The 72,089-nt window shown below is 36.4% G+C and overlaps 3 protein-coding genes across 3 annotated transcripts in view; 2 read left to right on the top strand and 1 right to left on the bottom strand.

The window, feature by feature from the left end:
• LOC140138708 (torsin-1A-interacting protein 1-like) overlaps positions 1–8,639 on the bottom strand; it is an 8,819-nt gene extending 180 nt beyond the window's left edge. Inside the window, exons 1-2 of the mRNA XM_072160457.1 lie at positions 8,537–8,639; positions 1–1,468 (exon numbers count right to left, since the gene is read on the bottom strand). The exon at positions 1–1,468 is cut by the window's left edge and continues 180 nt beyond it. Coding sequence (XP_072016558.1) covers positions 284–1,378 — 1,095 coding nt within the window. The 5' untranslated portion in view covers positions 1,379–1,468; positions 8,537–8,639 and the 3' untranslated portion in view covers positions 1–283. The remainder of the gene's footprint in view (positions 1,469–8,536) is intronic.
• Positions 8,640–21,114: 12,475 nt separating this feature from the next.
• Positions 21,115–25,302, top strand: LOC140138707 (uncharacterized). Its single transcript, XM_072160456.1, has one exon. It carries the CDS (start codon positions 21,962–21,964, stop codon positions 22,916–22,918), a length of 957 nt encoding a protein of 318 aa, XP_072016557.1. The 5' UTR covers positions 21,115–21,961; the 3' UTR covers positions 22,919–25,302.
• A 16,079-nt stretch (positions 25,303–41,381) lies between these two features.
• LOC140139614 (uncharacterized) lies at positions 41,382–54,838 on the top strand. The gene is made up of 3 exons (XM_072161317.1): positions 41,382–41,467; positions 52,555–52,623; positions 53,096–54,838. Exons 1-3 carry the CDS (start codon positions 41,382–41,384, stop codon positions 53,970–53,972), a joined length of 1,032 nt encoding a protein of 343 aa, XP_072017418.1. The 3' UTR covers positions 53,973–54,838.
• Positions 54,839–72,089: the final 17,251 nt, after the last annotated feature.

Below are 72,089 nucleotides of genomic sequence, written 5' to 3'. Positions count from 1 at the left end.
TCGCCGAATTTGGAGCCCTGCAGACTATGTAATCGGCCCCATCTGAAACCCTAATATGTAGGAGGTTTAAGTTGAGACATAAACAATTACTTCCACTTGGAATAGCTCTGAACTTTGTTCTTAAAATAGCTTGATTCTCTGATGATTCTTGCCAAATTTGCAGCCCTGTGAACTGTGTAATTGTCCCCATCTGAAACCAGAAAATTAATGTACATGTGGGAGGTTTTTAGTCTAGTCCCTGGCTGCAAAAGTTGAGACACAAACAACGATTCCCCTAATCCCCTTAACAATGCTCTGAACTCTGTTCCTTAGCAACCAAAGCAATATTATTTGCAACTCGACTCAGCATTGCCTCTATCTTGCCTCTCTCTTCAAATTCTGGACATGACGACCAATGTTTCGCGAGATGCTCATTAACGAGCCGATCGACCTCCTTGCGAATCGTGTACACATGGGAGTCCAATTCCAGCGTCAAAATTATTGCAACATCCGTATACGGCGCATTGTCGTTTTCGCAGTAGCTGTGAAACAGCAACGCAGAGCATGATGGGAGTTTATCAAATTGATGAACGATGGCTGCTTTGCTCTTCCTATCAAAACCGTATCTGAATTGACTATCAATGCTACGTTTCGTAGAATCGTGATTGACATTCGCAAAGTCGCTTCCATTCACAAGAACAGGTTCGATTCTATGTCCGAGGCCGCCAAGTCCTGTGGTGTACAGTTGTCCAAGTTGACCGGCGATGCATGCAGTTGTGACACTCGTACCAGGCTGACCGGCCAACATGACCACTACTGGCCTATCGGGTATATCGCCAGCCACTGCAGATTTGAAGTGACTCATTGGAGCCGAGGCGATAACACTCCAGAATCTATCACTCTGACTCGGAAATCTGCTCTTGAGCTCATTCAGTTTTGACAGGAAAAGTTCCAGTTTTTCATTTGGTGTAACCATGGTAACAACAGGCTGACTTTGTGCAGTGGTTCCTTTGTACATGTACAATACCGATACAACAACAAGTGCTAATAGTATGCAAAACATGCACACATGTGGAAGAAAATTGTCAGCTTTTTTAGTATTTTTTGTTGATTGACGTTTAGGTCTACTTGTCTGTCGGGGTTCTCTCGCATTCCCTTTATTGGTTACTTTTGGCACCAGTCCACTTACATGTTTAATATCTCTTTTTCTTGCCCGCGGTGATGCTGGTACGTGTCTACGCCTACCCTTGTCAGTGTCATTACTGTCTTCATCTGAAAGATTTTTCACCTTTTCTTCATTTTTCTTATCGTCATCATCGTCCAGTGAGTGATTAACATCTTTTCTGTTCTCTGCAGCCATGTCCCGTAGCCCTTTTCTTCTGGTGATAGGGGAGTTCATTTTGGTTCACCATACATGTAGATCAGTGTGTGTAGTATCTACCAAAGGGTTGCTGTTGAGAGCATGTCGGCTTCAGTAAGCATGTCTTATCTGTAGGAATTCATAAATAATAGTTCATAATCATAATTAATCATTAGGAAATGTATATATATTGAGCGTCGCGACCGCAAAAGCTAATCCACTTTTCCGTGCAATAACAGGTCATTTTTGCCTGATGATCGCCGTGCAAACGTGCGTGAAACCGATGGTTGCAAAATAAACCCAATTTTTTTACATATGGTCGAATCCAACGAAAAGTGTACACGGAATGTTCAGGGCCATAAAAGTATTAATCAATTGGCATTCGTTTTTGTATTGTGTTTATTCGCCTTGATCATACGCTTCGCGCCATATATAATAAGACCTCCTTCTGTGAAAACATGCTATTTTTACCCATTTTTTCAAAATATTTCTTAAAGTATTTTTTAAAACATCTAAATCAGTTCTGAAAAGAAGTCATTGGATTGAATTGGATTGAATCTAAATTGATTTCCTGAAAGGTGTGTATTCAAAGATTGCCTGTTCAATTTTTCACATATTTGTACATAATTATGAATTTTTTGTGATAATTTTTCGAGTGGTATTTTTTTACATTACCTCACGAATACAATTTTTCATAGCACTAGATATATCTTTAAAAATGGAAATCACTAATAAATGCGCATAATTAATACAAGCTTTGATATGTCCAATACTGAAATGCATTGCATTTGGACATCTTTATTATTGTGTTTAGCTGCCAGAAATTCTAAATGGCACAAAGGTAGGTTTGGTAAAAAATATGCATTACCTCCGAATACATGTTAAAAGCTGTGTCATTTCCACAAACTGAGAGAATAGTAAACAATAGTTAAGCAATAGGTGCAGGGTAATACACTCTTTATTTCTACCAAGTTTCAATAGCCTGCGTTTAAATATTTCTGAGATGTCAACAATAAAAGCAAGTATTCAGTAGGTAAATTTCGGTAACGAATGTTACCTACTGAATACAATTTGACATCATGACAGTATTGTGAAACACCGCCATTCATGCCAATGCCCATATTGGTACATAACAAAGGCCTGTATGTTTGCTATCAAATCATATGTCAATGAAAGTTGCGAATTCACATACATGCCCACCATGCACAACTGAATACGGCTTTTTTGAAAAATATGTACTGAAATAGACGACGGTCTGCTAATTTGAAAGAAAAAAGCAGATTCGTAGAAGATTAAAAGGGGATAAATACTTGGATTTGTCAGCTGTCATGTGTGGTTCATTTTAAACGTTTACCAACCTTCTGGTTTCTGAGTAATTTGTGTCCAAATTGGTTTATTCGAAGGTAACTTTTGACGTTTTTGCTAAGTTTACCTACGAATACCATGGACAAAAACAACTTTTCTTATTGTCTCATGATCTAGACAACACAGTGGTGGACCCTAGTATAAAGCTAATTGTAGTTGCCCTCAAACGAAAGGCCACAAGTTGTAACTGACTCCAAGATGGACTTCACAAGTCTGCAATAACGGTTTTAAGCAATTTGTGTGCAATTAAGCAAATTAAAGTCACTTTAGTGCCTTTGTTTCTTACTTCAATCCTCTTTCAACCACTGTGAACCAAAATATACATGATAGGGTCTCAAGTATCAATAAACGCACATAAAGAAAATAATGCATTCAAAGTGCTTTATAAAATGAAGATTTGATTGCAATATCCACCAAAAGTCTAATTCTTACCTACAAATACTGAAATGTTACTTACGAATACAGCATAATACATGACATGTGTAATGAAGTGTCCCTACCAATGGAAATTAATTGTCAAAAACTTTAAGTGGTACCCCCAGACAATATTATTACCCATACGGATTCATTCAACAATTATTTTGTAAATTTGCTGTTTTAACTACTTGTATATAAATGAAGTGTTGAAAATCTTACTAAAAGCCATAGGCGTAGATCCCGGGGGATGGGGGATTTACCCCCACCCCCCACCAATATTTTGCCAGGGGGATGGTCCATACAATCATACCCCCAATGTTGACGCCTGATAATGGGTTTCTGACCAAATTAACCTCATATTTGCACATTTTAGCCCCAAAAGTGCAAATTTTCGCGCGCTTCGAATCTACTTTTACGCGCATTTATATCATAAACTAATTTTGTCGCCAAAGGGTGCTGGACTGACTATACTTCAAGATTTTTTTCCAACTTCATCCCCCCCCAATGTCAAAAAGAAATCTACGCCACTGCTAAAAGCATTAATAAATTGTTGATCTAAGGTAAAAGCACTTATTCATTTGGACGTACCATCTGAAAGAGATCTAAAAACTACCATTTTATTTTTTCATTATCATAATAGCAAAATTTGAACCTCTAAACTCAATATAGAAATGGTTAAATCGCTCATGTTACCTACGAATACCCAGGTTTCTTCACCTATTATTTTATAAAGCATTAGGTGTATGCGTATGATTCCTAATATTCCTGAAAACAGATATCCCACTCGTTCTTATACAATACATGTATGTAAATATTTATTCATACTCATTTGATAAATAAAATACAGAAACTGACCTAAACTTCATTTTCAATTTTATAAACTAGCATAAATTAACTAAGATCATATTGATAGCGTTATGAAAATAAAAACAAATATTTTCTGGTTGAGCTAGCATTTTCCTGACACCCCGTGGTCTACATTACCCGAAAAAAGTGTTAATGGGAATATTCCATTTGTTTTAGGTTGATTAGTATTGCGATAGTGAAAGCATCCTAGTGGTATTCGTAGGTAACATTGGGTTTTGATGTCACATCACACGTCCTGGATTTATTTTTCAAGATTAGTAATGGCACTTTTGGTTACTATAAGGCCAACATGCCATCAATCAATGGGCAAAAGAAAAAAAATGTGGAGACATTTTTATTTTGGACTTTTATTTTTGGCCCGTGTACACTTTTGGTTGGATTCAACCATATGCGACACGATCTGGTTCTGGTCCATAGGCGGCAAATTTGAAATTGAGATTATAAAAACAAAAATATGGAGTAAAAAAGCAATAAAATATAAGAAAATACACACCACAAAACTTTATAGAACCAAGTATGTGAGACCTTGAGTGTTTTAAGTATAAGCCTAATATTTGTATAAGGTAATAATTATAGTACAGTAACTCATTTATCAAAAATGCCTCTTTGGGCATCAACCAGATCATGTCGAGGCATACAATACACACAAACAAATATTATGCAAGTATAGGGGGCTTAGGGGCTGTGCAACAGGCGCATAGCAAGGTGAAAGTGGGAGCTGGTGGCCTAATGGTGAGTGAGAGCGTCCATCTAGTTATCGCAAGGTTGTGGGTTCGAATTCCACGCTATCCTGAAAATCTTAAGTCAATCCGCCCATCCTGATCCGATGAGATGGAAGCACGGACAATGCAAAAACAATATGCCTCGCAGTGGAGGCATAAAAAATATTTCAGTATAATAATATACAACAATCATTTTAAATGAAAAAGAAAATATTTTGTGCTTTAAAGTTCCAAAAAACAACTTTTTTTAAAACCCCCTTATGTACCCTAACCCATAATGGAAGATTCGCACTTTGTAAAAGCATACTGGCGAATGGCGATACCATTTTAAGAACAGGTATATTATTATATAGTCAATGTGCTACAAACAGCGCAGCAGGAATTTTCAACACACAAGGACAGGAAAAAATTATATTTTTGTTGGAATCATGTGGCGTTTTATTGGACTTTCTTTACCGTTGAAAATTCAACTATTGGACTAATTTTGATAATCAAACTACTATGCACTTCTCTAATATGAATACCGCAAATTCTAATTTTTTTCAAAAATGTATAATTATTTGTATCAAAAAATTCAAACTTTTAATTTGGCTATAACTTTGAAATATGACCTGACAAGAGTGCAAAGTTCATTGGCACCATGAAATATGACCTGACAAGAGTGCAAAGTTCATTGGCACCATGAGAAGGTCATTTTCTAGCTAGTTCAAACTACATACTACAGTTTGCAGAGCCATGAATCGAATCCATGGGTTCCTACAGTCACCCATGGAAAACAGTGTACTGAAAGCACTACACTGTGTCCACATGGGCCATGACTGAGCTTGTTTACAGTAATTCCCTCAGAATATACAGATTCCACAAATATGGGTAGCATTTTCAGCCTTTTGGTATATCAATGACCCCTTTTTCTCAGCCAATTTTGGTATATGAATGGGTCCTTTTTACAAATTGTTTTCAATTTTCTCGAAAAATAGCCCAATTTTGCCTTAATCTAGCCAATTTTGGTAATAACAATGGGTCCAAATTTCTCGAAACTTTAGTATATTTTATGGGTCCACATTCAAATTCTCAGCAGCAGCACACCCCTTCCAAAATCAAACTTGAGTACCCCCGGGCCCTCAATAACTCCAAATTGACATGACATTGAATACTATTTGTTAATTTTCATACCAAAATCATGAAAATCACGGAAAACATGGTTTTGTTGAGTCCAGCGGCTGCATGCATAGGACCATGAAAATAAATATGGCTTTACATATGTGATGGTTTACAGTACGGTACAGTAACACTCAAACTGTTAAAGCCATATTATAATATAAAATTTCTTTAAAAATAGATTTAGTATTTATTTTCCATAAAATGTTTGCTTTTACTGTCAGATATGTCCCCTTTTAATTTTGAGCCAAACAAGTACAGTGAGGTAAAGCGAAGAATTTTTTTTTTCTACTAGCGCCTATATATGCATGTTACTCCACCGGCGGTTGTAATACAGTACGATCCTCTGGCGTGACGTGTGTGTGTCCCGCACGCCGTGTACGTAGTAGGCCTACTGTCTGTGTTATGAACAACACATACGTGTTCCGACTAATATTTCTATCCTAAAACGACGGTTCCGGCAGTTTATTCAAAACCACGGATTTTGACAAAACTACAGCACCTAAGGCTAAAGTCTTGATATTTTGCATCTTTGTTTTTTTAATACTAAAGTACTATGAAATTTCATGATGAACGTAAAAATACATTTAAGGAAACAAGGAACGCAGTTACATCAACAACACAAAAAGCCGAGATACTGAATGATCAATTCTGTTCTGTATTTACGCGTGAAAACCCCCAACTTTCTGACGCGCCTGTTTTGGACAATCCTACTATGCCTGATATTAAAATATCAGTGGACGGTGTGACCAAATTACTGAAAGATCTTGACCCAAGTAAGGCTTCAGGGCCCGATAATGTCCCAGCCAGAATCCTTAAAATTACCGCTGAGGAAATTGCCCCAGCATTGTGTATCATTTTCCAAAAATCTTTGGATTCAGGCGAGATTCCTACATCATGGCTTCGCGCTAATATAACTCCTCTTTTCAAAAAAGGGGAACGCACCTGCGCTTCCAATTATCGCCCTATTTCGCTTACATGCGTATGTTCCAAATTACTAGATCACATTATTCATTCCGGTGTCATGGCTCATTTTGATAAGTATGCAATACTCACCGACAAACAGCACGGTTTTAGGAGTAAGCATTCTTGTGAAAGCCAACTCATCCTTACCGTTCATGATTTAGCTCAAGGTTTAAATAAGAAATCCCAAATTGATATGGCAATTATGGACTTTTCAAAAGCTTTCGATAGCGTACCCCTGGGAGCGTACCCCACAACCGGCTTTTATTTAAACTTGAAAGATATGGTATCCTTAATAACACACACAGATGGATCAGCAACTTCCTCAAGCACCGTGTCCAGAGAGGGTCAGTCGCCGGTGGCGAACACTCGACCTGGGCTGGCGTTGTTTCGGCGTCCCTCAGGGCACGGTGCTTGGCCCGTTGCTGTTCCTCATTTACATAAATGATTTGCCTAACAACTTGCATTCATCTGTTCGTCTATTCGCAGACGAATGCGTCTTGTATCATGAAATTCAAAACGATCTTGACGCTGAGGAGCTCCAAGAAGAGACACCCTGGTTAAATGGGAAAAGGACTGGCAGTTGTGTTTTAACCCCCTCAAAATGTTTCATTATGCGTCTAACTCATGTTAGATCCCCCAAACACTACAAACTTGGTGACACAACACTGAGTGAAGCTGATGGCCACCCCTATCTGGGCGTATACATCACCAACAAACTCGCCTGGAATAGTCATGTTAATCAAATAACATCCAAAGCCAACCGTACTCTTGGGTTTATAAAAAGGAATTTATATTCCTGCCCACAATCCACCAAGGAAGCGGCGTATAAAAGCCTTGTGAGACGTTGAATACTCATCCGCCGTATGGGACCCATACACCAAGGATCTTTCCAACAAGATCGAAATGATCCAGAGGAGATCAGCTCGCTTTGTTCTTAACGACTACAAGTCACAGTCACCAGGAGTCGTCACCAACATGTTGAAATCCCTAAACTGGACATCACTGAGCGACAGAGGCAAGGTACACAGACTCACCATCCTACAATGTACTTTACAACAAGCACGCCAAGGTCACTTATCCCTGCCAACTGGAAAGCTCCTACAGCCGGTCCAGCGTCAATCACAGCATTCTCCATTCAAACGCCTACACTATAATATCAACCAACAAAGACTGCATGAAACATCCGTACTTCCTACTACGCACAGTATTACAGTAATAGACTGGAACTCTCTACTTGAGCATATTACCAACATATCATCCATACCTCAATTCAAAGAAGCCGTAACAAACCACATCCAAGAATCAGCCAAGCAACTACAAGATTAATAGCAGAATACATGCGCACACACTTCCTGACCGTCTGACTCCACCTGGAGTGTTGGCCAGTATTCGAACAAAGACAAACTTAGTACATTACAAAAAAATGTAAAAACCTGAAAATTTGAGGGCATTCTTCTCAGCAAATGTTATAAATATTACTTTAATTTGTAAAAGTTATTCTGCAAAAAAAACCCCGGTGAGCTAATTCGTGGCTAAACTTCTCAAGCAACAAATTATACAAAAAAAAAAAAAAATGTTAAAATTTAAGCTTACTGACGATTGCTGGCCCGGGTCACATGCGAGCACATGATCACAAAAACAAACGGGCGCAACAACAAAAACATGGCATGTCAATTTCAATCTACTACTGCTGCAAAATTACCTTTTGGGGGCAGAATGCATGGAATGCAGACCCTGCAGCAAAGAGAGACGTCCAAATGATGTACTGTTGTTTTGATTATTAATTTCCCGATTCGTGGCGCGTATGGCGGGAAACCCCATGACCTTTGAACTTCAAGCTGAATTTATAATACGCCATCGCTGAGCGACAAGCGATTAGTATCAGTTAGTATGTGACCAATGAGGTAGCGCCCTTTTCCAACGCAACAAAAAACACTCCACTTCATTGGCTAAAATCCGATCGTTATTGCTAACCGATGCAGGACCATGAACTCAGCTTTACCATCGGGCTTTAACCTTTGATTGAACCCAAATTCGTTCACCAGACTTCGTTTCACTCGCGATCACCCACAAATTTAGGCATCAGGAGCCCGGGTTCAGGAGACAATTTTTTGTAAGACTGAGCTCAAACTGAGCTCATGTGGCTGTGTGAGTTAGTCAGGACTTAGGACGAGGTGTTTTAAATTCAGGAGGTTCTAGACTAGACTTTTTTTTTTGGTAGGCTAGGAGGACAGGTAAGCTTATTAAACTTTATCATATATTCATAAGTTTAAGGGGGTACTACACCCCTGGCCAATTTTGTGCCTATTTTTGCATTTTTCTCACAAATTATAGCGCATTGGTGACAGGTAAGATATGTATATTATAGGTATCCCAGGCAAACCTTAGTTAACACATTTGCTTGTCAGCGAAATTCGCCGAGACCGGGGCCCAAACACAATGCATATCATAGAAATTTGAATTTTTTTCGAGAATAGGTCGGTGAAGGAAACCTACATAAATATGTTTTCTATACTTCACTTGACCCAAATATATGATTTTTATGGTGATAATCAAGTCGCACATGGAATTATAGAGGGATTTTGATAGCAGTTCCATTTAAAAAAGCTGCTATCATAATGAGACTAAGATCTAGAAACACCCCCGAAATGCCGTTTTGGGGAATTTTGCTAGCTGAATCTTTTTGATGAAAGTCAGTCTTTGACAAGATGTAACTTTGCTACAGAAAGTGCTATGAAAAAAAGGTTTTCAGTTTTGGCTTTGTTTACTCAAGGGCTTAATTTGATATATAAAATGATGCAGTTTGATGGCAAATTTGAATTCACCTAGCATACCTATATATTATAGGGGCAAGGACTACAACTACTGCACTGAAAATTCAGCAACTCAAGGCAAGTAATTATTGATTTATTGATCAAATATTGGTGTTCCCTCATTTTTGACTGTAACTCCACAACTGTTGTCTGTGCGGAAATAAAATTTCCAGTGCAGTAGTTGTAGTCCTTGCCCCTATAATATACATTCTCTTGGTCGGGCTGACGTCACAAATGGGAAATAGCCTTGTAAAACCAGTGTGCGCATGTGCAGCGCATATATGTGCAGTTCCCTTTATCGAGCTGGTTGCTATGCGCGCGCTTGTGCAAAGGGGACGAAGGGGACAATGTTCCCGGATGTCCGACCGAGTGAATATCTTACTTGTCACCAATGCGCTATTATTTTTGAGAAAAATGCAAAAATAGGCACAAAATTGGGCAGGGGTGTAGTACCCCCTTAAATGTGACATGTACTGTAAATTGTAATATAAATGATGTTATGATTAAGGGCTGTGCAATTTATGAGCCCTGGCCGGGGGAGGGTAAAATGGGGGGAGGGGGGGTAGTTCACCACGTAAACTTGTATGGCATAGAATCAGTTTGTGAATGAGGACATCGTATAAGTTCCTTGTACTAGGGGGGGGGGGCAACCGGGCAAGAAATATTTGGCGAGCCGAAAGGGGGGGGCAAGCAATTTTTGGCCAGCCGAGAGGGGAGGGGCAAGCAATTTTGGCAGACATTCATGGGGCGCCTTTTAAATAAAACACTCTAAAAAAGCTTTAAGTTAGGGAAAACAGTATGGAAACGCTTTAATATGCAAATTTTCCTGCTCGCTGCGTTCGCAACATATATCTTAAATCTAGACCGTAGGTTTGCTAATTAGGGTCCCAAAAATTTGCCATGTGTAAGGGGGGGGCAAAGAATTTTGGCGGGTCAAGAGGGAGGCAGCGATTTTTGGCAGGACGAGAAGGGGGGGGCAAGCGATTTTTGGCGAGCCGTTCGAAAATTTTCATAATTATTGCACAGCCCCTAAATTGCTCGAGCTCTGAACTATCGATCGGAATTGAAGTTATTTGACTACAGTCTTTGTCAGAGAAGGACGACAGTTGTTTACATTTTCAGAGCGGGCAGAGCGTAAACAACAGATCGATAATTTCATTGGCCGATTACGTATCATTTAGTGCTCTGTCACACGCTATAATGCCCCATCATAATAAACTTTTTTGATATATTAACCCTTACACCCAAAAATACCACAGAATACCACGATGAAAAAATCAAATCATGCATGCATCCCAGGGTCTGCGATGACGCAATCAGCCTAAGCGTCAAATGCTCACGGAATTGCTGGCGGGCAGCAATAACCCGTCTAGCTCCGGTCCGCGATCGTGTGCTTGGCATGCGGGGGTCAAAGGTTGAATCCGGGGTGCCAAGTCAAAATTCTTCTTCTTCTTTAAAAATTCGGATCTTCTGTGACTTCCGATAGCAAAAAACCTGGGTCAGTGTTAGGGTTAAGAAAGATGTATTTTTCCACATTAGAGCCTCAGTTAACCCTTACACCCAAAAATACCACAGAATACCACGATGAAAAAATCAAATCATGCATGCATCCCAGGGTCTGCGATAGCGCAATCAGCCTAAGCGTCAAATGCTCACGGAATTGCTGGCGGGCAGCAATAACCCGTCTAGCTCCCGGTCCGCGATCGTGTGCTTGGCATGCGGGGGGTCAAAGGTTCGAATCCCGGGGGTGCCAAGTAAAAAATTCTTCTTCTTTAAAAATTCGGATCTTCTGTGACTTCCGATAGCAAAAAACCTGGGTCAGTGTTAGGGTTAATAGGCAAATTTAAATTGATTCATGGGTCATTCTTCGGTAATGTGCACGTTTGAAGGTTTGGAAAATAGACATTTCAAAATGATTTTTCTGTTAATTTTTTTACCGATTAAGAAAAAGACATGTCTCCAGTGTAGTAAAAAAGTGTTTGGCTCAATCTTTATTAGCAGCTTGATGTAATTTTTTGGCTTTTTCTGCAGCTAATGACATCTCCATCACCGTCGTCATCTCCATCACAATTGCAACAAAGTTCAACTGATACCAAAAATGTGTCGCACATTGAACATTTGTTTTTTACCTACAGAGGAAGGGAGTATAACCAAGATTATGCAACATATCATTACATTTCCATTTGACCAGTTTTAAGATCAAAGCAGGGCATTCTCTGTAGAGTGACGGAGATGATGTCAATGAATGGAAATTCTGCTGTTTCATCTCCGTCACGTGACGGAAATGATTCTCTCATAGTAAAATCATCTCCGAACGTCATATCCGTCACAAAATTGTGACGGATATGACGTGATGGTATATTACGAAATGAACAAACTTATGACCCTAGTCTGCTGTATCATCTCCGTCATGTGATGGAAATGATTCTCTCGTAGTGAAAATCACCCCAAACGTCATATCCGTCACAAAATTGTGACGGATATGACATGATGGTATACAGAGATGCCAATTGGTAATGAAAAAAAAATCTGAAATTTGCGAATGTAGGGAGCGAAGCGACAGAAGTCTCGCCCCCACGGCCGGGGGTCCAGGGGCCCGCTTAAGGGCCCCTGGTGGGGTCCAGGGGGTTTCTACACTGCAGGAGACACTATTTCTGAGGGTAAAATTACATTGAAATGGATTAAAAAATAAGGTTATTTTGAGAAAACAAGCCTAGATAGCAGTATTGAAGACTATCTATTTAAGGGACCGTTCACAAACACTTGTAAGGGGGGGCTGATGCAAAAAAAATTTTATCGCGAAAATTTTTCGGGGCCCCCCTTTACAGACCTCAACAATTTCAGGCCCCCCTTTTTGACATGAAAATTATGGGTCAACCCCATAGAAAAGCATAGCAACTCAATTTTTCCAGGAAAATTTGTGGTCATTTTTTTCAGCCCCCCCCTTAGGAGACTCAAACCCCCCCTTTTGCATCAGGCCCCCCCCCCTTACAAGTGTTTATGAATGGTCCCCTATACATGTAATATTCTTCAAGGCTTGTTTTCTCAAAATTATACCATAAAATATGCAAATTAGGTACCTAAGCCCAGGGAATTTTAGCAGAATTAGCACCCCAAAAGGCCATTTTTAACATAAAAACCAGTTTTAGACTTTTTTGAAAAAATGCTTCCTTCATCCCAAAAAAGTGGTTTTAAATGTTCAGTTTCCTATACATTTGTACATGAGAGACATTTTCCAAAGTATTTTTTGGCCTAATAACATGGCCTACATGGCTGAAATGGATATATATAATGCGTAATATAAAAGCGATGATTCATCAAATTTTTGACCCCCTATTTTTTGTTAAATTTTCAAAAAATATTTTTGGCCAAAAAAGCAAGTTATATGCCCTAAATTACTTGTTATTTAATGTTGGAAACCATAGAAATACTGCTACTTAAAAAAATTGCCAATTTATGTTTACAAAGTTGGATAAAGTTGTACATTTTAATTACTTTTACTTCTACTGAACAGCTAGCAATGTATACTAATTCAGTGTGTTCCTGACTGTTCAATAGAAGCAAAAGTAATCAAAATGTACAACTTTATCCAACTTTAAAATAAAATTGGCAATTTTTTTTTGAAGTAGCAGTATTTCTATGGTTTCCAACCTTGAATAACAAGTAATTTAGGGCCTATAACTTGCTTTTTTGGCCAAAAATTATGTTTTGAAAATAAAAAAAATCATTAAAAAAATCGGAATTTCGATTTAAATCGGAAGATTGGCATCTCTGGGTATATTACGAAATTAACAAACTTACGACCCTAGTGGTACAACTATAACATACACATGGTCAATAAAGGAGGTGAATAGAAATAAACGTACAACTGTTGTAATTTTGAAAAAAGTAAAATGAATAATGCGAACATTTTAGGTATCAGAAGCGTTCGGTGATGATGATTAATAAAGGTACCCACCTGTATGAGTGAAGAAATGGTTATAGTTTTGATGAATTTATTGCGCCAGCATGAGGAAAAAATGTCTAAACGAATTTACTGCATATTGACTTGTGCTCTCTAGGTCAAATAAATGACCTTACAAAATTAGTATTTTTTCTCCAGGCGCTTCTAAATTTTTGTGACGGTAGATGGCGCTTGAGACATAGGGACAGGAAATTTTAGACATATAGGGTGAAATTATTTTTACTCCTGGCTATGAAAGATGTGTTACAATAACTTTTTCTACAATATACAATAAATAACTTGTCATTCCCGGTGTTTTTTACGATGCTGAAGTTATCCACTAAAAGATATCAGCATCAAAAATTTTGATGACCCCAATCGGGACATGCGGTTTTGGGGGTTGTGACACCCTGTATACAGTCTCTCCCAGCACTCACAGCAGTAACACACTTTTGTTACTGCTACAAGTAACACACACCAGTCCATATCTTGGCGGCGCCCTTCAAATGAGGTCAATTTGAGGTCACATTTTACAATGTTACTGCATGCAGTAACATCTAAAACCATTTAAAAACATGGCTGCCAAGAGTGTTACCCTACCAAGTAACACTTGTAAAATATTGGCCATAACTTCCTCTTTTCAATTGACCATCGCACCTACAGAAATGAGAGTCGCAAAGAAATTAACTATGTAAACATGATCTCAAAGTACCAAGGTAACAGATTATCCAGATACAATTACAATCATTTGATTTCTAAATGATGTAATAGACCCCCAAAGAGGAGCATTATCACACCCAATTATGACTGATTTCATCACTTTACAAACCACAAGTCCATCTGACCTTGGTCAGTGTCCTATGTTTACTTGGGCAAATACCTATTCTCTTCATCCAGACACACAACAGTCACTTACTGATATGATACATATTGTTATTTAGCTCCAATAAGTGTGAATTGCAGAGACTGTTCAGATGTCACTGCTGCAGGTAACATCATCTAAACATGTCACTTGCACCAGTAACACATCCATGTGTCACTGCTGTGAGTGCCGGGAGAGACTGGTATAAGCAATTTTCTCGAAATAAGAACTTCTTTTAATATTTTGATGTTTTGAGATATAAAAGGAACGTCAATACTAAACAACTGCAAAAAATAAAATTCGAAATCATGTTTCGTATTTTAGTTAAATGACTCCTGAAAGTGGAGGGACTGCAATTGTGCACCTTACCGAAGAATGACCCTCATATAAAACACAGGAAGAAAAAAAATCTTAATCGGACGTTTCATTCCAGAGATATGGCCTTTCAAGTGTCACGGTTTTATAGGACTGCTAGAACATGTTAAAAAGTTTAAGTCCAAAAAGGAATACTAACAGAAAGTGCAATTTTAAGGTGCTTTTTCTTTTAAATGTATTTATTACCTAGCGTTATCTGGAACATTATATTTGCTTATAACAACATGAAATAAGATCATCCTAAAAATGTAAGCGATTTTGTTGACATACAACAACAAAAATAAGACCTCAAACCCCATGGTTTGTTTGGTGGAACCTCAAGTATGATCATAGATGGCTGCCATGGAAAATATCTCCATAGAGGAGCTGAATAATAAGTGCATTATTTCAAATGAATAGCGGCAATCTTTTAAGGTCAGCACATATCTTCAAAAATGATATATTTCATCATGACATAAGTTTGGTAACCACTACCAATTCTGAGAAATTTGCTCCAACTCAAAGGTCATCTTTACTACATTGAGCAATATTACGTACTGTGTGTGCATGGAAGCCATGATGGGTAGCATATCTAAAATGGACATGGTGGCAGGGGTAGCACTAGAACTAAACACTCCAGTGTCCGCAGGGACCCCCGAACTTGCAGAAAATTAAAAAGTAGGGGTCCGGAGTAGAGTTTGGTGAGTCCACGTTGCACAAATGAGTACGTCTGCAATAGCGCTAGATTGAAAAACTGGGGGTCTGCAGGGACCCATGAACTTGCAGAAAATTTAAAAACAGGGGGTCCGAACTCTATTTTGGTGGGTCCAGGACCCCAAAAAGCAACTTAGCGCTACCCCTGCATGGTGGACAGAAGTGCATAATTTGAGATGGGTTTGGAAGGCTTAAACATTCTAATTTCTTAACATCCTGTACATTTTGTTGTAAAATAGTATTGCAAACTACAGGAAATGGACTAAACCAATAGATATAACATTTCATACACGTATTTATTCACCTGGCTTCACTCGAGATATATTCATGGCAGCGGCCATTGATTGTAGTGTTGTGTGGTATTTCATTTAGGCATGGGCGTAACGATATTACATCTCTCCCTTCTTTTTGAGAGAGTCGTTGTTCATGAGCATGAAATGGAATAGAGAGTGTTTGTGCAAACATGGATGAATGTAATGTGAATGTAGATCACCTGTTGTGATGCGTAAGAAGTATACATGTATGTGGAGAACAACAACGCTGGCATGATCAACATGCCCTTAACAGAAATATTGCTTAGTATAGCAGCAGCTAGTCTAATGTCAACAGGTTGCTTTGTATAATAGCATCTAGTCTAAATCCAATAATAACCAACTATCACTGATGTGTAAACAAATGGTGCACACCATAAAAAGTTCAGTCAGTTGCTACATGTAAGTACATGTATTCATGTGTGTAACAAGGTTCAGTTAGTTTTTTCTTCATTCACCAATACACTACATGACTCAAGTTTGTGTGCATATATAGTGAATGGTATTATGTTATGTAATCATTTAGACGGACCGGTGGCCTTGTATCACGTCTTGGATTACGTCTAGGGTTATTGTTGTTATTTTGTACTTGTACGGTACCGGTATCTCCTGTGTGTCTTCTTCATCACTTGTGTATGCCACTTCCTCACACTTCTCTTCCCTGTCAGCTCTCCTGTATGCATCCTTACTTCTTTCTATTTTCTTGAAGTGTGACACATCTCTTGTGATTGTTTTAGTGTTGTTTGTGGCTGTTATTTGTGATCCTTTTCTATTCATCACAGTAAAGGGCATGGGGTCATAGAATGGTATCAATTTCCCTTGTTGTTGGCTTTTGACAAGTACCCTGTCTCCTACTTTGATGTCAGATTCTTTGGTGTGTCTGTGCTTGTCTGCATACTCCTTCATCCCTCTTTTTTTTTTTGCTTATCATTCTGTGTGATCACTTTGTGTGTGCTTGAATGGTTGACTGGTTGAAGTTTAGCTGAGACTTGTGGAAGAGCGGTTCGCATAGGTCTTCCATTAAGTGCTGTTGCTGGGGCAATACCAGTGGTTGCATGTGGTGTGGCACGGTACTGTCTAAGAAAGGTCCAGATATTTCTGTGCCAAGGTTGACCATCAGTCTCTGAGGTCTGTGCTGCTTTTTTTAGTGTTCGCATGAACCTTTCAGCTTCGGCATTGGCTTCAGGCCAAAGTGGGGTGATGCGTTTATGTTTAAAGTTCAGATGTTCTGCAAAGTTGTGGAACTCATCTGATTGAAATGGGGTCCATTGTCACTTTTGACAACCTCGGGGACTCCATGCTCAGCGAAGATCTTATCTGGTCTTGCTACTGTCGCTTTCGCTGATGTCGATGTCAGAATTTCTACCATGGGGTAGCGCGAATATTAAATCTACAACCACTAAAATGTAGTGACCTGATTGAAACGGCCCGCAGAAATCGATGCTTACTTTCTGCCATGGGTAGTCTGGTAGAGGACTCATTTGCAGTGGGGATCTTTGCACCTTTGGTGTCGTGGCTTGACATGGAATGCATTCTTTAATTTTCTGTTCGACTCTGGTAGCCATGTTGGGAAACCACACTTTTAGTACGCAGAAGGGCTTTCGTCTTAGTTATTCCCTGGTGTCCTCGATGTGCGAGTTGGATAACACGATCTGTCAGGGACTCGGGGACAATGATGTTGTCTTGTTTGAGGACAGTCCCATCTTCTGTCACTGAGATTTCATCTCTTATATTCCAATAACACCTGTGTGTGTCCTTGACTTTGTGCATTGTGTTTGTACGATGGTGCTTTATGACAATCTGGAGTCCAATGTCATTTTTTGTTGCTTCTTGTATTTCAGCTTGTGTTATTGCCTGTGGTTTGGAGTTGGTCTTGACAAAGTTTACATATTCTTCAGCTCTTTCTGACGATCTACCTGGCTTGCCTGCTGGATCAGGATGGCGAGACATATAGTCTGCAGGATTGTCTTTGCCGGCGCTGTACCGAACTTGCATGTCATAACCTTGAACCTTCAGTAGCCAGGACTTGATTCTAGCTGATGGGTCGATCTTTGGTTTGCTGAAGATCGGCACAAGGGGCTTATGATCTGTGATTACAGTGAATGGTTTCCCAAACACATAGAGATGAAGGCGCTGTACAGCCCACACTATGGCAAGGGCTTCCCTCTCTATCTGACTGTATCTGGTCTCTGTTGGTTTCAAGGATCTACTCACATAACAAACATTTCTCCTCTCACCATGCTCGTCGATCTGAACCAGTATAGCGCCGAGTCCTACTGGGCTGGCATCCACCCAAATTTCTGTGTGTCTGTTTGTGTCATAATAGGACATGACTGTCTCACTAGAGAGGGCATTCTTGAGCTGTTGCAGAGCTTCATCTTGTTCTCCTGTCCAGGTGAAGGGTGTGTCCTTGTTGATTAGTCTGCGTAACGGTTCAGTAATTGTTGCCATGTCAGGTATAAACCTTGCACTGAAGGTTAGTGAAGGTTGCCATGCCCAGTAGGCTACTGATTTCAGCAGCAGACTGCGGAGGTGGGGCATGTTTGAGTGCTTCGACTTTCTTGGGGTCTGGGGATACACCATGTTCCCCAAAGGTCAGACCAAAAATTCAAGATGTGTTTTACTGAATTCACATTTCCCCCTGTTGAGTGTGAGTCCTTTATCTGCTAGTCTTTGTAGCAGTTGTGTGAGTCTGGTGTCGTGTTCTGATTGTGTGGGTGCATGTAATAGTATGTCATCAGATATGTTCAACACTCCCGGTATGCCTTCTAAACTCTGTCTGATGGTGTCTTGGAATACTTCGCTGGCTGAAGATATCCCAAAGTTTAAACGCTTGTAACGTTTGAGGCCAACATGAGTTGCGAATGTAGTGATATATCTACTCTCAGGACTTAGTTCGAGTTGATGGTAGCCCGATCGTAAGTCAAGTTTTGAAAAGTACTTTGAACCATTCAACTCAGCCACAATTTCATCCAAGGTTGGTGTATCATGTCTCTCGCGGATGACCGCTTTTTTCGCAGCCCGCATATCAACACAGAGCCTGATGTCGTCCTGTGATTTGGGTTTGGGTACCGCGATTAATGGGGATACCCATGGTGTTGGACCAGTGGCATCTTCAATTATGTCCTGGTCTTGAAGTTCTTGCAGTTTTTCTCTATCTTGTCACGGAGTTGGAAGGAATTTTGCGATGTGTCTGAGCAACAGGTTGTACTTGCTCATTTATATGGAGTTTAACAGTTACATCCTTCAACTTTCCTACTCCGTTAAAGACCTCTGGATATTGTTTAGCAATATCATTATTGATGTTGTGTACTGTGTTGATGTGAAGAAGGTTGAGATCTCTTGATGTGTATTGTCCAAGAAGATTGTTAGCTTTACCTTTCTAGCGTATATGTCTGCATCAAGTTCTCGTTCACCGGTATGAATACTTGCTTGAAATACACCTATGATAGGAATGGGGTCAGTGCTGCGATATGGTGTCAACTCTATGTCTGTGTCTTGAAGCTGTATATTATGTGCTGTCTTATGTTTAATGTTGCTGTATGTTACTTCATCAATTATGTTCCATTTGCTGCCTGAATCTATACACATGCGTACTGGTGTTTTGTTGATGTTGACTGTTGTCATTGATATGTCATCATGGTCATTGTGCATGTTGTTCACAGTATGTATGCTGCTGAGAGAAAACACATGAAAGTTGTCGTCATCTGATTCTGAACTGTATTGTTTTATGTTGTGGATATCATCATACTCATCAACCCGTTTACCTGTATTATCATTCAGAGCTTTGACTCGGTCTCTCCGTGTTTGTGTTCTGTTACTACTGGTCTCTCCTGTTTGTGGTTCTTTAGATTTAAAGTTACTTGATCTTGTATCTGTCCGTTTACTACTTTGACAGGCACGGGCAAAGTGGTTAAGTTTACCGCACGATGTGCATTCTTTGCCGTGCGCTGGACATTGACCTTTATGTGGGTAATTGTATCCACAAAAGTAGCAGAGTTTGTTGGATGAGTTCATAGGTTTGCGGGGTTGAGCATATCTTGCTGCAGTGGCGGATTGAATTACCTTAGCCACTGTGCTAGGTGGAGGCGATGTGAGATTTAGGGCCCTGGTTGTGGAGAGTTCAAGGGTCCTGGCCAATTCAAGGAGTTTCTCCAGAGAAGCGTCCTTCTCTAGTGCTTTTTACGGAGGGTATCCGAGGTGCAATGGGCAATGATTTGTGTTTTTAGTGCTCTTTCAGTACTATCTCCAATTTCGCTGTGGCTGGGCCACCCGCGCAGACGAGTGCAGAATTGATCGACGCTCTCATCGGCGTCTTGAGTCGTTCTCCGAAACATGATTGTCTCGTATATTATGTTTTTTGGGATTGAAATATTTAGTAAGCGCATCGATTGCTGGCTTGAGCTCAGTTGCGGTGCCAGTGTCTGGTAGTGTGTCAAAGATATCGTGTAGAGCTTCGCCGCCATAATGGAGCATGAGAGAACACTGTCTAGCTTCTGAGTTAATATCAAAACCTACCATCGCTGTCTTGAACCGGCTAACCCACTTATCCCAGCGTATGGATAGGCTGGCAGGATCAGAGTGTGGATCAAATTCTGGTAGGGTGGGCATTGACGATGACATGATTTATTGTTTATATTTATCCAGCTCAAGTGTCAATTAACTCCAGTTTTGTGCTTAAAATATACGTGTTAAGCAGTCTTATGGCAATATTCAGATAAGCAGATAAATAGTCTAACAGATTTCTGGCGATATTCATGTACAGGGTCGTAGTTATATTAGCTGACACTCCATTTGACGATCGTCACTGCACTCTTGACTCTGTCTTGACTGTAGTCACTGGACACTGTTGCGTGTTGGACTTTGCATGGTATAGGTAAGCTTAAAGATCGTACCTGTTCATTGTGTTGTAGCGTAGGTTACAGTTTCCGCATTCGTCGCCAATGTAAAATAGTATTGCAAACTACAGGAAATGGACTAAACCAATAGATATAACATTTCATACACGTATTTATTCACCTGGCTTCACTCGAGATATATTCATGGCAGCGGCCATTGATTGTAGTGTTGTGTGGTATTTCATTTAGGCATGGGCGTAACGATATTACATTTGTCTTCAAAAATAGTTAAATTTTATAAGTAGTATGTAAGTTTGCTTGTTTGAATCAATCGAAATTCAGCACCTGATGCACAAAATGGTGTCACTTTAACCTGTTGTAGTTCTCATCTCATTAAATTTTCTTTAGAATAAGTTGATCCCTTGATAAAGGAAGGTCCTCTATTTACTGATCAATCAGGAAAGAGTTTGGTTAATGTTTTCTGGTGGAATCAGGAATTTCTTGAAACAACCTGTTTTAGCAGGGCTGTCAACTTTTGGAACTGCTTGGCGTGAGATGGGGCGTACTGGATTTTGCCAACTCCAATGTTCATTTTGAACCATGATTATTTGAGCTACGGAGCTCGAATGTGAAAAGCAAGAAGAGGGGGTAGGAACAACAAATTATTCATGACGATCGTGTGAGATTTTACTCATTTTCCAACTTTCTGCGTGAGATTTTCTACCTACGCGTGAGATTATACTACCTTGGCGTGAGACCGTGAGAAAGTGACCCAATGCGTGAGAGTTGACAGCCCTGGTTTTAGGTCTAAATTGGGCCAATGCAAATACTGCATGCCAGTTATCAGGTCTTGGACTTCCTGCATTGAGCTGTGTTTGCATGGACAATACAGGGGTGAGTGCACACATACAGTAAATGGGAAACCGTTCTAGCAGCAAATGTATTGACAGTGACATCCCTAATATTAAAACAATATGTGATGTGGTTTGAAATAAAATCTTCATATAAATACCAAACATAAATACATTATTGATTGTATTAATATTTCAGATATTTTGATCCACCGGTTGCAGTTGGGAACAACTAAAGACCAACCAGACCTAATACCAGGCCAGTGAAGATTGCAGTATGTTTTCTGCTTGCTCCCTCCACTGCTGAAGGATGTCTTTGCTAGACTATCAATCATGCAACGGTAACTTACTTGATCGTCATCTTTGAATGTTGTTGGGTCCATCTTTAAAGTGGTTTTTTTTTGTAAATACCGTCATTGCAGTTAACAGCTTAAGATAACAATGAAACTTTTGCAACTATTTTCTTGTACATTTTGCGGGATGAAACATTATTCTTTGGAGAAATTGAAAGCCCATGTTAGCAGACATATGATTAAATATGTGCGGCTTCTTCGATGCAAACATTTTTTGTTTAATCAGAGAAGCTTTTCAACCAATAACAAGCTACAGAGACAGTTGAACAACCACAGTAATCTATGGTGCCATTACAAAAACTGCTTGAACATTGTTGCAAAACCCTTTCAATGTGAGTACTGCGAGAAATGCTTTAAACATAGGTACACTCTCAAATTACACATCAGAACTCACACCAAAGAGAAACTCTATCAGTGTGAGTATTGTCAGAAATGCTTTGTACGTAGTCAAAGTCTCAATGTACATATCAGAACTCATACCAAAGAGAAACCCTTTCAGTGTGAGTACTGTGAGAAAGGCTTTGCACAGAAAGGTAACCTTAAAATACACATCAGAATTCACACCAAAGAGAAACCCTATCAGTGTAAGTACTGTGAGAAATGCTTTTCAGTGCATAGTGCTCTCAAACAACATACCAGAACTCACACCAAAGAGAAACCCTATCAGTGTGAGTATTGTCAGAAACGCTTTGCACAAAGTAGTTATCTCACATTGCACAATAGAATTCACACCAAAGAAAAACCCTATCGGTGTGAGTATTGTCAGAAATGCTTTTCACAGAATGGTACTCTTAAACAGCATATTGTAACTCACACCAAAGAGAAACCCTTTCAGTGTGAGTACTGTCGGAAATGCTTTAATCAAAGGAACACTCTCAAACAACACATCAGAATTCACACCAAAGAGAAACCCTATCAGTGTGATTACTGTGAGAAATGCTTTCAAGTAGGTACGGTCTCCAATTACACATCAAAATTCACACCAAAGAGAAACCCCATCGGTGTGAGTATTGTCAGAAATGTTTTGCACAGAAAAGTTATCTGAAAAAGCATAGAATAATGCACACCAAAGAGAAACAATATCAATGTGAGTATTGTCAGAAATGTTTTACAGAATCTGGTGATCTTGTAAAACATATCAGAACTCACACCAAAGAGAAACCTTATCAGTGTGAGGATTGTGAGAAAGGCTTTACAACAAGTGATAACCTTAAAATACACATCAGAAGTCACACCACCAAAAAGAAACCTTATCAGTGTCAGTAAGGTCAGAAGTGATATACACAATGTTACATATCAGTGCTCACACTGACGAAACAACGTATTAGTGGAAGATAATGATCCTGTCTCCTCCATTGATGACCATGTGAATGAACGGACCTTTTGGGGAATTTTGCCTTCCACTATTATTAGCTCATTGCGTAAGCAATGAACTATAGGCATAGTCCGGATTTCTGTATGTTTTTTACTTTCTCTTGCTACATCGTTTGAGCAATGGATCTGGTAATTTGAGGGAGCGATCTTTGCATGATCGTTCATGATTGTTATTTATTTAGCAAGGAAACTTCGGACGGAAAGCGTGATTTTTGGCGCATTTTGTTACGACAATTTTTACCAAATTTCATAGAATAGTCTCCTTTGCAGACTGTTTGTGGTGCTGATCATATTACAAACACTGTTCAAACTCCTTGATCTGGCGATTTTGTAAAAGAGATGTTGAATTTTTTTGCTTGCGTGCGGTTTCAATGTTTGCTTTGCAGTGTTGCTTGCCATACATTTGGCAAGTCCATAGATATTGCACCAAGGCTAACTAATAACTCAATGGTGCTGCTATGTGCTAATAATGTGTAATTTTTCCAATTGGGAGGTTTTGGGGGGACCAGGCGACCAGTAAACAACTATAAAGGCTTAGCAGTCATAAAATACTGAGCAAATAAACTGAGAGCTAATTAAATACACTTAATTAGGTCAGGCAAACATTTTGTGAAATTAATTATATCGAGAAGGTCGTATCTGCAATAGCTACCCTATACATAATCTTAAAAATAAAGCACTTAACAGCTATTGCATAAACCCTACCTAGATGTGTTTTTACAATTTTGTATATAAGAGATAAAGTACACATTAGGGGTTTAGGGCAAGAAACCCCTATCTGCAATACCTGCCAGATGTAAAATGTGTACAATATAGAATGCAGAAATTACCCAAATGTCTATGGAGCAGCTATCACTGCAAACCCAGAACGTCTAAATTCAGCAAAACTTCTAGTAGTGGAGATTAGATATGAATCGAGTATTAGCCTTTGTTAAACTGATACTGGACAAAATTACTTATGGAAACAATTATTATAGACCCATTCATGGTCTGCTAGCTCCCTCCCAATTGGTTTGTTATACACTTTTTCTGAAGATCACTAAACTATTATTCAATGTTGATTGTTGTACAACTATATGTAAAATTACTGCTCAAATAATACTATTAATAACATCACCATTGAAATCCATGCTTATTGTTTGCTAGCAATTCACTGAACTGGAAATTGCTCCTTAGCAATGATTTATAAGAGCCCATAATGTTACCCATGTTTGCTTCTTATTCCAGAACCACCCATGTGTAAAATGCACCCTATGCTGTTTTGGGCTTATAGTGTCTAATTTTGAGTCTATTTATCAGACTACATTTGAGGTCTGATCTTCTGGATTGTATACTCTCCAAATAGTGGTCTAAATTTGTGCCTATATTTAGTAATTAATCCCTCATTGTTACTGCCAAACCAATTTTAGAGGATCTGCTGAAATATAGGCACTTTGGGTTTGCAGTGTATGGTCCTAAACGCTCAATATACATTGTTTCTTGTTTTCCTTCTCATCCAGTTGTTTGTCTCCAAGATAAGTACTTAGTGGTCCAATTAACATTATTGTTATCTTATTGACTATGCAGCTCGTAAAAATTTGGCCCTGCTTTATATTAAGGTGAGATAGGTGTAATCGGTTTTTCTGTGAAGATGATAGAAATTTAAAACTTGGTACAAAGTAATTGATATAAACAAAAAATACTCAAATGTTAAGCATATTAATTAACTAATTTGCATATTTAATTAGGGAAAATGAGTGCTCTTGTACAGATTTACATTGTATTACAGGGGGTGTTCTAAATTGTCTCAATAGTATATTTTGTGGTGATAAAGACATTCATTATTAAAAGTTAATTCGTCGACCGTATCACATACTGATGTATTCGACATTTTAACATTTTTGAGAAAATTAGTATATTAGTTTGTTATGTTCTACTCTATATATTTACCAAAAACCATGCCTCAAAGTGGTTTAATTAGTAAGATATTAATTGATTTAATTATATCCCCGGGGGGCTGAAGAAAATCCAATTTTGCCGCCCCTTCCTCAACAGCCCGAAAAGGTTGCCCCAATTTTTTTTTAACGGTCGTTTGAAAAGTAAAAAAAAAAAAAAAAGGATTTATAGGCGCTACCGCCCCAAAAGCAACACATTTTGATGTGTAGTACAATGTTTCACATTTTCCGCCCTTTTTGCTTTACTAATTCTTTTTGCCGCCCCTTCTTCTTCCCGCCGCCCCTTCCTTTTGGCCGCCCCCTGCTTTGACCCTGGGGGGCTGGCACCCCCAAAGCCCCCCAAAATATGTGCATGCCTAATGCATGTGACATTGCCAGAGCTGCCAACCCTTCTTGATCCTGCAGAAGACTTCCTCGTTTGCTGACAATCTTCTGTCTTCTGCAAAACATTAAATATTCTGCATTTGTAGCCATCTGGCTAAATCTTCTGCATTTACAGCCATATAGCTAAAAAAAAGGAGCTTTCGGGCGCTGATCCCACACAAGGGCCCCACACAAGGGCCCCTGCCATTGCCGCGAGAGCGCCACATCCCGGGGGGGGGGTCACTCCCATTGTGGCCTGTACACCATCCGCGATAATGAAAACGTGTAAAAGGGTCGTTTTTTTGTGGGTAGGCACGATACAGCGTTTAGCGTTTAGGGTGTCAAAAACATGAAAAAAAAAAAAAAAGGGTAGCAAAATTGCAATTTCTAAATACGCGGAAATGAAATTTAGGGTATGAAATTTGATGTTAGGAATGAAATCCGTGTTTAGGGTGTCGTTTTAGCCAAGGGTTAAATCCTTGTTTAGGTTGCTTTTCAAAAGTTGATTATCGCGGATGGGGTACCGGCCACAATGGGAGTGGCCCCCCCCCCCCCGGGCCACATCCCAGAAATCTTTTGCATTTACATACATGTAGTCCAATGTTGGCAGCTCTGCATTGCATCAAGGCAGCACATAGATTCTTGTATTAAGTTTAATTCAAGTACTGTAAAAATTTGTTAACATTAAACATGTGTGCCTATTAACGAGTTGCTCGGACATGAGCGAACTTTTGTGGTAGTTTGTTATACTTTTTCATATTTTTTTCTTTTAATTCATAAATATCTATTAACGAGTTGCTCGGACAAGAACAAATTTTTATGGTAGTTAAACTTTTTCATAGTTTTTCAGATATTTATAAATTAAGAGAAAATAAAAAATAAATATGAAAAAGTTGTAACTGTCAATATCACCATTCCCAGGTAATTGAAACACTCTGCATGAGTGAATAAATAATGTGTGATTTGAATAAGGCTAATTAACCCTAACCCTCCTGAATACTACAAAATACTACTTGATATATGCGCTGTTCGTGCATGCATCCCACGTGGTGTGATGACGCAATCGTCCTAAGTGATATATAGGCACGGTTTCGCTGGCCAGCGAAGCCCAAGACCTGTGGCAAAGTGTCGCCGACCGAGTGCTTGGCATGCGAGGGGTCTCGGGTTCGAATCCCACCAGAGCAAACAACTTCTTTCCTTCTTTTCTCTCTTTATTCTTTCCTTCTTTCCCTTCCCGTCGCCAAGAAGCCCTTAGGCGGTTAGGGTTAAAGCAGGATTTTGTGATCCTATGATCCTCTTTTTATGACATTTTTCAGTATATATCCACGAAAAAACCTTACTCCCAAAATTTCAGTTGATTCTGATTTTGTGTTTGCAAGTTATGCATGATTATGTATACCAGAACGAAATTCAAATTTCATGATATCTTTGCCAAACGAATTAATCTGCAGGAAATGTTTTGTACATAAACATTATGTAGCCAGAGGTTTCCAGTGGTATAAAAATCTCAACTTTTTTTGAGAAAAGTGGGGGGATAAGGCTGTGGATCACGAAATGCCCTTTTAATATATTCCGATATTTAAATGTTTTTACTGATCACATTGTCCCTTTTTAATTTCGACCCAAACAAATGTGGTAACTAGAGCGATAACCGCACCATAACTGAACCATGTGGCTTCGGCAGTATATTGTAGTAGGCCTATACCACTGTCACCCGGAGTCTGTAATGGACATAATCTTGAAATGCTACGAAGGTATGACCGCCCGAGTGGTGTTAATGAAAGAGGAAAAGTAAAGAATATAAAATAAACTAGAGCTAGAGCAACTGTGCCCTTTGCAAGGGCACGAGGTAAGTTAGGCGGATGACTGTGACGATCTGATCAAGCAGCAATACTGTGCAGGATAGTATTAATTTTAATAAGACTGTTTCATGATTTGCCGTTTTCATATACCTTGATCGTGAGAAGCTGGCATTTTGAAAACTTGACTTTTGACCTCTGTATGACCCCCTTAATGACCTTAAATGAATTTTAAAATATGTTAAGAATGTCATAAGGATCATTGCATTTAAATTTCAACTCAATTGAAGCATTTTGAAAACTTGACCTTTGACCCCTTTATTGCCCCTTAATGACCTTAAATGAATTTTAAAATATTTTCAACATGTTTAGAATATTATGTCATAAGGATCATTGCGTTTAAATTTCAGTACAATCGGAGCATTTTGGAAAACTTGACCTTTGACCCCTTTATGACCTTAAATTAATCTTAAAATATTTTTTAAATGTTTAGAATGTCATAAGGATCATTGCATTTAAATTTCAGCTCAATTGGAGCATTTTGAGAACCTTGACCTTTGACCCCTTTATGACCCCTTAATGACCTTAAATAAATTTCTAAATGTTTTAAACATGTTTAGAATGTCACAAGGATCATTGCATTTAAATTTAAGCTCAATCGGAGCATTTTCAGTTAAAATGACCTTTTTTGACCCCTGTGACCCCTGGATGACCTCCGACGTTTGGAAATATTTTCATTATATTCTTTATGTTTTTCTCTTTCATATGACACCACTCATGGAGTCATACCTTCGTGGCATTTAGAGATATATCCATTTCAGACCAAATGGTTAGTCAGTTAGTAAGCTAGTAAGAAAGCTAGTAACATTCACTCTTATACTCATAGGCTGAGTGATACCATTTCATGGTTCAGCAAAAAACTGTAAAAATAAGAAAATTGCTATATCATTCCAGCATTTACAATGTGTGTAATTAGCTCACAAATCATATTATATGTATTATTGTGCAGAGCATCACACAGCTGGGTATTTAAAGCAATAATGTGTGATAAATTTTTGCATAAAGAATAGATTCCTCTTTAAATGTTTGTTTTCACTGATCACATTATCCTCTTTTAATTTCGAGCCAAACAAATGAGGTATAACGAAGAAAATTGCCATTTCATTCCAGCGCCTACAATGCGTGTACTACGCTCGCCGATCGTACCATGTAATACTGCACGGAGCATCGCGCTCGACGTGCGACCCGGTTTTAAGGCGATATAATACCCTGATTTTCATCAGTACCCATCTTCTTCTTTTTTGTGCAAATTTATAAAGTATATAAATATGTTCATCATCTCATGTCCTGAACTTATAAAATATCTCTACATACAAAGTGGTTTTAAACCATTTTAGAAAATCATTTTAGCCCTATATATTTTTTTTGTTTACTGTATCCTGGTAACTGAGATGTGTGTTTCATAACAAACCATAATTTATTCTATTGAACATGTCCAAGTAGAATACATGAATAGAATACATTAAATCCTTTGTTATACTATCTATAGAAATGTACTCACTGATTATAACACTGAATAAATTAAATAGGCCTAATCTCTTCCACATAGACAATTTAATACTACACCATGTATGTATCTTCTATAATATGTTGTTAGGAAAAGAGATTAAAAAGGCTATAAGGTCATCAAAGGTCAGGTTATAGGTCAATTGGTTCAGGTCAAATTCAGGCATCAATTTTGAATACATGTGATAGTCTGTGATATCATACATGTCATAATGAGGCATCAATTTTTATATTTTGTCTGTTACTGGATATATAATGGAAATGTGCGAGGTGGATATACTAAAATACCTTGGGATGTAAATGGTGAGTACAATTTAGATTGGGGTAGTTGTAAATTTAGTAACGTATCGAAACGTATGGAAATGGATGGAAAAGGATGGAAATGGGTCGGAATGAATCAAAATATGACTCAAATATCTCGAAATGAGTAAAGAGCTAAAATTCGTCAAAATGTGTTTCACATGCTCAAATCACATGAAACCACAGATACTATGATAACGTTCCAATATCTGTGATGACACATTGGCAGATCTCAATAGGTCAAGGCCATAATGTAATATTACCACATTTAATATAAATTTTCAACATAATTTGTGTAATTAAATGTTCATGGCATCATACATACACCAGTTGCAAACTTTTCAAGATAATTATTGAAATATAAATCTTTTAAAATCCTTTTTTGAAGTAGTTCATCAGCTATTATAAAGTACCATAAATAGAAAGTAACAATCCTGGAGAAGAACTGCATCATAAAAAGTTTGGTGAAAATTGTCTTGATAAAAATTGTTTATTTTTCCACAATTCATTCACCAAATTGGTCTATAGATATGATTCTAAATCATATTAAATCAAATTCTAGAATTTTATGCTCAGATTAAGTTTAAACACATTTTAAGGTCTATTTGACAGGGGAATTGAAAACTCATACTAGCGATATCCTCCTACAATATGCAGAATAGGCCTATAAAAATGTATATAAATCAAAAGTTAAAGCCTTAAATGTACGATCTTTTAATTTGGTCATTTTTTTTCAAACCTGATTTTTTGGCATTTTAATTTTTGTAATGCTTGTCAAGTCATATGTCCCAACTTACACCTAATTGAAATCATGGAGTTTTTATTTAATGCTAATAAATAATGTCATTGAGAAAAATAAAGTACAACTATTTATTTAATTAATTAATATCTTTTAATATTAATCTAAAATTAAAGAAGAATTGTGCTTTCTTTCTTTCTTTCTTTCTTTCTTTCTTTCTTGCGTTAATTGATTAATTAAAAGAAAATCGAGGCCTAATTGTTCTTTCTTCCTTCCATTACCATGATTACTAGTATTTGAATTTTATTTGCTTGAAAAGAAAAAGCAAGAAAAAAAGAAATGCAAAAATAGGGAAGACAGGATAACAAATAAAGACACAGGATAAGAAAACACATTTTGATGAATTTTAGCTCTTATTGTACTCATTTCGAGATGTTCGAGTCATATTTTGATTCATTCCAACCCATTTTCATCCTTTTCGATCCGTTCCTATCCTTTTCCCATCCATTTCCACCCATTTCCATCCTTTTCCATCCATTTCCATACGTTTCGATACATTACTAAATTTACAACTACCCATTTAGATTGCCTAGTTGAGATGGATTGGGCAAATAAATATAAAATAGTTACCAAAATCACAAAAATGAAGCTTACAGAAAACTACCTAATATGGTGGTATAGGTGACAAAAATACAATCTTTTTCAACATTGCTGTAGTGTGGTTGTGGTAACCTGTTACCTATGGCTTAATTAAGTTTCAGTGACATAGTGTCGCAAGTTCAAAATACAAAATATAGCTCAACATTGAAAATAGAAGCATTTTAACCGGTTCGCTTTTTTGATAGTTGTGGAGCACCAAGTTCATGAAGTCATAAAAGAAATCAGGGACCACTTATTCCCATTTTACATTTCAACATTATTTCCCTAATGTGTTAGCAACACATATCCAAAATTTTAACGAAATCCGTTGATAGTAAGCTTTCCAAAATGAAGTGAATTTAAAACATCAGTGATGTACCACTTTTTGGCTTATACCATTAGAAGCATGTACGCGTCATTGATACTGATGCCACCAATTGAACGAGAAGATTTGCCCCTTCATTTTGCATACCACTTTGTCCAATTTTTTTCTCATTTCTTCAAAATGCAAAAAAATGCAAAAAAATGCAATGGGTGTAGTACCCCCTTAATATAAATAGTTAAATTTTACTGTTATTAAAGCACTTTAGGCTTAGCCTTTTACGTGGTATTTTAGTACACCACTGGGCATTATAATTATGCAAAAAAGTAGAAATCCGAGTAAAATTGAGGGTGTCGCTGTGAAGCAAATCACACATTATGGCTTTAAACACAGATAAGACATAAAGTGTTCGATCATACTCTCTTAGATAGCGAACCAATCGGAGCAATCGGTGATGGTTGTGACCAAGTTAGGTTAAAATCGGTGTACAAGCATGTCAGTGCTAGAGCAAATGTAAAGGTTGACAGAAGAAAGAAAGAACCTATAATCTCTTAGATAGCGCGAACCAATCGGAGCAATCGGTGATGGTTGTGACCAAGTTAGGTTAAAATCGGTGTACAAGCATGTCAGTGCTAGAGCAAATGTAAAGGTTGACAGAAGAAAGAAAGAACCTATAAGAAAAAAAAACACAGCCGTGTAAGAAGAAGATCCTGTAAGAAAAAAAAACAGCTGTGACTTGGCTGTGTAAAGAATGATATATTTTGTCAAGAATAATGGGCGTAGTAGTATGGCGAAGCCCCGGGGGCGAAGCACTCAACTGGATGCCTGACCATAATACAATTTATGCGTACCAACATATTGGCTTGCGATTTGTAATAATTATTCACATTTACCCTGAAAATGTTCTTGTTTTCTCACATAAATGCATAAAGGGGACATTTGAAATTGTATTTAAGTTTGAAGACAATACATATCCTAAACCAATAGGGTCAGTCTATGTTAGCACATCTATGACACTAACCATAACAAAATACCAAAATCTGAATTTTGATAATTTTTACGATCCTTTGGACGAGAAAATCACTGAATGGGCCTCTAATATCAAAGAACACCCACAGTTTAACATCTCTCAAGGACCTCCTTCGAATCAGTGCTCCCCTCTTAAGGACCTCCTTGAATCAGTGCTCCCTCTCCCCAGTTCAGTTCAATTGCATTTCTCATACTTACCTAAAACATTAACAAAAATATGTGGAATATATCCCCTTTCACTTCCTAACTTTCCACTCCACAAACAAGAGTTGGTCTTTCCAACAATGTCAATAAAATCACCTTTCTTGAATGTCAAGGCAATGTCACTGTGGGACTCGTAGCTAGTCACGTACAGCTATCACTTTGCAAACTGGAACAAAAGAAATAAACAGTGTCATGTACAAGCGTACTGATGGTCCTTAGGCCAGTGTGTTCTTTGTCAAAATCCATTGGGGTCCCAAGTATTTTACATGTTCAGTGGCATTACTGTAGCTGGCATATCAGGGTCAGTTGTCTGAGGGGACAAAGACAAAAACAGTCCTGATGGGCATCATTTTGGTCCTGTGTTACTGTGATAGCTGCACATAAAGCGCATAAATTTTCAATTTTCAAATTTACACCGGGGGGAGGTTAGAGGGTTTGAAACTTTCTTGGGGGTTGGTTTTAGGAGGATCCAAATTTTCTTTTGGGAGGTTGGGTTAGCAATAGCAAACCAACTCAGAAGAGTTCAACTCTGTGTACAAAGTATAAGTAAAAACCACAGAATGATATAGCTTTGGAACAGGTACTTATTCAGTCATTTTTTTAAACTATAATTTGACTGTCTTAGACAGATCGTACCTTTGTGTAAAAATTCAGCTATTGTAACATTTCCATAAAAAATAAGATTTGTATTTCTTTTTCTCAAAATGCTAGTTTTCACTATCAGATATGTATCCGGGATATCAGGTGTGTATCGTTCCTGCCACCAGGTTTTGTTACCATACGCCCGACGGATCTTGAGATCTGTCCACAAACTCCGCTATCAATGTTAATTTGCATATTTTTCATCTCCCACCAAGTAGCCTTCCTGTAGGTCTTACGGTTCCCCAGATACAGCTCCGGACGGACACACACACACCCCCCACACACACGGACAGACAGAAATAGTGATTTAAAATGGTATCAAGACTTTTGGGACACCCTGTACCAATACATTATTGATTATTAATATTATAATTAGAGAGGGCGGCCTATCTGCTGTGCCCTAGCAGGACATCAGTCAATATGAGACATTATAAATATTAAATGCGAGGATCAGGAGGATTCATGGATCCTCGCATTTAATATTTAATGTCTCATATTGACTGATGTCCTGCTAGGGCACAGCAGATAGGCCGCCCTCTCTAATTATAATAAAAAATTACATTGGCCGTGAGATATTTTTGAGAGAATAAAATCACTACATGTTCAATTGGCCGGCAGATCCGCCATGAGCTGTTGTGGCGTGTGGTGGTGAACTCAACGACATGTAATCGTGGGTGCATATGCGCGCTGGTTCGGATCCAAACGGTTTTGATTTTTTCTCTCCTTTATTATAATGCCAGTTTGTCTGAGCTTCATTTCTTTAATGATTATTAATATTTCAGATATTTTGATCCACATAATCTGCAGTTGGAAAGTATAACAACAAAAACACAACCAGTCCTATTTACCGAAGCCATTAAGAATTGCGGTGCTTGTTGCTCGCTCCTTCCACTGAAGGACATCTGTGTTAGACTTTGGTTTGAACTTCGAGATGCAAGGGTAACTTATTTTGATCAACATCTTTGAATATTGTTGGCTTCATCTTTAAAGTGATTTTTGTAAATACATTGCAAACATCTTCAGATGACAATGAAACTTTTGCAACTATTTTCTTGTACATTTTGTGGAGTCATGCATGATTCTTTGGAGAAATTGAAAACCCATGTTAACAGACATATGATTAAATATGTGCAACTTCTTCGATGCAAACATGGTTTGTTTAGTCAGAGAAACTTTTCAATCGACAAGCTACAGAGACAGTTGAACAACCACAGTAAGCTATGGTGTCATTACAAAAACTGCTTGAACATCATAGCAAAATCATTTCAGTGTGAGTACTGCAAGAAATGCTTTGCGCATCAATGTCACCTCAAAAGACACATCAGAATTCACACCAAAGAGAAACCTTATCAGTGTGAGTACTGTGAGAAATGCTTTCTAAGTAAGAACCATCTCAAAGTACACATCAGAACTCACACCAAAGAGAAACCTTATCAGTGTGAGTACTGTGAGAAATACTTTACACAGAAGGGGCATCTTAAAAGACACATGATAATTCACACCAGAGAGAAACCTTATCAGTGTAAGTACTGTGAGAAATGCTTTCCAAGTTGGTACAGTCTCAAGGTACACAGCCAAAATCACACCAAAGAGAAACCATATCAGTGTGAGTACTGCAAGAAATGCTTTACACAAAGACACAATCTCAAAGTACACATCAGAACTCACACGAAAGAGAAACCCTATCGATGTGAGTATTGTCAAAAGTGTTTTGTAGGAAGTAATGATCTCAACAAACACTTAAGAACTCACACCAAAGAGAAACCTTATCAATGTAATCATTGTCAGAAATGCTTTGCACAAAGGAGTTGGCTCAAAGATCACATCAGAATTCACACCAAAGAGAAACCCTATCGATGTGAGTATTGTCAGAAATGCTTTGCACAAAGGAGTTGGCTCAAAGATCACATCAGAATTCACACCAAAGAGAAACCCTATCGATGTGAGTATTGTCAGAAATGCTTTGCACTGAATGGTACTCTTAAAGTGCACATGAGAAGTCACACCAAACAGACATTTTTGCAATGTGAGTATTGTCAGAAATGTTTTACAGAATCTGGTGATCTTGAAAAACACATCGGAACTCACTCCAAAGAGAAACCTTTCAGTGTGAGGATTGTGAGAAGGGCTTTACAACAAGTGATAATCTTAAACTCCACATCAGAACTCACACCACCAAAAAGAAACCTTATCAGTGTCAGTAAGGTCAGAAGTGATATACACAATGTTACATATCAGAGCTCACACGAAACAACATATTAGTGCATGAATACTACCCTTTGGGGTAGCATTCATCAATTGATATAAAGGATCCCATCTCCTCCATTGAATGACCGGACTTTTGGGGAATTAAACAGATTCACAATGTATTACAGGGGTGTTATAAATTGTCTCAATAGTAGATGCAACAGACTAGCGCCACACTTTTGGGATGTTGTGTCGTGACCTTTGATGCAACATCATTTTTCATGTGTTTCTTAAGGGGCTGTGCAATAATTATGAGTCCCCAGGGGGTAAAATTTCCAAACGGTTCGCCAAAAATCACTTGCCCCCCCCCTCCGCCCCGCCAAAAATCGCTTGTCCCCCCCCCTCTCGGCCTGCCAAAAATTCTTTGCCCCCCCCCCTTGCACATGCCAAATTTTTGGGATCCCAATTTTTCTAACCTTAAATGGTCTATATACATGTTGGGAGCGTAGCGAGCAGGAAAATTAGCATATTTAAGTTTCTGTACGGTTTTCTTAAGCCTTTTTAGAGCATTTTATTTAAAAGGCGCCCAAGAATGTGTGCCAAAAATGGCTTCCCTCCCCCATTTCGGCTCTCCAAAAATGTCTTGCCCCCCCCAATTTTACCCTCCCCAGGGCTCATAATTATTGCACAGCCCCTAAGTATTTCATTATGGTGTTTTATATGCATATATTTGGAGAATTGTAAGATAAAGCATTCATTAATAAAAGTTAATCGTTGAAACTACATTTCAAATCTGCTAGTCTCTTAAAAACCTAACATTCTATATAGTGGGTACTCAAGTTTGGTTTGGGTAGGGATGTGCCACTGAGTTTGTGGTGGCAGACCGAAAAGGGTGGGTCAAGCTATTTTCGGCAAGCCAAGTAGGTGGGCTGGGGGGGACAGGACAGGCCATGTTGAAATTTCCAGGGGGAACATAATTATTGCACATCCCCTAATCCATGTGACATTGCTAGAGCTGCCAACCCTTCTTGATCCTGCAGAAGACTTCCTCATTTGCTGACAATCTTCTGTCTTCTGCAGAGGCTCCGGAAGATTTTGAATATTGGGGGGGCCCAAAATTTGTGGCCTTCTCCGAGGCGCGAAACGCTGAAGGGGCTTTTGACATGCATACATTTTTACATGAATTGTACCTTACATTTTGTATTATACCCTAAAATAATGAATTTTACCTTAAAATTATGAATCTGACCCTAAAATTATGAATTTTACCTGAAAATTTATGAATTTGACCCTAAAATTATGAATTTGACCCGAAAATTTATGAATTTTACCCTAAAATTATGAATTTTACCCTAAAATTATGAATTTTACCTCAGATTATTGGGGGGGGCTCTAGGGTACTTGGGCCCCCCACCAAAATTATTGAGGAGGCCGGGTCCCCCCAGGCCCCGGCGGTTCCGGAGCCACTCTGCAAAACATATTTTAAAATCTTCTGCATTTACAGCCATCTAGCTAAAAAACAGTGCCTGATATTTTGGGACATATTTTGAAAATTTACCAATTGAATAGATTTTTATATATATTTTATTCACTTAGAATTGTGAATTTTGCTTTCATGATATAAAATTATTATCAGAACAGGTTCACGTTTTCAAATTAATAATTACCTGCGGGGACACACACGCATACAGGGCTGTGAACTCTCACGCATTGGCCGTGAGTCTCACGCATTGGGTCACTTTCTCACGCCAAGGTAGTATAACCTCACGCCTAGGTAGTAAATCTCACGCCAAAAGCTGGAAAAGTGAGTAAAATCTCACGCATCGTCAATATAATTTTGAACCCCCTCCCCGCTTTTCAGATTCTCAAGGGTCAATAATCACGGGTCAAAATGAACATTGTAGTTGGCAAATCCCAGTACGCCTCTGTCTCATGCCAAGCAATTCCAAAAAGTTGACAGCCCTGACACACGGACACCAAATCAAAAAAAAAGGTTGAATAGCCTTGGAAAGGCATTTTTAAGGGTCTCAAAAAGCTTACATCCAGCTGATCCCACACAAGGGCCGCTGCCACTGTTATTTTTGCTAAACGAATTTATCTGCAAGAAATTTTTGGTACATACACATTATGTAGCCAGAGGTTTCCAGTGGTATAAAAATCACAACTTTTTTTGTTGAGAAAAGTGGGGGGATCACGAAATACCCATTTAATAGGTTCAGATATTTAAATGTTTTTACTGATCACAATCATCACATTATCCCTTTTAATTTCGACCCAAACAAATGTGCTAAAAAGCTGTAAAACTAAGAAAATTGCATAATGAGTTAATTATACACATATTTACTTGTGCAATGCGTGTATAATTAGCTCACCAATCATATTAGGGGCTTGTGCATTAAGACGCATTAACATCAGCGCACACGCCGCACATGCATTATTTTGTCTAATTTATCTCCCAACAAGTAATACACGTTCGTTAAGCTATAAATATTCATACAATTTATAATGTCAATTTAATCAAAGCACTTCAGGCTTAGTCTTTCACATGGTTTTTTTAGTACACCAATGGGCATTACATTGATGCAAAAAAGTAAAATTGAGGGAATTGCTGTGGAGGAAATCACACATTATGGCTCAATGATCCGATTTTTATAAGTAATGCCAAAGAGAGTTAGGTACATTCAGTTTTTGCAACATAAAGCGACAGCTTGTTAAATGATATACCAGTGAGATATATAGAGACAACTCAACATTTGATCCTTATCTGAAGCAACGCTAATATCAGCCTAACCTGAGACGAATATACCTAAAGGGATAGGAAGCGAGCCTATTTGTGTGTACTTTAGATGCTGCTATGTGTTTTCCACCTCTGTTATGGCATCTATTTGGAATCACCAATCCACTTTGTTGGCCTGTAACCAACTTTAGATCATTGTAGGTTGACTAAACTACATCAACAAATCATTTAACATGGCCAAATTTTTTTTTTTTTAATTTGAAAAATTGACAATTTTCATGCAAAAAAGTGGCAATTTGGTTAAAATCAGCTAAAATTGCCCAAAAATGCTTATTTTTGTGTCTCAATTCAGAAAAAGTTATAATCATACTACAAGGATGACCTGGTGCCCCGATGTAACCAAGCTGTTGAACACTATCAAAAGCCTTTTGCACGTCTAAGAGCCCATGCTGGGGCGCACTCGACTTTAGAAGTGATGTTATGTGCATGTTAATAGGCCTCCTTCAAATATACCCGATAACCCCCTATTTTAAAAAGTCACAACCCTTTGACCCTCTTTTTTAGAATAATTGTACAGTGTATCACCAAAATGCCACAAGATATTGTAGAAACCTTCAAAATCTCGTATTTGACCCCCTCTTATCAAAAGGGGATCAAACTCTTTGACCCCCTTTGTCTTAGGTGCGGCTATACCCAATGAACCCCTTTTTTTCTAGAATTATTTCACCAAAATGCAAATAATGTGGAAACTTTCAAACTTTCCTATTTCAGGAAATTTGTATGGTCAATTTGGAACAAGAAACAGAATTTTGTTAAATTTTTTTCCAAATTATCTAACCGATGACCCCTTTTTTGAAAATCCGTACCCAATGACCCTCCTTTTTCAAGATATTACACCCAATAACCCCCATTTTTCATTTTGCTTGTACCCAATAATCCCCCTTTTTTTTAAAAACAATGTTCCATACCGAGCTGTACTGATAGTTCCGGTAGGCACATACCCATAACAAAGGGTGTGGAGGTTGCGAAACGTTTTATTGCAAGTGTAAAGAATGTGTGCGGAGTGCTTGAAATTTTTTATTGTAAGTCAAAAGCACCAGCCATTAATTTATACCTCCCCCTATTTTTGGTGCAAACTATTATGACCCCCCTATTTTGGTATAGAAATTCTATGATCCCCCCCCCAAGTATATTCATGACTGTCCCCATTCCGATGAAAATGACAGCCCCCTACAATTGGGCAATTTCTCTTTCTTTTTTTTGCCCCGCCCTCAAAAAAAAGTCAAGGCACGCCACTGAATTGACATCTTTTATTGAGCCCGGGCTATTTTGCTGACAGGGCCCTTTTCCTTAAATCCGCCACTGCTCTCAGTTGTTGGTCACGAATCATTGTTACTTTCATGGTAAGTGTTCGATTTAACTCATATATTAATATATATATAATATTCAAATAAGCAATACATATTCATTAGAAGCAATTACCGTAAATACAATTACTAACATCAATACACACATGCATGGCTATACATGACCATACATGGATGTACTGAATGTTATATAGTCGTATATGTCTATAATTTATAAATACCTATGCATGTCCTGTGCCCGGGGTCCTGTGCTGCAGCTGTACGTTTATTAAAGTTATATCTATATTAATTTCCTGGGATTCATTAGTATTTATGTTTTGGTTATATGTATTGTTTTTCATTTGGTAAGTATCCGGGGTAAGTATATATGTAAATTATATATATGGCCTTTTTTCCAAGTTTGTAATTTTGTTTGTTAAATTCCCTAAATTACATTTGTCTTGCGCCTTGAATCAGTGGGGTACGTAGCTAGAGGTTGTGGCCCCAGGGCTAAGAATACATAATGATACCCCTCCCCAATTCTTGAAAGAAATCTGCATGCGAAAATCAAGCATTAATTAATTTGGTATATAATGAAGTTGAATATTGGTCTTAAAGCAATAATGTGTGATTGGCATAAAGAATAGATTCTTATTTAAATGTTTATTTTCACTGATCACATTATCCCCTTTTAATTCGAGCCAAACAAATGCGGTATAACGAAGAAAATTGCGATTTCATTCCAATGCCTTCAATACGTGTACTACGCTCGCCGATCGTATTACATGTAACTACACGGAGCATCACGCTCGATGTATACATACAAGCTGACATCCACGGTACATGTTAGCAAGTACTCGATCGTTGAACTCTGAATAAAACCGGTCGACACGGTTTTGATACAAAAAGTTAAATTTTACTGTTATTAAAGCACTTCAGGCCCGGGACTTCAGGTTAAGTCTTTTATGTGGTATTTTAGTATACCACTGGGCATTATAATTATGCAATAAGTAGAAATCTGAGTAAAATTGAGGGCGTCGCTGTGAAGCAAATCATGCATTATGGCTTTAAATAGATGATTTTGTGCTGAAAATTTTGATTTTCATCGCTAGGAGGGGCGCGCACAGAATCTTGGTCAATTCGGCGCCCCCTAAGTGTGGCGCTCAGGGCACAGGCCGAGAGGGGGGCAAGCGATTTTTGGTGGGCCTTTCAGAAATTTTATCCTCTTGGAGGGGGGCTCATAATTATTGCACAGCCCCTAAAGTGTATGTAGCTGGGATGAAAAGCCGACCAATGAACATTTTGACCTTTCATATTGAAGATAATACATTTTGTCCCAAAAACACATACATTTGTTTGGTGTTTTAGGAAAATAAATCAATATCTTCATTTTCATCCCAGCTACTTTACCTACCTACCTACCTACCTACCAGTCAGCTTCATGCATTTCTGCACATGCTGCCTGGCTCAAGAGATGCTTCCAAGTCCTACGGTCCAAAGCTGCAACCTCAGCCTCCTTTACAGTCCACCCTAGGTCCAGCCTTGAGATGTCTCTGTGGATGACGTCTCTCCATGATGTCTAGGACGACCAGGTGTGCGTTTCCCATGGGTTGGCTTCCAATGATAGAGCCTCTTGGGGGGTGCGGTCTCCATCCATTCGTTGCAGATGGCCAAACCACTGTAGGCGGCGCTTTCTGATAACTGATGTGAGTTGGGGCTGTTTGGTCTTGGATCGAATACAGCTATTTGATATATGTTGTGACCATATCACTCGAAGAATTTCGCGTTGGCAGCGCATGTCAAAGGCATCAAGTCTAGCCTCGTCCCTCTCTGTGAGTGTCCAGCACTCAGCGGCATAAAGGAGTGTGGAGATTACACAAGCATTGTAGAACTTCAGCTTGGTCTCCATGTTGATGTTACGATCCTTCCACACCTTGTCCAGCTCTCTGAAGGCTCCTGTGGCTTTACCGATTCTGTTATTCAATTCTTTGACATTGGACCCGTCAGCACTGCAGTAGGCACCAAGGTACTTGAAATGGTCAACTACTTTGATGAGACCTTCATTGCCTAGGTGGACAGCTGGTTTTGTAACATTGGATCGGCTAATGGACATGATCTCTGTCTTCTTATAGCTCATCTGGAGTCCTAGTTTACCTGCAGTAACACGGATGGCTTCTGTTGTCTCTGCCATCTTGACATCAGTCTCTTCAAGGAGAGCTATATCATCAGCATAATCCAGATCAGCTGACTTTTCTTCTGGATATCTTGAACTCCTCCTTGGCAATAGGATTAATCCTCTGTTGTTTTCATCAACAGCCCTCTTCATGATGAAGTCAATGGCTAAGCCAAAGAGTAATGGAGACCAGATGTCACCCTGTCTGACTCCGGTGATGATCTTGAACCAGCTAGAAAGGTTTACTTTAAGGACTGTTAAATTTCAAAAATATCAATTTTTAAGCATTTGTCATAAAATATGTAATATACCGTATATAGCACATTTCAAAAAATCAATTGATATCAGGACATTCTTTGTATTCAAAATGCAATTCAATATGAGGTGCTCTTAGGTCCCACAAAAAAAAAGTGAAATCATTGCTATCCGAGGCCTTAAGAAATTAAAAAATGTTTTTACATCCTACATTTTGAATGGGGTATGTATTGGTCCTAAACATACTTTCACAACAACCAGAACAGCAAAATGTCCCAAGTATTTTATTCATTTCAACCTACATTAACTTGAAAACAGTCAGACACAGGGTCAGGGACCAATTTGAAATCACAAGTCAACAACCAGTGCCTGATATTTTGGGACATGTTTTGAAAATTTACCAATTGAATAGATTTTTATATATTTTATTCACTTAGAATTGTGAATTTTGCTTTCATGATATAAAATAATTATCAAAACAGGTTCACATTTTTCAAAATAATAATTACCTGATATTGCCATGCACGTACACACACGCGTGCACCCTCACGTACACCATATCAAATATTGGTTTTAAATTTTTCAATGATACATAAAAATTATAATTTGAAGAACGACACTCCATCCAGTGGCGTACCGTGGCCGCCACAACCCCGGGGGGCTGAAGAAAATTCAATTTTGCCGCCCCTTCCTCAAAAGCCCGAAAAGGTTGACCCAATTTTTTTCACGGTCGTTTGAAAAAGTGAAGAGCAAAAAACAACAACAAAAAAAAAAAACCGTTTCAGGCGCTACTTTGATGTAGAGTACCATTTTTTCAAATTTTTTATGCTTAATCAAATTTTTCCACCCTTTTTATTTACTAATTCTTTTTGCCGCCCCTTCGTTTTTGCCGCCCCTGTTTTTGCCGCCCTTCTTCTTCCGTCCGCCGCCCCTTCATTTTGGTTATCTTAGCCAATCAGATTCGTGTATTTACCCACAGGCTGTGCATAGTAGGTAGCCAATCGTTGCGCATGCGTACGTGTAGCTTTAATGAATTGTCGGCGAATTTCATTTCAGGAGAATCTTTAAATAAAAAAAGAACGAGATCTACAGATGATTGACCAAAGGAATTAATCTCTGAAATCGTTTGTAAGTATGGAATATGTTTTGTTGATGACCTGAGCTCAAAGTGATGAATATCGAAATGAAAAGCTTAAAGTAATAACATAAAATGATACACAATCCTGTCGAATTTTGCGCCCATCATGCCATACAATTAGAGTTAGGTGCGGGATTGTAACTTTTTTTTTTATTTTTAGATAATTTGGATAATTTGTGTGTTGTAGTATAGGGTGAAAAATCTGCTATTTTAGATAGTTACAAGGTTGTTTTTGGCTATTTGGCTATTTTTGTGGATCATAATATCTCATATTATCTAAAATATCTGATATTTGTATATTAGGGACTTAGCAAATTTTTTGTGCAATTTTTTACTTAGTAAGTGATGGATATTAAGATATTATCGGCTATTTAGCTATTATCTAAATTAGCCAAAATATCTGCTAATTTGGATATTAGCTACAATATCCGCTATATCAGATATTTGTATATTAGGAACTTATAAAATTTTGATTGAATTTTTTTACTTACTAAGTGATGGATATTAAGATATTATCGGCTATTTAGCTATTATGTAAATTAGCTAAAATATCTGCTAATTTGGATATTAGCTAAAATATCCGCTATATCAGATATTTGTATATTAGGAACTTATAAAATATTTTATTGAAATTTTTTTAACGTAGTAAGTGATGGATATTAAGATATTATCGGCTATTTAGCTATTATCTAAATTAGCCAAAATATCTGCTAATTTGGATATTAGCTAAAATATCCGCTATATCAGATATTTGTATATTAGGGACTTATAAAAAAAAATTGAAATTTTTGTACTTAGTAAGTGATGGATATTAAGATATTAGCGGCTATTTAGCTATTATCTAAATTAGCCAAAATATCTGCTAATTTGGATATTAGCTAAAATATCCGCTATATCAGATATTTGTATATTAGGAACTTATAAAATTTTAATTGAATTTTTTGACTTAGTAAGTGATGGATATTAAGATATTATCAGCTATTTAGCTATTATCTAAATTAGCCAAAATATCTGCTAATTTGGATATTAGCTAAAATATCCGCTATATCAGATATTTGTATATTAGGAACTTATAAAATTTTTATTGACATTTTTTTTACTTAGTAAGTGATGAATATTAAGATATTATCAGCTATTTAGCTATTATCTAAATTAGCCAAAATATCTGCTAATTTGGATATTAGCTAAAATATCGGCTATATCAGATATTTGTATATTTGTACGTAGTAAGGATGGATATTAAGATATTATCAGCTATTTAGCTATAATCTAAATTAGGCAAAATATCGGGTAATTAATATATTATACAAAATATCCGCTATATCAGATATTTGGATATTGGGAACTTTAGGTATTATCTAAATTAGCCAAAATATCTGCTAATTTAGATATTATCCAAAATATCCGTTATATCAGATATTTGTATATTAGGAACTTATAAAATTTTGATTGAATTTTTTTACTTAGTAAGTGATGGATATGAATATATTATCAGCTATTTAGCTATTATGTAAATTAGCCAAAATATCTGCTAATTTAGATATTATCCAAAATATCCGCTATATGAGATATTTGGATATTAGGAACTTTAGGTATTATCTAAATTAGCTAAAATATCTGCGAATTTAGATATTATCTAAAATATCCGCTATATCAGATATTTGGATATTAGGGACTTAGGAAATTGTCATTAAATGTGTTTACTTAGTAAGTGATGGATATTAAGATATCAGATATTTAGCTATTATCTAAAATATCAAAGGTATCTGCTAATTTAGATATATTATCTAAAATATCCGCTATATCACATATTGTTGTTTTATTCAGTGATTGATATTAAGAGGCTGTGCAATAATTATGAGCCCTGGGGAGGGTAAATTGGGGGGCAAGAAATTTTTGGCGAGACGAAAGGGGGGGGGGCAAGCAATTTTTGGCAAGCCGAGAGGGGGGGCAAGCGATTTTTGGCACGCATTCACGGGGCACCTTTTTAATAAAATGCTTTAAAAAGGCTTAGGAAAACGGTACGGAAACGCTTAAATATGCAAATTTTCCTGTTTCACAAGCGCCAAGAACATACATCTAGACCATTTAAAATTTGGAATTTGGGATCCCAAAAATTTGGCATGTTCAAGAGGGGGGGGCAAAGAATTTTGGCGGGCCGAGAGGGGGGCAAGCGATTTTGGCAGGCCGAGAGGGGGGCAAGCGATTTTTGGCGAGCCGTTTGGAAATTTTAGGGGGGGCTGATAATTATTGCACAGCCCCAAGATATTATCATATATTTAGTTATTATATAAATTACAAAGAGAAGAACTTTTTGGATTTTAACATTTGGTGAGAGGGTAAAGTGTCCCAGAACTGCAAAAACTACATCATGCATGTTGTGTTAGTTCATAAAAGATGTGAAATTAATATGCCTTTGAACCATTTAATGAACAGCCTAGAATGGATCATGCATGTTGTCTTCTAGTTCATAATAGTATAATCCTAAACGATGGATATAGTTGGAAAAGACATTTAAAGAACGACGCATATTATAGTATACATTAAAGTTGCATACGCATCAAGTTTCCTAAATCATGTATACTGCTGTAAAATATTGTAAAGAACGACGCATACACCTGTACACTAGTGAAATTGCATATTGAACAATATTATGAACAGCCTATGCATGTTGTGTTTTAGTTCATAATCCTACACGATGGATATAGTTGGTAAAGAATTATAAAGAAGGACGCATACATTATGCATGTTGTGTTAGTTCATAAATGATGTGAAATTAATATGCCTTTGAACCATTTAATGAACAGCCTAGAATGGATCATGCATGCTGTCTTCTAGTTCATAATAGTATAATCCTAAACGATGGATATAGTTGGAAAAGACTTTTAAAGAACGACGCATATTATAGTATACATTAAAGTTGCATCCGGGGGGGCACATCAAAATTTTTTGGTGGGTATGCTCCCCGGAATTTTGAGGTGGTGGGTCTTTGGGAGCTGACGGCGTACCGGTAAAAGGGTATTTCGGAGCTGCGAACCGGGCTGTGAACAAGTAAAATGGGGTCTTTTGGAGCTGCGAAAAGTCAAAATCAAGGGTCTTTCTTGGCTTTTTGGTTGAAAATCGCCTGAAAAAACAAGAAATATGAGGAATGAGCAATTCTTGGGTCTTTTAGAGCTGAAATTATCAAAATCAAGGGTCTTTCGGAGCTGTATTTTGGTCAAATATAGGGGGTCTTTCGGAGCTGCGAAACCCAAAAGGGGGTCTTTCCGGGGAGCATATCCGTATGGTCATTTGTGTTGAGTGCCCCCCTCCCCGGGAGTTGCATATGCATCAAGTTTCCTAAATCATGTATACTGCTGTAAAATATTGTAAAGAATGATGCATACACCTGTACACTAGTGAAATTGCATATTGAACAATATTATGAACAGCCTACATCATGCATGTTGTGTTTTAGTTCATAATCCTACACGATGGATATAGTTGGTAAAGAATTATAAAGAAGGACGCATAGGCTACAGCATGCATGTTGTGTTAGTTCATAAAAGATGTGAAATTAATATGCCTTTGAACCATTTAATGAACAGCCTAGAATGGATCATGCATGCTGTCTTCTAGTTCATAATAGTATAATCCTAAACGATGGATATAGTTGGAAAAGACTTTTAAAGAACGACGCATATTATAGTATACATTAAAGTTGCATATGCATCAAGTTTCCTAAATCATGTATACTGCTGTAAAATATTGTAAAGAATGACGCATACACCTGTACACTAGTGAAATTGCATATTGACAATAATATTATGAACAGCCTATGCATGTTGTGTTTTAATTCATAATCCTACACGATGGATATAGTTGGTAAAGAATTATAAAGAACGACGCATACATCATGCATGTTGTGTTAGTTCATAAACGATGTGCAATTAATATGCCTGAGAACCATTTCATGAACAGCCTAGAATGGATAATGCATGTTGTCTTCTAGTTCATAATAGGATAATCCTAAACGATGGATATAGTTGGAAAAGACTTTTAAAGAACGACGCATTCATCATGCATGTTGTGTTAGTTCATAAAAGATGTGAAATTAATATGCCTGAGAACCATTTAATGAACAGCCTAGAATGGATAATGCATGTTGTCTTCTAGTTCATAATAGTATCATCCAAAACGATGGATATAGTTGGAAAAGACTTTTAAAGAACGATGCATACATCATGCATGTTGTGTTAGTTCATAAAAGATGTGAAATTAATATGCCTGAGAACCATTTCATGAACAGCCTAGAATGGATAATGCATGTTGTCTTCTAGTTCATAATAGTATAATCCTAAAGGATGGATATAGTTGGAAAAGACTTTGAAAGAACGACGCAGTACTATATTGTACATTAAAGTTGCATATGCATAAAGTTTGCTAAAGCATGTATAGTTGGAAAAGACTTTTAAAGAACGACATATTGTATTTTACATGTCAGTGTATTTATGGTGATGATGATAATATTGTACATTAAAGTTGCAAAAACTATGAGAGAAACATGTATCATTTGAAGACTCATATTTGTAAACGTTGTGAAATAGGTAGGCATAGCCATAATAATATCTGAAAAATATCCAAATTATCCTAATTAGCCCTCATAATATGAGAATTATCTAAAAGATCCAAATATCAGAAATATCCAAATTATCCTAATTGGCCATAATAATATGCAAATTATCTAAAATATCCAAATATCCAAATTATCCTAATGACCCATAATAATATGAAAAAGATCAGAAATATTCAAATTATGTAAAATATCAAAATATTTGAAATATGCAAATTATCCAAATTAGGCATAATAATATCCAAAATATGCAAATTATCCAAAATAGCCCTAATAATATCCGAATTATCCTAATTAGCCATAATAATATCAAAAATATCTAAAATATCCTAATTATCCAAAATAGCCCTAATAATATCCAAATTATCTAAAATATCCGAAATATCCTAATTATTCTTATGACCCATAATAATATGAAAAATATCAGAAATATCCAAAGTATCCTAATTAGCCATAATAATATCTAAAATATCCAAATTATCCAAAATAGGCCTAATAATATCCAAATTATCTAAAATATCCAAATATCTGAAATATGTAAATTATCCTAATGACCCAAAATAATATGAAAAATATCAGAAATATGCAAAATATCCTAATTAGCCATAATATCCAAAATAGCCCTAATAATATCCAAATTGTCTAAAATATCCAAATATCTGAAATATCCAAATTATCCTAATGACCCATAATAATAGGAAAAATATCAGAAATATCCAAAATATCCTAATTAGCCATAATAATATCCAAAATATCTAAAATATCCAAATTATCCAAAATAGCCCTAATAATATCCAAATGATCTAAAATATCCAAATATCTGAAATATCCAAATTATCCTAATGACCCATAATAATAGGAAAAATATCAGAAATATCCAAAATATCCTAATTAGCCATAATAATATCCAAAATATCTAAAATATCCAAATTATCCAAAATAGCCCTAATAATATCCAAATTATCTAAAATATCCAAATATCTGAAATATCCAAATTATCCTAATGACCCATAATAATAGGAAAACTATCAGAAATATCCAAAATATCCTAATTAGCCATAATAATATCCAAAATATCCAAAATAGCCCTAATAATATCCAAATTATCTAAAATATCTGAAATATCCAAATTATCCTAATGACCAATAATAATAGGAAAAATATCAGAAATATCCAAAATATCCTAATTAGCCATAATAATATCCAAAATATCTAAAATATCCAAATTATCCAAAATAGCCCTAATAATATCCAAATTATCTAAAATATCCAAATATCTGAAATATCCAAATTATCCTAATGACCCATAATAATAGGAAAACTATCAGAAATATCCAAAATATCCTAATTAGCCATAATAATATCCAAAATATCCAAATTATCCAAAATAGCCCTAATAATATCCAAATTATCTAAAATATCAAAATATCTGAAATATCCAAATTATCCTAATGACCAATAATAATAGGAAAAATATCAGAAATATCCAAAATATCCTAATTAGCCATAATAATATCCAAAATATCTAAAATATCCAAATTATCCAAAATAGCCCTAATAATATCCAAATTATCTAAAATATCAAAATATCTGAAATATCCAAATTATCCTAATGACCCATAATAATAGGACAAATATCAGAAATATCCAAAATATCCTAATTAGCCATAATAATATCCAAAATATCTAAAATATCCAAATTATCCAAAATAGCCCTAATAATATCCAAATTATCTAAAATATCCAAATATCTGAAATATCCAAATTATCCTAATGACCCATAATAATAGGAAAACTATCAGAAATATCCAAAATATCCTAATTAGCCATAATAATATCCAAAATATCCAAATTATCCAAAATAGCCCTAATAATATCCAAATTATCTAAAATATCAAAATATCTGAAATATCCAAATTATCCTAATGACCAATAATAATAGGAAAAATATCAGAAATATCCAAAATATCCTAATTAGCCATAATAATATCCAAAATATCTAAAATATCCAAATTATCCAAAATAGCCCTAATAATATCCAAATTATCTAAAATATCAAAATATCTGAAATATCCAAATTATCCTAATGACCCATAATAATAGTAAAAATATCAGAAATATCCAAAATATCCTAATTAGCCATAATAATATCCAAAATATCTAAAATATCCCAATTATCCAAAATAGCCCTAATAATATCCAAATTATCTAAAATATCGAAATATCCAAATTATCCTAATGACCCATAATATTATAGGAAAAATATCAGAAATATCCAAAATATCCTAATTAGCCATAATAATATCCAAAATATCTAAAGTATCCAAATTATCCAAAATAGCCCTAATAATATCCAAATTATCTAAAATATCCAAATATCTGAAATATCCAAATTATCCTAATGACCCATAATAATAAGAAAAATATCAGAAATATCCAAAATATCCTAATTAGCCATAATAATATCCAAATTATCTAAAATATCCAAATATCCAAATTATCCTAATGACCCATAATAATAGGAAAAATATCAGAAATATCCAAAATATCCTAATTAGCCATAATAATATCCAAAATATCTAAAATATCCAAATTATCCAAAATAGCCCTAATAATATCCAAATTATCTAAAATATCCAAATATCTGAAATATCCAAATTATCCTAATGACCCATAATAATAGGAAAAATATCAGAAATATCAAAAATATCCTAATTAGCCATAATAATATCCAAAATATCTAAAATATCCAAATTATCCAAAATAGCCCTAATAATATCCAAATTATCTAAAATATCCAAATATCTGAAATATCCAAATTATCCTAATGACCCATAATAATAGGAAAAATATCAGAAATATCCAAAATATCCTAATTAGCCATAATAATATCCAAAATATCTAAAATATCCAAATTATCCAAAATAGCCCTAATAATATACAAATTATCTAAAATATCCAAATATCTGAAATATCCAAATTATCCTAATGACCCATAATCGGAGAAATATCCAAATTATCCTAATTAGCCATAGAAATATCCAAAATATCTAAAATATCTTAATTAGCCATAATATCTAAAATATCCAAATATCTGAAATATATAAATATCCATTATATCCTTGATAATATCCAAATTATCTAAAATATCCAAATATCCAAAATATCAGTAGGTGCAACTATTATCCAAATTATCCATAATATCCTTTAATAATATCCAAATATCTTAATAGCTAATAGCTGAAGCTAATTGGATATTTGTCAGGATATTTTAGATAGTTACAATCCCGCACCTTAATGTACAATTAGACGTTCGCCTTTCGTATCTCTTTCCTTGTTGGAAAGGTATAACGTTGAGGAGATAGGAACATGTACCGTCATCCGGGACCTACTCTGCCATGTTTGGCTGAGTAACGGTACATGAACACGGTCTTTTGTGCCTATGTAAATTAGTCATTGTGTAAAGCTGTGTTTATACCCATGGGTTGCTCATCATCAGACTGAGTCCTTGTCGTTAACTGCATGCACAAGTTATGTGTGCAATTCTAGAGAACGTTGACCGACAGAGGGTGTCAATAATAGCCTACGTGTCGCTTTGAAAAACAGCGAATCATGCGCATGCTCAGCAGGCAAAAACGGCGATTTAGTAGGCCTACACTGATCATGCGTGCGATTCAGGTTTCTGCAAAAGCGATTCAAGTATAAAATTAATGCATCTTTAGAAATGACCGGCGATTGTGTATTCACAAGTGGGTTTTATCATGTTAATTAGTGACCTGACGCACATTTGTATTGGTTCGATCAAGCATTGAAATGATTTCATTTTTTGTACTGGATCGTTCAAGCATTCCCAACAATTTTTTCAATGTAAGTGCCTCTGGCCCTAGTGGAAGTAAAAACGGATACTATGGCCAGAGTTCTAGGGCTAATGTACATTGTATAGGTATGCTAGGTGAATTCAAATTTGCCATCAAACTGCATCATTTTACATATCAAATTAAAGCTCTTGAGTAAAGAAAGCCAAAACTGAAAACATTTTTGTCATAGCACTTTCCGTAACAAAGTTACAAAGTACTATTTTAGCCTGCGTCCTGTATCCTACTATCACTCAAACAAGGAAATCTCTTCGCGAATTCACTCACCTTTCGATCCTACATCATCAGTTGAAACAAATATCTAATTTTCCAAACACAGCGTTGTCATTCCTCAAAACTACAAGTAACTTCATTAATAAAAAATTGAAATCATACTATTACCCGTTATTGAAAATTTTGTTCGATTTATGTCAACCAAAAGAACGCACGAGTTATCAAAATGTACACAACAAATTTTCCCATCCATTGATTAACCCCTGGTTCATTGAAAATAGCCCTTGGTTCCCTGTAAAACTCTGTGAACCAGGGGCAATTTTTTTTACAAAGTAGCCCATGGTCGGGTGCTTCTTATTTCCCAGCCTGCCCCCCCTCCCCCCGTGTTGATTCCTGTATGTGGGTTTCTGACCAAATTAACCTCATATCTGGCCATTTTAGCCCCAAAAGTGCAAATTTTTGCACACTGCGCGGATTTATTCCACTTTTGCACCATATTTCATCAATTTGGCGTCAATATGCCATTTTTTTTGCAGAGCGGTGCCCGATTATCACTTTATTCTTTAGTTTTATTGCCAATATCAAGAGAGAAATACCGGTACCACAATCTTTTTGTAAGGTTGAGTGGCCATTCCGAATAAAATAATCATTTTAATTAGACATCTTTAGCTTCTTTCGTTGTTGAAAGGGATTCAATCATGTTTCACCGTTGTTCATCACCGATTAACAACTCGCGTTCCAGGGCGTCTGCATGGTTTACTTTGCGAAGTGAACCACTCAGACTAGACGACGCGGACGCATCGTTGTTAATCGGTGATGAACAACGGTGAAACATGATTGAATCCCTAAATCAAATCAAAGCGCAAGTACACTTACGTGGTGTTGTATATTCTTGGTCCAAGAACTGTTTAATATTTCAATTGCAACGGGGGAACCTTGGTCTAGAAGTTGAGAGGAGGTAGTGGATACTCGAGATCCGGAGATGTGCTATAAACTTATTGTATGGTTTTGTTTGTAATATGCCCAACTGTTTCACCATAGATAATTTATTATGTAATTAGTAATTAGTGTGTTTAAATGTGAAATTTGGTGTCAAAATAATTGCATGAGTTTTCATCTTTCATCTTTGTTGTCACTTGCTGTATACTAGGGTAATGAATGTTTAAAATGATATCGAGACTTTTGGGACACCCTGTACCAAACATGATTACATTATTGATTATTAATTTTTCAGATATTTTGATCCAAGTAATCTGCAGTTGGAAACTATAACAAAACACACCAGTCCTATTTACGGAAGCCAGTGAGAATTGCGGTCCTTGTTGCTTGCTCCTTCCACTGACGGACATCTGTGCTAGATTTTGGTTTGAACTTTATGATGCAGGGTAACTTAACTGATCAACATCTTTGAATATCGTTGGGTTCATCTTTAAAGTGATTTTTGTAAATACATTGCAATTATCTTCAGATGACAATGAAACGTTTACAACTATTTTCTTGTTCATTTTGTGGAATCAAGCATTATTCTTTGGAGAAATTGAAAACCCATGTAAGCAGACATATGATGAAATATATGCGGCTTCTTCGATGCAAACATTTTTTATTTAGTCAGAGAAACTTTTCAACCAATAACAAGCTACAGAGACAATTGAACAACCACAGTAAGCTATGGTGCCATTACAAAAACTGCTTGAACATCATAGTGAAACGGGGAGCGAAACCCTTTCAGTGTGAATACTGCAAGAAATGTTTTGTACTTAAGCACAATCTTAAAGCACACATCATAACTCACACCAAGAAAAACCCTATCAGTGTGAGTATTGTCAGAAATGCTTTGCACGGAAAGGTAATCTGAAAACACACATCAGAATTCACACCAAAGAGAAACCCTATCAGTGTGAGTACTGTGAGAAATGTTTCACAGAATCTGGTACCCTGAAAAAACATATCAGAACTCACACCAAAGAAAAACCCTATCAGTGTGAGTACTGTGAGAAAGGCTTTGCCCATAGGCAGACTCTCAAAACACACATCAGAATTCACACCAAAGAGAAACCCTATCAGTGTCAGTACTGCGAGAAATGCTATGCACATAGATATAAACTCAAAACACACATCAGAACACACACCAAAAAGAAACCCTATCAGTGTGAGTATTGTCTTAATTGCTTTGCACAGAATGGTTCTCTTAAAACGCATATAAGAACTCACTCCAATGAGAAACCGTATCAGTGTGAGTACTGTGAGAAATGCTTTACATGTACAAGTAGGCACCACCTGAAAGTACACATCATAACTCACACTGAAGAGAAACCATATCAATGTGAGTATTGTAAGAAATGCTTTGCACGTAGCGGCCATCTAAAAGAACACATCAGAACTCACGCCAAAGAGAAACCCTATCAATGTGAGCATTGTCAGAAATGCTTTGCACGAAGGAATGATCTCAGAGCTCACACCAAAAAATACTTTCATTGTGTGTTTTGTCAGAAATGTTTTACAGAATCTGGTGATCTTGAAAAACACATCGGAACTCACACCAAAGAGAAACCTTATCAGTGTGAGTATTGTGAGAAAGGCTTTACAACAAGTGATAATCTTAAAATCCACATCAGAACTCACACCACCAAAAAGAAACCTTATCAGCGTTGATAAGGTCAGAAATAATATTCTCAAAATTAGTTTTAAATGGCATTTAGACCTCACACCAACGGGTAACCATATTAAAGATTGTACGGCTAATTATTTGGGTTTTTTACTGCGCATATTAATTAACTTAGACTCTTGTAAATTCATGTAAGTGTGCGCCAGTCACACATTACAGTGATCACGCAACTAGCGTCAGTGTTGCGCATCATTCTATTCACCTATTATAAGCCGAACAAACATAAGTATGGGGTATTATATTATTGCATGGAATGAACCTGTTTATGGGGGGATATGCAACAGACTGCATTGGGTGTAATAATCATGGGAGATATAAGATCCCATCTCTTCCATTAATAGCCATATGAATGAACTGACTTTTGGGGAATTTGTTGGATATATCAGAATTTACATTAAAAAAGTAAATGAAAGTAAATGTTTATATCTAAAATGACAATATGCATGTGATGCGATCAACCATAATCAGTCGGCACTTGGAATTATTAAATTTTCAGTTTCTTATAGGATAGTAAATAGCATTTTCATTTTCAAAGCTGCATTTTGCAGAAAACTCCATTGAAATTGAGCAACCAGTTGCAAAGATATGAGCAATTGAAGAGTTTCCAAAACAACATGAAACAAAAGAAAATATTGAATTTGTTAATGTTTTGCTATATCTCAAAATCAATATTTCCGAGTACTGACTGATTTTGCTTGATTGCATCACATATATACATGCTGTTATTAGATTTGTGTTGCTCAAGCAATTAAATTATCCTTAAATATTTTTGTGGGTGCAGTCACCCCATTAAATCAATCTTGCCCAAAGCTATGGGCGTGGAAGTTAAAAAAACTTCACCCACTATAGACAAAAAAATAAACTCCTTAAAAGAAGTTTGGAAACTTTCGAAAATGGTTGTACATGTATATCAGAAAGTTTTAAAATCTATCTCCATAACAATTTGAAAACATTGTTCTTTCCTGTCAACAATGACACCTCATTTGTGACGATAATTTATTCCACGGCTGAGTAACTTTCTTTGAAAAACAGAGGTCTCAAAGAAAATGTGCCAAACTGACCATTATCTACGCTCATCTCATTGCTTTGAATGAATGAATGAGTGGAATGAGTGGGTTAATGCATGAATAAAAAGAACAAATATAAAGTAGTTTGCAGTATAATTATCAAAACCTTGGACCGAACGCTGTTCTACAGGATGACAACGCTCGACTCGACCACACAGGGCTTGAAAATGACTTCCACAAGAAGAAGGAATTCAACACATGGAGCCAATAACCCGGACTTAAATTCTAAAGAACATCTCTGGGACCAACGTGGGAGGGCAGTGAGCACTAGAGTGACAGATCAAACCACATTGGTTGGTTTAAGACTGATCTTGCTTGAAGAGTGGAATGCTGTCCCTCAGGAGTGTGTTACCAGGTTGATAAGAAGCATGAGAAGATGCTGTTGTGAGCGCATAATGGGAACTCTACTCGTTACTGATTTTGTTTTAGTGAAACAGTGTGATATTCCTTACCCATGAACAAATTTTAATCTTTCCCCAGAGTAGGCCAGTGCACATAAACGTTGAATAAAAAAAAACAGCACGACGCTCTAACCAACTGAGCTATAGAGCTCAGCTCAGTTGGTTAGAGCGTCGTGCTAGTAATACGAAGGTCGCCGGTTCGAATCTGGCCGGATGCACTGGTTGTGGGTTTTTTTTCAACGTTTATGTGCACTGGCCTACTCTGGGGAAAGATTAAAATTTGTTCATCCTATTAACCCAGAGAACTAAGTATAATAATTTTCATTCCTTACCCATGTTTTCTGTGGCAAATGGCTGAGACAATGGCAGATTTGGCACATTTTGTTTAAGACCTTGTTTTTCAAAGACAGTTTCTCAACCATGGAATAAGTTATGGTCACAAATTTGGTGTCATTTTTAACAGGAAAGAACAATGTTTGTATTGACATGAAACAATATGGAATTAGATTTCAAATATTTCTGATATATAGCAGTTTTGGAAAGTTTCCAAACTTGTTTTGAGGAGTTTATATTCGTCTAGCTGATGAGTAAAAAACAATTGTCTGTGAAACTTTGGTTAAAGGTATACATTAAAATTGAAAGAAAAGTGGTGAAAAAGCAATAATGTGCAATTTACATCCAGAATAGATTTTTATTTAATATTATTTTTACTCAATACGCTTATAGAGCAATTTAACTCTAAACAAAGAAAACTAAACTGATGTTATTTGGAACAAGACATGCTATAGAGGGTATTCATTACTACGTCATTGGTGTGATTGCTCATGCATACAATTCCTCCTCATAGGCTGTTTAGCTTATTCATGAAAGTGGCCTCTTGACATGATATAACAGTAACCTTTATGTTATTAGTGAGGCCCACTTACAATGTTCAACACAAAGTGAACAATGCTATAACAAACAAACGAACACCGCCAAATTTGACTGACGTGTGTACAACGTGGGAAGCTATGGGGAAATTGAAGACTCGCTCTCTGATCATGCATGTGTTTATGGTTCGGTTAGCGGTTACTTAGCAACTCTCGTTCCGCTTGGGTTTATTTGCATACACTCTATTCATAAGTTTAACACTGTTTCTCTTGTCTATGAAAATGAACAAATTGAAAGAGTGGAAAAGTATAAATATTTAGGAGTTACCTTTGACTCACATCTATCATGGAATGAACATGTAAATTATTTATCTTCTAACATATCTAAGTGTTTCATAGAGTAAAGCAATACCTTCCATGGAAAACTGTCAAAATGCTTTCTCAATCCCTTGTCTTTCCTCATTTTGACTACTGCAGTTGTGTTTGGTCCAATTTCAGTGCCTGTCACAAAAAAATGAGCTCCAAATTTTGCATAATAGGCTAGCCCGTGTTTTGCTCTCTGCAGACATTAAAACTTCAGTAGACAATATGATGAGGGACCTGGACTGGGTTAAACTTAGCTGTAGATGGGAGCATCAATTACTTACTTATTTTAACTTTTAAATGTCTCACACAAATTGCTCATAATTATCTTTATTCTCATTTTACTTTCACTCATTCTACACATTCCAAATGTACAAGGGGCCAGTCTCAAAACAGATTCATCAGGATCGTTCATAGTTCAATAAAGTAGAAAAGTAAAGTAGAAAAGGTCCTTTTTCAGATCCAATTATTCTGGTACTTTATACTCAGAAATATTTCAATTCCTATCAGGAATCTTGATCGCTCTGTTGTGGTGTTTCTAGATGTTTGATGAAACGGCAACACTTTACAGTCTCAAAACAGGTTGGTTGTTCCAATATGGAAAACCTATTCTGGAAAGAAAACTTTCCTTTACTGATGTTCAGTTGCTTGGAACAAGCTTCCTCCCAATTTTCGTATTAATTTTAATTCAATGAGTTTGGGTGGATTCAAAAATGCAATTGAATACCTGAGTGGAAGAAGGGCCCAACTCCATTTTTTACAAAAATGTGTTAGACTCGGCATTTTATTGCCAGCAGGCTGCTCTTCCTTGTGTGAGAAAGATGAGCCAAAATCCACTCTCTAAATAGTCTTCCACATAAACTTAATCATGGTTTTTATGGAAGAAAGGCCCAACTCCATGGAGTTGGGCCCTTCTTCCACAAATATAGGGTAAAGTGGAATTTTGTTTATCCATGAAATCTGCTTTTCACAACAATAAACTTTTTTTGTAACATATTACATGAGTTCTACTTGTGCAATAAATGGTGATTACCTAATTTCTGTAGCTATTATTTATAACATGGAACTGGCACTTGCAGTATATTAGTGGAAGAAGGGCCCAACTCCAGCTCGTATTAAGACCTCTACCGTTTCCATGGAAACATCTATAATTTCGAATGTTTGTACTATTGTATGTTTATGTATTAAATGTCCCCTTAAGATGAAAACATTCTGCCTATAAAACTGTTCCAAAGTTTTTTCTTAATATCTTAAAAACAGTTTTGATGGAGTTGGGCCCTTCTTCCACTCAGGTATTCAATTGGTCTGTAAGTTTTGTAAATTTGAGCTCAACATTGCTGCATTTTGTTTTGTATCATGTTTGGTTCTTTCATTTTGTATAATATATATTTCTTATTTTGTTATTATCATGTTCATGTATATATATATATATATATAATTTTAATCAGGGAGACCAGTACATTTGTATTGATGCAATTTCCTGAATAAATAACGAATAAATAAAAAATAGAGCCCTCTACGGAGCACACAGTGCCTAACAAAAGTGACAAAAATTTGTTTTCACCGATCGCATTACCCCCTTTAATTTAGGGCCAAACAAAAGAAAATTGCCATTTCAAATTGATGCTGATATCTCAATTCTGGTCGTGGGTCGTCATATTGGGGGCACGGACCATGACTGGGGGGCACCGTGTCTGTGGGGGGGGGGGGGCACAACCCCCTGCACAAGCCATTTTTTCGACAATTTTCCTTACTCGTTACCATTGTGGAGACTAGTTGGGAAGCCATCTCCAAGACTTACCGCAGGAGGACGACTTTAAGTCAAGTCAAGTCAATATTTTTGATATTTAACAGTCCGCGAACTAAACTCCCTAAATCTAATGAAAGCTTATTGAATTCTGGCCATCAATGGTTTAAAACGAACGGATGAATTAAAAGTTTAAGTATTATGGTATACCCGGGGTACACCCCAAGTGAATTATTATTCTATAAGAAACAAATGCTAACTGAATCCTGAAAACTTGGTTTAGCTACCAAGAGAAATTCATGTACTTTATGATCACTTATATATTTATATTTTCTTTGATTACCCTTATATGTGTGTGTGTGTCTGTCTGTGTGTCTGTCTGGGTGTGTATCTGTCAAATTCTCATTCAACAGTCTGTCCATTTCTGTTCATTTTGTATAAATAATGTATATTTTGTATAAATATGTATAATAATATGTATTATTACAATCTTTGTAATGAAACACTTGTTGAAATTAAAATCCATGATATATTTTATATCCAACTCACCAGTCTCTACTTTGTTGCAATATTTTGTGTTGAAGATGACCTTATTGAGTGAATATAAGCGGTATTAAAGGAGTATTTCGTGATTTTTATGCCATTTTTCAGTAGATATCAACGAAAAAATTTATTCCCAAAATTTCAGTTGATTCCGATTTTGCGTTTGCGAGATATGCATGATTATGTGTATTACACTGCTCCATAGACATAGACCAGTGTTGTAATTTCATTATGGTGTACCAGAACGTAATTCAAATTTGACGATATTTGATCAGCTGAGACTTAAAAAATTAAATTTGATTTTTTTTTCAATAGAAAACATTCACATTGTCCCACCACATGAATTTTATTCATAAGTCTCAATGTTAAATAAAAGGATGAAAACATCTGTAAAGTTCAATGACCTTTTCTCGCCAAAAGCAACGTGCTTGAATTATTACTATCAGCAGAAGATAGCAATATGCTCGAATTATTACTATCAGCAGTAGATAACAATGTGCTTGAATGATTACTATCAGCAGTAGATAGCAATGTGCTTGAATTATCACTATCAGCAGTAGATAGCAATGTGCTTGAATTATTACTATCAGAGGTAGATAGCAATATGCTTGAATTACTACTATCAGAGGTAGATAGCAATGTGCTTGAATTATTACTATCAGCAGTAGATAGCAATGTGCTTGAATTATTACTATCAGCAGAAGATAGCAATATGCTTGAATTATTACTATCAACAGTAGATAGCAATATGCTTAACTTATTACTATCAGCAGTAGAAAGCAATGAGCTTGAATTATTACTATCAGCAGTAGATAGCAATATGCTTGAATTATTACTATCAACAGTAGATAGCAATATGCTTAACTTATTACTATCAGCAGTAGATAGCAAAGTGCTTGAATTATTACTATCAGCAATAGATAGCAATATGCTTGAATTATTACTATCAACAGTAGATAGCAATATGCTTAACTTATTACTATCAGCAGTAGAAAGCAATGAGCTTGAATTATTACTATCAGCAGTAGATAGCAATATGCTTGAATTATTACTATCAACAGTAGATAGCAATATGCTTAACTTATTACTATCAGCAGTAGAAAGCAATGAGCTTGAATTATTACTATCAGCAGTAGAGATAGCAAAGTGCTTGAATTATTACTATCAGCAGTAGATAGCAATGTGCTTGAATTATTACTATCAGAGGTAGATAGCAATATGCTTGAATTATTACTATCAGAGGTAGATAGCAATGTGCTTGAATTATTACTATCAGCAGTAGATAGCAATGTGCTTGAATTATTACTATCAGCAGAAGATAGCAATATGCTTGAATTATTACTATCAACAGTAGATAGCAATATGCTTAACTTATTACTATCAGCAGTAGAAAGCAATGAGCTTGAATTATTACTATCAGCAGTAGATAGCAATATGCTTGAATTATTACTATCAACAGTAGATAGCAATATGCTTAACTTATTACTATCAGCAGTAGATAGCAAAGTGCTTGAATTATTACTATCAGCAATAGATAGCAATATGCTTGAATTATTACTATCAACAGTAGATAGCAATATGCTTAACTTATTACTATCAGCAGTAGAAAGCAATGAGCTTGAATTATTACTATCAGCAGTAGATAGCAATATGCTTGAATTATTACTATCAACAGTAGATAGCAATATGCTTAACTTATTACTATCAGCAGTAGAAAGCAATGAGCTTGAATTATTACTATCAGCAGTAGAGATAGCAAAGTGCTTGAATTATTACTATCAGCAGTAGATAGCAATGTGCTTGAATTATTACTATCAACAGTAGATAGCAAAGTGCTTAAATTATTAAGCACTTTTCTGTGCTTGAATTATTACTACATGTATCAACAGTAGATAGCAATATGCTTAAATTATTACTATCAGCAGTAGAAAGCAATGAGCTTGAATTATTACTATCAGCAGTAGAGATAGCAAAGTGCTTGAATTATTACTATCAGCAGTAGATAGCAATGTGCTTGAATTATTACTATCAGAGGTAGATAGCAATATGCTTGAATTATTACTATCAGAGGTAGATAGCAATGTGCTTGAATTATTACTATCAGCAGTAGATAGCAATGTGCTTGAATTATTACTATCAGCAGAAGATAGCAATATGCTTGAATTATTACTATCAACAGTAGATAGCAATATGCTTAACTTATTACTATCAGCAGTAGAAAGCAATGAGCTTGAATTATTACTATCAGCAGTAGATAGCAATATGCTTGAATTATTACTATCAACAGTAGATAGCAATATGCTTAACTTATTACTATCAGCAGTAGATAGCAAAGTGCTTGAATTATTACTATCAGCAATAGATAGCAATATGCTTGAATTATTACTATCAACAGTAGATAGCAATATGCTTAACTTATTACTATCAGCAGTAGAAAGCAATGAGCTTGAATTATTACTATCAGCAGTAGATAGCAATATGCTTGAATTATTACTATCAACAGTAGATAGCAATATGCTTAACTTATTACTATCAGCAGTAGAAAGCAATGAGCTTGAATTATTACTATCAGCAGTAGAGATAGCAAAGTGCTTGAATTATTACTATCAGCAGTAGATAGCAATGTGCTTGAATTATTACTATCAACAGTAGATAGCAAAGTGCTTAAATTATTAAGCACTTTTCTGTGCTTGAATTATTACTACATGTATCAACAGTAGATAGCAATATGCTTAAATTATTACTATCAGCAGTAGAAAGCAATGAGCTTGAATTATTACTATCAGCAGTAGATAGCAAAGTGCTTAAATTATTAAGCACTTTTCTGTGCTTGAATTATTACTACATGTAACAACAGTAGATAGCAATATGCTTAAATTATTACTATCAGCAGTAGAAAGCAATGAACTTGAATTATTACTATCAGCAGTAGATAGCAAAGTGCTTAAATTATTACTATCAGCAGTAGATAGCAATGTGCTTGAATGATTACTATCAGCAGTAGATAGCAATGTGCTTGAATTATTACTATCAGCAGTAGATAGCAATGTGCTTGAATTATTACTATCAGCAGTAGATAGCAATGTGCTTGAATTATTACTATCAGCAGTAGATAGCAATGTGCTTGAATTATTACTATCAGCAGTAGATAGCAAAGTGCTTGAATTATTACTATCAGCTGTAGAAAGCAATGAGCTTGAATTATTACTATCAGCAGTAGATAGCAAAGTGCTTGAATTATTACTATCAGCAGTAGATAGCAATGTGCTTGAATTATTACTATCAACAGTAGATAGCAATATGCTTAAATTATTACTATCAGCAGTAGAAAGCAATGAGCTTGAATTATTACTATCAGCAGTAGATAGCAAAGTGCTTCAATTATTAAGCACTTTGCTGTGCTTGAATTATTACTACATGTATCAACAGTAGATAGCAATGTGCTTAAATCATTACTCTCAGCAGTAGATAGCAATGTGCTTGAAGTATTACTATCAGCAGTAGATAGCAAAGTGCTTGAATTATTACTATCAGCAGTAGATAGCAATGTGCTTGAATTATTACTATCAGCAGTAGATAGCAATGTGCTTAAATTATTACTCTCAGCAGAAGATAGCAATGTGCTTGAATTATTACTATCAGCAGTAGATAGCAATGTGCTTGAATTATTACTATCAGAGGTAGATAGCAATGTGCTTGAATTATTACTATCAGTAGATAGCAATGTGCTTAAATTATTACTATCAGCAGTAGAAAGCAATGAGCTTGAATTATTACTATCAGAGGTAGATAGCAATGTGCTTGAATTATTACTATCAGAGGTAGATAGCAATGTGCTTGAATTATTGCTATCAGCAGTAGATAGCAATGTGCTTGAATTATTACCATCAGCAGTAGATAGCAATGTGCTTGAATTATTACTATCAGAGGCAGATAGCAAAGTGCTTGAATTATTACTATCAGCAGAAGATATCAATGTGCTTGAATTATTACTATCAGCAGTAGATAGCAATGTGCTTGAATTATCCATAGGGCCTGCACTTTGGCTCGTTTTTTGCAGGTTTACATGGTCCAATAATCACAAGATGACTGACATGTGGTAACAAAGGAAGCAGTCACTGCAATTTGATTATGTCCCATATGATTGGCCATTCAAGACACCCCTGTGAATATACTATAGCGGCCTTTTCAAAATATAATACCTGTTTGCTTGACTGCATTGACAATACCCGGGAACAATACCCGGGGAACAATACACATATGCATTGGACAAACTTTTTACAATAAGCATGATAAGTGATGATGTGACCTCCAGATTTATACATCGTTCGTCTCGCACACTGACGACATTTGATTGAATGGACTGCGCCGTGATTACGGTGAAGGACACCGGTTCAAATCCTTTGTTTGGAGCCAATCGATAAAAGCATGCAGGGCCTCTATAGGCCTACCCTATACCCATGTACAGTTTATCCCTTACATAACCTATGTCTTGAATACGCTGGCAAAGTTATGTAATAATCGGATTAATACTATATAGCAGTAGGTAAAAACAAGTTTTGAATAATCCGCGCTACAAAGTCCCATTCAGTGATCTCAGCGAAAGTGAAAAAAAACGTGTATAAATTTTTAAATGAAAAACAAATGGCAAAAAAACAAAACAGGAAAACGACAGTATTGACGAAGTTGAAGCCCCATTCAAATACATGTAGCTAATTTATATAGGCTACTGTCAGTACCGGTATATAAATTACAGACTCACGTAAATGCATTATTTTTTTTTGTCTTAGACACACGGCTTTCGGCTGAACCACTACACTGGCAAGCTATGTTAGCACATCTATGACAATGACGAAACGTACAAAATCAGCCATAGGCCTTTTATGACCTTTGACATTCTTTTGTGGCGAGTGACATGGTCTTTCAATTCACGCCGAGTGTCCTTGACAGGTTCGACTATGCTTCAGTGGTCATGAAAGAATTCAAAAGATAACCTCTGCCCCAATAATCCCAGGCAATTATCTGAAACTGCTCCTCGGATCATAAGAACTCAGTCCTCAAATGATAGTCATAATAATGTCCAAAATATAAAAATTACTGACTATCATTGAAGACTGAGTTCCGCAGTCTAGTATCCAAAATCTGAATTTTGATGATTTTTACGATCGTCGGGATGAAAAAAAAATCAAAAAATCATTGAATGGGCCTTTAGTTCCCTACTCTCCTTACCCTGGCAATATAAATCAAAGAAAAATAAAGAAAAAAATAAATAAAACAAGAAAAGAAAGAAAAAAGACAAAGAAAACGCATTCTGAATACGAAGAATGTCTTTCTGATATCAAATAAATTTCATTGTTTGGAATTCACGATATAATACAAATGTTATGACAAATTATTAAAATTTGATATTTTTCACATTTTTGATATATAACAGTCCTCGAAGTAAATATCATAAATCTAATGATATATTCTTAAACAGTCCCTGGCATACCATACATGTATAGGCCTATGTATAGTACATTAGTCTGAATATCTGTTTTGTGCTGTTTAAGCAAATTTAAACATAATTTCCATAAAATGTAAGCTTTTACTGTCAGATATGTCCCCTTTTAATTTTGAGCAGAACAAGTGAGGTAAAGCAAAGAAAATTGGAATTTACTACTACTAGCGCCAATGAATGTTATACGATTGTAAAGCGGTACGATCCTCTGGGTGTGTGTGTGGGGGGGTGCGTATGTGTGTCCTGCACGCGTATTTTTCTGCAACTATAACGGGACGCAATACGATGCCGGTATGTTATAAGAATCAAACTTACAAGAAAGATGGCTCTTGTCAAATCCTACAATTCTGTCAGAGAAAATATGCATATTTGCATTAAATTTTTTATTAATTGACATAGGCCTAATTGATTAATTAATAAATATTTTATTTAATGATTTACCATAATTCCAAACATGTCAAACAATATGCCAAATTAAAGCTAATGAAATGCTTTATAAATTGGTAAGAGCACATTTTGCAGAATGCATTTAGTATTTTAGTTACATGATTCCAAACATTCTATTCCAATTTTTGCTATACACGCATAGGAGCTGTACTTTTAGAATCCGCGCCTAATCAATAATAATAGTCTTTCACTCCATTGTCAAAGTACTGTGCTCCCTGTAGCATTATAGTGACCAGGTCGCGATATTTTCTTTTCCTAGTCAACATTTGCATCACATAATACATTTACATGATATAGGCCTATATGAGGCTGGATTGAGCTGTGTTCAGTTTTATACGGCGGATTTATTGCCATAATTATTCAGCATCGAAGTGGTTACGTAATTCTCTTGGTTACCGGATCACGCTACTTTAGTATGCCTTCGAGTGCCATATACTTTATGTGGTGATCATTTCGATCGTGGTTCATTACTCTAGCGCGTGATCCCGTTGACATAGTAACATTACGTAACTTCGATACTGAATTACCTCTTACCAGAGAAGATGAGAAAAGAGGAGATCGCTCGAACATAATAATCCGATTACCCACAGTTAACCTCTATTCACTTTTCTTTGTTTGGGGTACTTAAAACACCACTTGAAACTTCCTTTGTGGTAATCTGTTCATCCGCCACACGCTCGTCTGATTTGGTAGTTCTCTCTAGTGGAGAAAATATTCCACACACGGAAGTACATCGTTAAAGTCCCAATTTTGCAGTCAAATCATGCTTTTTTCTTTAAAAAAAAAATACTAACCAGGGTGACCATGATTTTTAAACGAGTGAAAAAGCATTATATATATCGCAACTCCCATTAAAAAAAATCAAAAAATTGTTAAGTTATGGAAAGGCTGTGCTGGGATAAGGTTGTTCATGATCATCATGATGCATCATGGCACGCGCCCGTCACAGTGGCGTACCGTGACTGCTCCTAAATTTCGTCAAATTTTCATCAAATTTTCATCAAATTTTCATCAAATTTTCATCAAACTTTCATCAAAAAAATGTCATCAAATTTATTTGATGTGGGCAGCGAGCGACCTCCTCTTTTATCATCTTCTCTGCTCTTACTTAACAAAAGAAAAACAAATTTATTCCAATTAAAATTCTACCAGGGTTCGAACCCACAACCTTTTATTTAACAGTCGAGATCGAATACCACTATACGCTGTGAGTGCTTCTGCCAGAAATGCGTTTGTTCATCATACTTATTGATTACGGAATAAATCGCAAACACACGATATATATACTTGTCTATTAGTAGGGATGCCCACTGTCCATACAGTTTCCACTAGAACGATTTTTCATTTACTGTGTGCGTGCACTCACACACGTATTGTCTATGGAGAAACTGATCGATACAAGAAATCCCAGGCCTGTTAAATGGCGTACATACTTGGTTTTTGATCCAAATGTAGGCCTATATCAGGGTGTTTCAAGAAATTCCTGATTCCACCGGAAAACATTAACCAAACTTTTTCCTGATTGGTCAGTAAATAGAGAGGACCTTTCTCCATGCAGAGATCAACTTTTTTAATGAAAAATTTAATGAGATGAGAACTACAACAGGTTGAAGTGACACCATTCCGTGCATCAGGTGTTCAAACGCAATTATTTCCGAATTTGGAGTGAATCAGACAAGCAAACTTACATAGTCATAAAATGTAACTATTTTTGAAGACAAAATGTACAGGATGTTAAGAAATTTAAGAATGTTTAAGCCTACCGCGGCCCATCTCAAATCATGCACTTCTCACTACCATGTCCATTTCATATGCTATCCATCATGGCTTCCATGCACACACAGTGTATTGCTCAATGTATTAAAGATAACCTTTGAGTTGGAGCAAATTTCTCAAAATTGGTAGTGATTAATATTACCAAACTTATGCCATGATGAAATATAATAATTTTTGAAGATAAAATGTGCTGACCGTAAAAGATTGAACAATGTTTAAGACTACCGCCATTCATTTGAAATAATGCACTTATTGTTCATCTCCTCTATGGAGATATTTTCCATGGCGGCCATCTATGATCATGCTTGTGGTTTCACCAAACAAACCATGGGTTTTGAGGTCTTATATTTTTTGTTGTATGTCAACAAAATCGATTACATTTTCAGGATGATCTTATTTTCATGTTGTTATAAGCAAATATAATGTTCCAGACAACGCTAGTTAATAAATACATTAAGAAAACGTACCTAAAAATTGCACTTTCTGTTAGTAATCCTTTTTGGACTTTAACTTTTTAACATGTTCTGGCAGCCCTATATAAAACCGTAACACTCAAAAGGCCATATCTCTGGAATGAAACGTCCGATTAAGATTATTTAAACGCCAAAATGTTTCTTTCATCAATTCCCAGCCAATATGTTAGGTCTGAATCAATTTAAAAGTACTTCAATTTTTAGTGGACATGCCTACTATTAGTAATAAATACGTATATAATCTCCAATCAATAATGAACCTTGCCTCCGACTATGCGGTTCCTGTGCAAATGTTGGCGACCAGGTCCTAGAGTGTGATGGTTTTGTAGCAGATGACAGTGCTCATTCAAGCCTGTCAAGGTCAGTTAGTAGCCACTTGCTGAATGGATGGCCATTATCAGCTATCAAAGAGATGCCTTGTGCAGCTGCCAATCACAGTAGAGGTTTGATAACATTTTGTTAAAAACCCAAATGTGATATAAGGACAAAGCTGTGCATGTTGGTACTTTGGATTCTTATGTTGAAATTCCCATGTATTAGTATTTTTATGTGTAGTGTATATTGTTCATAAATTATATAGCTTTTAAATTTTGGGCATTTTTGCTCTGTTGCACTGTACCATTATGGAATTTGAGCAAATCAATTACCGACACAAGCAGGTATACAGTGTATTATTTTATTTTTATTTCGTATCTCAGGAGCACAGCTCACTTGGTAAGGCGTCAGAATGGTACACGAGCGCTTCGAACTTTAAATCGGAAGGTGGTGAGTTCGAGCCTCATCACGGTCACATTAATTTTATAAACCAAATATTGTTCGAACTTTTCATTATTTGTTTTTCTTTTATTGTTTCTTTTTCTTTGTCTTTTTTTTTCTTGTTTTATTTAATTTTTTCTTTATTTTTCTTTGATTCATATTGCCAGGGTAAGGAGTGGAGGGAACTAACGGCCCATTCAGTGATTTTTTCATCTGGACGATCGTAAAAATCATAAAAATTCAGATTTTGTTACAATGATATAGTCAGTAATAATCTTTTGATCATTATAATGACTATCATCATCCGAAGAGCAGTTTCAGACAATTGCTTGGGATTGTTGGGGCAGAGGTTATCTTTTGAATTCTTTCATGACCGCTGAAGCAGAGTCAAACCTGTCAAGGACACTCGGCGTGAATTGAACTGATTTAATTTATATAATGACAGTATATATAAATTAGCTACATGTAGGCCTATTTGAATGGGGCTTCAACTTCGTCGATACTGCCGTTTTCTTGGGTTTTTGCCATTTTTTCATTAAAAAATTTATAAAAGTAACAATTTGATTTTTTTTTTTCACTTTCGCTGGGATCACTGAATGGGGCTTTGCAACGCGATATATTCAAAACTTGTATTCACCTACTGTTATAGCATTAATCCGATTATTACACAACTTCGCCAGCGTATTCAAGACATCCAATGCAAATAATCACCTAGATTATGACGTTCATACCGTAAATATGGCGGAGTACTCAAATTCATTCAACAAAAGCATGATTACAAGCTATTGCAATCTACCGCGACAGCTCGTCTCACACACATAACAAATGCACTATAGGATCAAATAGGTTGACGACAACGTTTGATTGAATGCACTGCATTGCGCCATGATTACGGTGAAGGACACCGGTTCAAATCCTTTGTATGGAGCTAATCAATAATTTCACGCACATCCTCTATTATTGCCCAATTATTGCCCGGGATGATTGCACACTGTAAAAGAGCTATTGTTATAATGTTTGATGAAATCGTGTTTAACTATTGCTTAAGAAAGGCACAATACAGATAAAGCAGACAGATTTACTACATGTGGTATATACATATAGGGAATGTGTTCGAGTATTACCTAATTATAATAGGGGCGTATCCAAAAATGAATTCACACCCCTTTCAAATGTCGAGCCAAAGTGCAGGCCCTATGCACTATCAGCAGTAGATAGCAATGTGCTTGAATTATTACTATCAGCAGTAGATAGCAATGTGCTCGAATTATTACTATCAGCAATAGATAGCAATGTGCTTGAATTATTACTGTCAGCAGTAGATAGCAATGTGCTTGAATTATTTCTATCAGCAGTAGATAGCAATGTGCTTGAATTATTACTATCAGCAGTAGATAGCAATGTGCTCGAATTATTACTATCAGCAATAGATAGCAATGTGCTTGAATTATTACTGTCAGCAGTAGATAGCAATGTTCTTGAATTATTTCTATCAGCAGTAGATAGCAATGTGCTTGAATTATTACTATCAGCAGTAGATAGCAAAGTGCTTGAATTATTACTATCAGCAGTAGAAAGCAATGTGCTTGAATTATTACTATCAGCAGTAGATAGCAATGTGCTTGAATTATTACCATCAGCAGTAGATAGCAATGTGCTTGAATTATTACCATCTGCTGTAGATAGCAAAGTGCTTGAATTATTACCATCAGCAGTAGATAGCAATGTGCTTGAATTATTACTATCAGAGGTAGATAGCAATGTGCTTGAATTATTACTATCAGAGGTAGATATCAATGTGCTTGAATTATTACTATCAGCAGTAGAAAGCAATGTGCTTGAATTATTACTATCAGCAGTAGATAGCAATGTGCTTGAATTATTACCATCAGCAGTAGATAGCAATGTGCTTGAATTATTACCATCGGCTGTAGATAGCAAAGTGCTTGAATTATTACCAGCAGCAGTAGATAGCAATGTGCTTGAATTATTACTATCAGAGGTAGATAGCAATGTGCTTGAATTATCACTATCACTATCACTACATTTACATTGCGAAAAAAATCTCTCATCACTTCATGAAAATCTCGGACGAGATTCAAAATACAGACTTGACATTTAGTATGGAATATTTTTCGAAAAATATCAAGACTGGTCTGGAAGGGGTCTGCATAAACCGCACGAGCAAAATATTAATGGGTGTGTCGGGAGATGGTGTAAAATAATTGTTTGATAAAAAATGTGCTTTCCATGAGTTCACATTATGGTTCTCATAATGTGCGAATCTGCCTAAAATGGCGGATTTAGGGAGGCTGAATTTGAGCTTTGTGGGGGGACACAATTTCGGACTTTGTGCAACATTGTTCTGTTATTATCAAATGTATAGGGATTTGAGGTGATATTTCCTAAACTTCGTCGGCAATTGGCATTCATCACAGCTGAAATACACTTGCAATGTCCCAATTTTTTGAACATGGTAGGAGCTTAAAATATGGCTTTTAAAATTGGTACGTACTCTGAAAGTTTGAATGGACTCCCTGAGGTCAAATGTTATAAACGTGATTCTTGGTTGTCCAATGAACTCACGCTGTTTCTTTGTGTACAGTGAGTTTATAACATTTGGCCCCAGTGGGCCTTTCAAAATATCTGAGTGCGTGCCACTTTTCAGAGCCATATTTTTAAGGCTCCTCCCACTTTCAACACTGATATATTACAAGTGCATTTCAGTTCTGACGAACACTTACGTCAATAAATTTAATAATATCAGAATAATGTTGCTCAAATTCAGATATTTTACCCCCACAGAAATCCAATTCAATCTACTTAAAATCGCCATTTTAGGTTAATTCACTACATTATGAGCGCCATAATGTTAACTAACGGAAAGCACATTTTATGTCAAAAAATTACTCTACACCATCTCCCGACACACCCCAATTAATATTTATCCCGTGCGGTTTAAGCAGACCCCTTCCAGACCAGTCTTGGAATTTTGCGAAAAAATATTACATACTAAATGTCAAGTCTGTAATAATTTTATACGGCCTAAACTTTTTTTCCCAATAAATTTTGTTTTTCAAAAATAAACTTTTTTTTAAAACGGAAAAACTGCATGAGTAGGCCTTAATCTGAGGTCAATTTAATTTCCAAAAAATTGTAATATCTGGACTTGCTATTTTAATATAGGATATGCCTATACGGATGGCTGTATCAGGCCTATTATAGTCCTTAGGTCTATACCTTCCTTTGAGTCAGAAGCGTAAAATCAAATTTTCCGATTTTTTTCCTCAAAAACTGTAAAACAACCCAAAAGTTCGATGAAGCCCTATAAACGAAAGTCCTTTCGTTAGAAGGCTAACCCTCCCCCCTCCCTTCTAACGTAAGTTTTCAAATATCGAAAATTCCAACCCGGATTCATAGGATACAGGACCGTCGCTATGGTGGATGGGGCACAGTGTCATCGCCCCGATATCTTCATGGCATAAATCGCCATGGTAGGTTGAATCCACCGCCACTCATAGCCATTTTATATCGACCTGTTTAAGGGCTGGGGTATGAACGTTTGGACCGTATTTATTTTGGGACATTAGAGCACATCAGACATATCGAATTGCATTCTGAATACGAAGAATGTCATTCTGATATCAAATAATTTTGATTTTTGAAATTCGCAATTTAATACACATTTTATGGCAAATCATTAAAATTGATATTTTGATATTTAACAGTACTTGAAGTAAACTTTATAAATCTGATGATTTATACTTAAAGTGTATGTAGGTGGGATGAAAAGCCGACGATCAATTGAAAATTTTGACCTTTCGTATTGAAGATATGGATATTTTTCCCAAAACACCAAAAAAAAATTAGGTCTTTTTGGGAAAAAATCCATATCTTCAATATGAAAGGTCAAAATTTTCAATTGACCGTCGGCTTTTCCTCCTGCTACATACACTTTAAGAATATATCATTAGATTTATATAATTTACTTCGAGGACTGTTATACATCAAATATCAAATTTTTATAATTTGTCATAAAATTTGTATCATATTGTGATTTTCAAAAATGAAAATTATTTGATATCAGAAAGACATGCTTCGTATTCAGAATGCAATTCGATAGGTCCGAGGTGCTCTCATGTCCCACAAAAAATACTGCCGA

This window comes from Amphiura filiformis, chromosome 18 (genome assembly GCF_039555335.1).
Source record: "Amphiura filiformis chromosome 18, Afil_fr2py, whole genome shotgun sequence".
In the NCBI taxonomy this organism is placed as follows: Eukaryota; Metazoa; Echinodermata; class Ophiuroidea; order Amphilepidida; family Amphiuridae; genus Amphiura; species Amphiura filiformis.
The sequence above is the reverse complement of the archived record's forward strand: the minus strand, read 5'-3'. Positions and strand labels throughout refer to the sequence as shown.

Bases quoted from the DNA above. Each gene is read 5' to 3' on its own strand.
- LOC140138707 (XM_072160456.1), top strand. From the start codon at position 21,962: ATGAAACTTTTGCAACTATTTTCTTGTACATTTTGCGGGATGAAACAT.
- LOC140139614 (XM_072161317.1), top strand. From the start codon at position 41,382: ATGAAGTCAATGGCTAAGCCAAAGAGTAATGGAGACCAGATGTCACCC. The intron at 41,468-52,554 runs GTTTACTTTAAG...TTAATTTTTCAG, and splicing joins ATCTTGAACCAGCTAGAAAG to ATATTTTGATCCAAGTAATC. The intron at 52,624-53,095 runs GTGAGAATTGCG...ACAATCTTAAAG, and splicing joins AGTCCTATTTACGGAAGCCA to CACACATCATAACTCACACC.